Raw genomic sequence first — 72,089 nt, 5'->3', positions numbered from 1 at the left:
TTGGGATGGCTCTTTCACTCGTTTCCTATATTGGGATGGCTCTTTCACTCTTTTCCTATATTTGGGATTGCTCTTTCCCTCGTTTACTATATTTGGGATGGCTCTGTCACTTGCATCCTATATTTGGGATGGCTCTTTCACTCGTTTACTATATTTGGGATGGCTCTTTCACTTGCGTCCTATATTTGGGATGTCTCTTTCAATCGTTTCCTATGTTTGGGATGGCTCTTTCACTCGTTTACTATATTTGGGATGGCTCTTTCACTCGTTTCCTATATATGGAATGGCTCTTTCACTCTTTTCCTATATTTGGGATGGCTCTTTCACTCGTTTACTATATTTTGGATGGCTCTTTCACTTGTGTCCTATATTTGGGATGGCTCTTTCACTCGTTTTCTATATTTGGGATGGCTCTTTCACTCGTTTCCTATATATGGGATGGCTCTTTCACTCGTTTACTATATTTGGGATGGCTCTTTCACTCGTTTCCTATATATGGGATGGCTCTTTCACTCTTTTCCTATATTGGGATGGATCTTTCACTCTTTTCCTATATTTGGGATGGCTCTTTCACTAGTTTCCTATATTTGGGATTGCTCTTTCACTCTTTTCCTATATTTGGGATGGCTCTTTCACTAGTTTCCTATATTTGGGATGGCTCTTTCACTCTTTTCCTATATTTGGGATGGCTCTTTCCCGCGTTTCCTATATTTGGGATGGCTCTTTCACTCTTTTCCTATATTTGGGATGGCTCTTTCACTCTATTCCTGGATTTGGGATGGCTCTTTCACTCGTTTCCTATATTGGGATTGCTCTTTCACTCTTTTCCTATATTTGGGATGGCTCTTTCACTAGTTTCCTATATTTGGGATGGCTCTTTCACTTGTGTCCTATATTTGGGATGGCTCTTTCACTCGTTTCCTATATTTGGGATGGCTCTTTCACTCGTTTCCTATATTGGGATAGCTCTTTCACTCTTTTCCTGGATTTGGGATGGCTCTTTCACTCGTTTCCTATATTTGGGGGTGCTCTTTCACTCGTTTCCTATATTGGGATGGCTCTTTCACTCGTTTCCTATATTTCGGATGGCTCTTTCACTCGTTTCCTATATTGGGATAGCTCTTTCACTCTTTTCCTGTATTTGGGATGGCTCTTTCACTCGTTTCCTATATTGGGATGGCTCTTTCACTCTTTTCCTATATTTGGGATTGCTCTTTTCCTCGTTTCCTATATTTGGGATGGCTCTTTCACTTGTTTCCTATATTTGGGATGGCTCTTTCACTCTTTTCCTATATTTGGGATGTCTCTTTCACTCGTTTACTATATTTGGGATGGCTCTTTCACTTGTGTCCTATATTTGGGATGGCTCTTTCACTCGTTTCCTATATTTGGGATGGCTCTTTCACTCGTTTCCTATATTGGGATGGCTCTTTCACTCTTTTCCTATATTTGGGATTGCTCTTTCACTCGTTTACTATATTTGGGATGGCTCTTTCACTCTCTTCCTATATTTGGGATGGCTCTTTCACTCGTTTCCTATATTAGGGATGGCTCTTTCACTTGTGTCCTATATTTGGGATGGCTCTTTCACTCGTTTCCTATATTTGGGATGGTTTTTTCACTCGTTTACTATATTTGGGATGGCTCTTTCACTTGTGTCCTATATTTGGGATGGCTCTTTCACTCGTTTCCTATATTTCGGATGGCTCTTTCACTTGTTTCCTATATTTGGGATGGCTCTTTCACTCTTTTCCTATATTTGGGATGGCTCTTTCACTCGTTTACTATATTTGGGATGGCTCTTTCACTTGTGTCCTATATTTGGGATGGCTCTTTCACTCGTTTCCTATATTTGGGATGGCTCTTTCACTCGTTTCCTATATTTGGGATGGCTCTTTCACTTGTTTACTATATTTGGGATGGCTCTTTCACTCGTTTCCTATATTTGGGATGGCTCTTTCACTCTTTTCCTATATTTGGGATGGCTCTTTCACTCGTTTACTATATTTGGGATGGCTCTTTCACTTGTGTCCTATATTTGGGATGGCTCTTTCACTCTTTTCCTATATTTAGGATGGCTCTTTCACTCGTTTACTATATTTGGGATGGCTCTTTCACTTGTTTCCTATATTTGGGATGGCTCTTTCACTCTTTTCCTATATTTGGGATGGCTCTTTCACTTGTTTCCTATATTTGGGATGGCTCTTTCACTCGTTTCCTATATTTGGGATGGCTCTTTCACTCGTTTACTATATTTGGGATGGCTCTTTCACTCGTTTCCTATATTTGGGATGGCTCTTTCACTCTTTTCCTATATTTGGGATGGCTCTTTCACTCGTTTACTATATTTGGGATGGCTCTTTCACTTGTGTCCTATATTTGGGATGGCTCTTTCACTCTTTTCCTATATTTAGGATGGCTCTTTCACTCGTTTCCTATATTTGGGATGGCTCTTTCACTCGTTTACTATATTTGGGATGGCTCTTTCACTCGTTTCCTATATTTGGGATGGCTCTTTCACTTGTTTTCTATATTTGGGATGGCTCTTTCACTCGTTTACTATATTTGGGATGGCTCTTTCACTCGTTTCCTATATTTGGGATGGCTCTTTCACTTGTTTCCTATATTTGGGATGGCTCTTTCACTCTTTTCCTATATTTGGGATGGCTCTTTCACTCGTTTACTATATTTGGGATGGCTCTTTCACTTGTGTCCTATATTAGGGATGGCTCTTTCACTCTTTTCCTATAGTTAGGATGGCTCTTTCACTCGTTTACTATATTTGGGATGGCTCTTTCACTTGTGTCCTATATTTGGGATGGCTCTTTCACTCGTTTACTATATTTGGGATTGCTCTTTCACTCTTTTCCTATATTTGGGATTGCTCTTTCACTCGTTTACTATATTTGGGATTGCTCTTTCACTCTTTTCCTATATTTGGGATTGCTCTTTCACTCGTTTACTATATTTGGGATGGCTCTTTCACTCTCTTCCTATATTTGGGATGGCTCTTTCACTCGTTTCCTATATTTGGGATGGCTCTTTCACTTGTGTCCTATATTTGGGATGGCTCTTTCACTCGTTTCCTATATTTGGGATGGCTCTTTCACTCGTTTACTCTATTTGGGATGGCTCTTTCACTCTCTTCCTATATTTGGGATGGCTCTTTCACTCGTTTCCTATATTTGGGATGGCTCTTTCACTTGTTTCCTATATTTGGGATGGCTCTTTCACTCTTTTCCTATATTTGGGATGGCTCTTTCACTCGTTTACTATATTTGGGATGGCTCTTTCACTTGTGTCCTATATTTGGGATGGCTCTTTCACTCGTTTCCTATATTCGGGATGGCTCTTTCACTCGTTTACTATATTTGGGATGGCTCTTTCACTCGTTTCCTATATATGGGATGGCTCTTTCACTCTTTTCCTATATTTGGGATGGCTCTTTCACTCGTTTACTATATTTGGGATGGCTCTTTCACTCGTTTCCTATATTTGGGATGGCTCTTTCACTCTTTTCCTATATTTGGGATGGCTCTTTCACTCGTTTACTATATTTGGGATGGCTCTTTCACTTGTGTCCTATATTTGGGATGGCTCTTTCACTCTTTTCCTATATTTAGGATGGCTCTTTCACTCGTTTACTATATTTGGGATGGCTCTTTCACTTGTTTCCTATATTTGGGATGGCTCTTTCACTTGTTTACTATATTTGGGATGGCTCTTTCACTTGTTTCCTATATTTGGGATGGCTCTTTCACTCGTTTCCTATATTTGGGATGGCTCTTTCACTCGTTTACTATATTTGGGATTGCTCTTTCACTCGTTTCCTATATTTGGGATGGCTCTTTCACTTGTTTCCTATATTTGGGATGGCTCTTTCACTCGTTTACTATATTTGGGATGGCTCTTTCACTCGTTTCCTATATTTGGGATGGCTCTTTCACTTGTTTCCTATATTTGGGATGGCTCTTTCACTCGTTTACTATATTTGGGATGGCTCTTTCACTTGTGTCCTATATTAGGGATGGCTCTTTCACTCTTTTCCTATAGTTAGGATGGCTCTTTCACTCGTTTACTATATTTGGGATGGCTCTTTCACTTGTGTCCTATATTTGGGATGGCTCTTTCACTCGTTTACTATATTTGGGATTGCTCTTTCACTCTTTTCCTATATTTGGGATTGCTCTTTCACTCGTTTACTATATTTGGGATTGCTCTTTCACTCTTTTCCTATATTTGGGATTGCTCTTTCACTCGTTTACTATATTTGGGATGGCTCTTTCACTCTCTTCCTATATTTGGGATGGCTCTTTCACTCGTTTCCTATATTTGGGATGGCTCTTTCACTTGTGTCCTATATTTGGGATGGCTCTTTCACTCGTTTCCTATATTTGGGATGGCTCTTTCACTCGTTTACTCTATTTGGGATGGCTCTTTCACTCTCTTCCTATATTTGGGATGGCTCTTTCACTCGTTTCCTATATTTGGGATGGCTCTTTCACTTGTTTCCTATATTTGGGATGGCTCTTTCACTCTTTTCCTATATTTGGGATGGCTCTTTCACTCGTTTACTATATTTGGGATGGCTCTTTCACTTGTGTCCTATATTTGGGATGGCTCTTTCACTCGTTTCCTATATTCGGGATGGCTCTTTCACTCGTTTACTATATTTGGGATGGCTCTTTCACTCGTTTCCTATATATGGGATGGCTCTTTCACTCTTTTCCTATATTTGGGATGGCTCTTTCACTCGTTTACTATATTTGGGATGGCTCTTTCACTCGTTTCCTATATTTGGGATGGCTCTTTCACTCTTTTCCTATATTTGGGATGGCTCTTTCACTCGTTTACTATATTTGGGATGGCTCTTTCACTTGTGTCCTATATTTGGGATGGCTCTTTCACTCTTTTCCTATATTTAGGATGGCTCTTTCACTCGTTTACTATATTTGGGATGGCTCTTTCACTTGTTTCCTATATTTGGGATGGCTCTTTCACTTGTTTACTATATTTGGGATGGCTCTTTCACTTGTTTCCTATATTTGGGATGGCTCTTTCACTCGTTTCCTATATTTGGGATGGCTCTTTCACTCGTTTACTATATTTGGGATTGCTCTTTCACTCGTTTCCTATATTTGGGATGGCTCTTTCACTTGTTTCCTATATTTGGGATGGCTCTTTCACTCGTTTACTATATTTGGGATGGCTCTTTCACTCGTTTCCTATATTTGGGATGGCTCTTTCACTTGTTTCCTATATTTGGGATGGCTCTTTCACTCTTTTCCTATATTTGGGATGGCTCTTTCACTCGTTTACTATATTTGGGATGGCTCTTTCACTTTTTTCTTATATTTGGGATTGCTCTGTCACTTGTTTCCTATATTTGGGATGGCTCTTTCAATCGTTTCCTATATTTGGTTTGGCTTTTTCACTCGTTTTGTATATTTGGGATGGCTCTTTCACTTGTTTCCTATATTTGGGATGGCTCTTTCAATCGTTTCCTATATTTGTTATGGCTCTTTCACTCGTTTTCTATATTTGGGATGTCTATGAGGCGCTTGAAAGTACTAGCGGCATTGCTTAAATCAAAAGGCATAGTTAAAAATTCAAACACTCTGAATGGCGTGGTTACTGCCATCTTTGGTATGTCACCTGGATTTAGTGGGATTGTATGGTAAGCCTTGACCAAATCTAGTTTGGAAAAAGTATTACAACTATGCAACGAGGAAGCAAAAGTATATGTTGGATTGGGTAATGATCAGGTACCGTCATGGCATTTAGTCATCGGTAGTCCCCAGTCTGACGCCAATCTCCGTCACGTTTTGGGACTATATGCAAAGGGGAAGCCCATGGACTGGACGAGGGGCATATTATTCCCAACCGTAGCATATGATTGAATTCATCCTTCGCTGCTTTCACTTTATCAACAGGGAGGCAACGAGAGCGTGAGAACACAGGAGCACCTGTGGTCTCGATATGGTGTTTTGTGGTGTGCCTTAGTTTGCTCACCACGAAATTTAGGTTTGTTACTTCCGGGTAGGAGTGTAGCAACTCGTGGTAAGGATCATTTGAAGTGGTAATGAAAAATATCGAGCTGATAGATGGGACATTTGGCATTATGCCAGGGACAGAAAATTCCGTACTAGTGTCTATCAGCCGGCGTCTGCGCATGTCTACCATTAAATTAAAATGATGCAGGAGATCTGCACCTAGGATGGGGTAAGGTAAATCTGCTACAGTAAAAACCCATGTAAAGTCTCTCCGTAATTCCAAGTCCAGAGAACGTGAAATTTGACCGTACGTGGGGATGGGAGAATGATTTACCACTTGCAGTGTGATAAGCGACACTAGTGGCTTCTCTTTAATGAGTTTCAGTGGCCGGATACTGCAAGCTGCACCCATATCAACCAAACAACGTGCTTGGGATCGAGAGTCCATAACGAAATAGGCACGGTTGTTTAAATTTTATGGAAAGCTTGCCGTGTTCGTCTTCCCACTTTCTAGTTTCCCTGGTTAGGAAAAGAACAGGGCATTTTGCATTTTCGTGCCTCAGTGCCATAACGACTATGGTAAAAACATAGTCCTGGCATGTTTGAACGGTGGTGTGGGGAAGGTGAGCGGCTTTTCAAGTGGTGTCGGGGCGAATGTGACCTGCCCATGTTCAGCTTACTCACCTCTCTGATGAGGCATTCGATGGCTGTATGTATAGCCACCGATGTTGCTTCTTGTGTTAAATTTCTATCCGCCGCAGGGCCTGCGGGTACTTCAGCCTGTTGCTAAGGGATCGCCGTGGTGGTATGCCTTCTCACAAAATCCATTACTTTATCCGCCGATGCTGCTACTACGTCGACGGAATACTTCTCTATCATAGTCGCTAGTATTGCCTTTACTTGTGCCGGCAGCCTTGAAAAGAAAAGCTGCTTAATTAGGGTACTGTCAGGGGGAACATCTTCTGCCAGCTCCCTCATGCTGCGGAGTAACTCTGTTGGCCTGCAGTCCCCTAAATGTTTGTCATGGACTAACGTTTCAAAACGTTTTTTCACCGAGACTGACGTACCTCCTGCTTTATGCTGTCATATGTAGCGTTAAGAGGGGTGTCAGTTATTAAGTCCTTGACAACAGGAGTCAAAGATGCGGGGAAAGCACTAAATAAAATATGTAATTGTGTTTGCTCCGAAACGTTCACAGCAAAATATGATTCGAGTTGGGCAAATGAATTCTTTAAACGGGTACTTATGTTTTGGCCGATGCGTGAAAGCAAGTTTTCTTCTTTTTTTTTTAGTTAAAGTTCTCTCTTTTGTTTCGTGGAATAAACTGTCCATTGAATTACTTGTCTCCTGTTCGCATGTGTGTGCGTTCTGGCGCCGTTTTCCCCAAGAAGAGGGGGAAAAAAAACTTTTAGTCACTTTTTTTTTTTCAAGTCATTTGCAACGAACTGCTATCCGTGTCTCTCACGTTCTTTTTCCTAGGATATCCACCACATGGGTTAAAAGAGTCTCTGGTGCAGGAAATAATGCCTTTTTTTTTCGTTTTTTTTGTTTCTTTTTTTATACGGCGATGAAAAAAAATGTTTCCGTGACAAATTTTTTTTTTATATATATCCTTATCAGAGGTATGAAGTTTGTCCGTATAGTATTACTTTTCTTGAGAAAAGTATTTCACAGAAATTTCTGTTCGCCGCCTTTTCCTTGCTTAAATGGGGAAGAAGTCAAGCTCGCCATTCAGCAAACTTATGTACACGTCGGGTCACCATTTTAGGAAGTTGAGTTAGTGCTTTTCGGGCACTCCCTAATAAAATAAATAATTCAACATAAGCTACTGAACAAACAACTTTGTAAAACTTAACAAGGAAAAGGTTTATTGAAGCGAGTCAGGGTAAGATGCCAAAATGATATAACTCGGATAAAACTTGTCTGCCTTTGCCCGGTAGTTATTCCCAAGTGGGAATCGTCGATACCGGTGTAGGCAGAGAGGGAGAGGGAGAGAGAGAGAGAGAGAGAGAGAGAGAGAGAGAGAGAGAGAGAGAGAGAGAGTGAGGAAACAGGTCCGTTTGGCTGGAAAAGAAAGAGTTTTTCTTGTCCGGAACGGAAGCAGTTAGAGTTCTTTAGGGAGTAAGGAAGGTCCCTGCGCTATGCCTCTGATTGGTCAGTATGTGCCATATTCACAGTCAGGGGAGGCACTGACACACAAGAAAAAGAGTTCTATTTGTTTCTGCTACAAAGTATATAAAAATGTCGTTTAATTCGGCCCCTAAAAGAAATAATTTTTAAAAAGTTGTAGTTAGATTCTAAAAATAAAAAATTGAAGATTTCTCCTGAGTTTCAGACAGACAGATTGACCTGATCCAATTTCGGTGAACTGCTTCTTATTGATAAATGCATCCCACTTTCACTGCCTTCCTAATTTCCATTGTCGTTTGTATTCATTTGTATCACCCCTTTTCTTTTTTCTTTCTTTTTTCTTCTTTTCTCTCTAACTGACTATGCAAACTCCCTCCTCCTAAAACTTTCCTCTCTCTCACTCCTCTTCTCACCTCCCTTTAAATCTTTTATACATCATCTCCACTAACAAATTTTTGAAACCTCCTTCTTCTCTTAACAGAAAACAGTTTTGCCTTCGACTTCATATCATGTTAGACAGTAAAATATTTTTTCTTCCTCTAAAATTACAAAAAGTGCTTTCAAATTTTTTCATGCCTGATGAGATCAATAATGATCGAAACGGCCTGCATATCGTAGCAAGATATGACTATGACTATAAAGAAAATAAATAGATATGACTATGACTATAAAGAAAATAAATAGATATGACTATGACTATAAAGAAAATAAAAAATTATAAATTTGCTCTCTTTGATTGAGCACTGTCAACGACCTTGTTAGAATTCAATGATTCTAATCTTTTTGTGTTTTGACAATTTTAAATCTTATATCACTTAAAAATATTCCAAAACAGCTACTATTTATACACATATGAATAATCTATTTATACACATATGAATAATCTATTTATACACATATGAATAATCTGAGAACAATCAGTTGATGGGGACGTTGAATCCATCCTTCCTGTCCGTGGTCCCCGTAACCTTATGGTAGGGGACTACAATCTGAAAATGCGCCTAGACAAGGAAGGGCTGCAAAAAATTCCCCCCTGCTCAGATGCGACATATGGTCGATGAGCATTATAGTAGAAGGTCGCAGGCCCCACTGCTGGAATTGTCAACAGCAGGGCCATATGGCACGGGAATGCCCCAAAAGAAACCCGTAGCCTGTGGTAGTAGCTGCAAATCCGTCGGCGGTGGTACCAGCAGGCCCTGAGAAGCCAGCCGGAGGGGGCATAGAAACGACTGCAACAACATCAGACGGTTGGACCAAAGTAGTTAGAAAGAATGGGAGAACCACAAAGACCCCCTCCACAAGAGAGCAGCCCCCTGAGGCACAAGGTCAGCCAGTTCCCACAGGGTCGTCTACGAGTTCTTCCACCAACGTCACCACCAAAGAAGTTGCCAGCGGCCAGAAAAGAAATCATCCGGTCTCCTCATCTGACTCAGAAGGGGAGCAAGATAAAGAACAGGCTACTGTGGTAAAGTGCCAAGTGCCGAAAAAGGAGAGCAAAAAGAAGGCAAGGAAGAACAAGGAGGCTGGGTCCTGTTCCCCGTCCCCTATGAACGTAGCTGACTGCTAACTGATGTCAACTCTCTATCCTTTGTCTTTGTCTACACGCTGGACTATCATTCTCATTTCTTACTCATTTTCCTTCCATGCGTGTAGTCGTCAACGGCCGAATGAACACGTGTACACCCAAGACTTTCATTTCTCAACAGAAAATAAACAACATGTTTATTTTATTCCAGCATTTGAGTTCTTTGTTTCCTTCATTCAATTCGTTTCATTATTTTTTCTTGTAGCGAGTTAGGGTATTTATATCCTGGTCTGCAACACCTTTGTGCGTCAAATAAGAACAGGACGCACAAAGGCCATGTGGAATATGATCGAAGAAGCCTAAGGGGCGATTCCGAATTTAAAGTTGGTGGAAGAGGGGCACGACTCCCTCAATCAGCTGGCACCTAGGTGCGAAGGGAGAGTCCCTATTTACGTCCACCCTTGTTTGTATAGGACCCTTAAATTAACGTTTCCATTGGATGTCGGAGGCATTGCGTGAGATGGATGAGTAACATCCGAGTTGCTTTCGGGCAACCTCACCCAATCCTGCAGCACCCTTCTTAGCAAAGACTTTAGGCCGGTGGTTGCGGATATCTAGGCACAATGGCCACGTCCTTGAGTATAGTTTGAATGTTAGGGGCATGAGGTGCCGAAGCAAAGCCGCTAGAGTACTGAGGGACCTTATGTTGATGAACATAGATGTGGCTACGTTACAGGAGACTCACTACAATTGCGTTGACGATTATCGGGTGCTGGAGGGGCATTATGATGTCTTTTCAGCATACGGTGATAGTCACTTTGTTAGTTAGGTGCACCCTTTCTGCAACGGTTAGCGTTGTTCATGCGGATACTAATGGTAGACTGATCATGGCCAATGTTGCCGTGGCAAATAGAGCGTTTCGAGTTGTTGTGGTGTATGCACCCAATTGTGTACGGGAGCGTGTTTCCTTTGTCCGGCGGTTGGAGGTGTTTCTCGGTCGGTTACTTGTGGCCAGGTTAGATTTAGATAGGCACCCCAAGTTAGCCGGGTACTGGAAGTTAAATACCTCCTTACTGGAGATAGATGACTTCTGGGAAAGGCTAACTGAACACATCAAGAAGGGATTAGTGGGGGTGGTTACCGGGAGTAGGTGGTGGGTAAATGCCAAATCTAGTATTAGAGACTTCTCTGTCAAATATGGCCAACGCCTCGCCCTAGATAGGGCCAAGGCAGAGAAGCGTCTAGAGGATAGACTATCCTGGGCGGTGGCCGGGAGGGATTCCCTAGAGATAGGCCTAGCTAAGGCGGACCTGAGTCGTTTGGCTAGAGAGCGATATCAGGGCCAGGTAGTTAGGGCTAGAATTAAAAAGATGCCCAACAAAGCTGTGAATGTGGACAAATCAGGACCAGTCTATTCGCTTGGGTACAAATCATATAATTACATTCGTAAGATTCAGAGCCCGGAAGGAGACTCTTTAGTGTCGGCTCAGGAGATTTGCAAGCGGTTTCGAGTGCACTTTGAAGATCGTTTCACGCAGCTATCCAGACTCCGCGTCCAGGAGTTTGGCAACTATTTGGCTGGCTCACCCTGCCTGGAGGAGGCCCGAACGGCTAGTTGTGATGGTCGGGTTACAGAGTGTGAGGTTGTTGCTGCTATGAAGCAGGTCGCCTATAACAGATCACCAGGACTCGATGGACTGCCCTACAAGCTGTTCTTGAGGTTGTCGCACATGTTTGTTCCGATTCTGACGAGTGTGTTTAACCACTGGTTTGACACGGGATCCATCCTGAGTCAGGTTACCAAAGGCGTGGTCACACTTCTGAAGAAGGACACGGATGTTGGGGGGGGGGTTGGATGATTTTAGACCCATCACATTGTTGAACACGGATTTGAAAATCCTGGCCTGAATTCTTGCAAATCCTTTGCAAGTTGTTATCACTGACTTGATCGAACCGGATCAGAATTACGCTGTGAAGGGGAGATCGATCCAAAACAATCTATACTGGGAAAATTACTATCGAGATATCAAATATTTTCAAGTTGTTTTTCAGAAACCTTTTTCTTGGTTTATGTTGTGGTCTTTTACTTTTATCTATCTCGCCATAAAACAGTTGTTTAGGAAGTCTTTTTTTTTATATAGGCATCACCACTTACCAAGGCCAAGAGGCCACTCGATAATCAGGGTTAAAGAGTGTACAGTAGAAATTGGACAATATAGTAATCGTTAATAATGGAAATTCGATAAATTTGTTAACTTATATGGAACGGTTCATCAAAAACTTCTTTACATTAGACTTGAAGACAACCATATTGTAGTCAGCAGGAAAGCAGGGAAACGGAAAATAATTCCACAGGCGTGCAGTTCTAAGAAAGAAGCTTTACTCATGGAATCTACGTTTAGGTTTAGGCACAGATAAAGAGTGGGGGAAACTAGTGATAGTGTTTTCTGCTAGACGGGTGTTTCTTGTGAAAGTCTGGCGAGGGGGGACCATAGATTGGAGCTCAGCCGAGCACTTGCCATGAAAATAACGATAAAGCAGAGACAAACTCGCAACATTTCTTCTGTTAGAAAGAGGTTGCAGGGAAGAAAAAAGGACATCCCCTACAAGGCTACGAAGTCTATTTTGAACTCTATCAAGGCAGGATAAGTCCTTTCTAGCAGCTCCTGCCCAGATGTGGCAGCAGTACTCGATCCTTGGACGAAGTTTGCTCTTATATAGATAGAGAATTGCATGAGCAGTGAGATATCTACTGGATCAATAGAAGGATCCCACCATTTTTCCAGCGGTTTTGGCAATGGATTTAATGTATGTGTTCCATTTAAGGTCAGGAGTAAAGGTCAAGCCCAGAAGCTTGTCAAAACACGAGGCCTTCCCAAGACAAGAGCCATTCATTTCAATTGATGCCAGATGGGGATCAGAGCATTGATGATGTAAAGATAAAAGCTTGGTTTTAGATGCATTAAAAGTAACCAGCCACTCCTTTCCCCATTGTACCACTTGCTCAAGATCAGAGGAGAGAGAATCAGAGAGAACTTGGTCGTTTACGGTCTTAGATGTGCTACCATATCATGTCATCAGCATAAATGTCTATGAATGATGTAAGGATGTGATTTGGAAGATCATTAATGTAAATCAAGAAGAGAGTTGGACCCAGGATGGACCTCTGAGGAACTCCAGCATTAATACTGTGTGCTTCTGATTTCTGCCCATCAACCACTACTCTTATGAACCTTTCAGCCAGAAATGATTTAATAATTGAGAAGACATTTCCAGCTTTTATCATCCATCCTAACCAAGTGTTCAGTCCAGCGCATCTGATTTTGAATGATTTTCATTGCAATACTAGTACTGTTTGATTGTTCAAGAATTACAGTGTCAGGTGTTAGGGCCCGCCAGTTAGTATTAAGTATTCTCTGAATACAACTTTGCTGAAATCTTTCCAATAACTTGAGATGCCTTCTACATGTTGTCCAAGTCTCTGACCCATATAGCAGCATAGTGATAATGCATGCTTTGTAAACACTTAGTTTGGTTTTTGATGCGATTCTCCGATCGATCTGACCACACACATTTCTCCAGTTTGCCAAAAGCAGAACTGGCTTTGACTATTCTGTGATTTATGTACAGTCCTTACTCAGTATACTACCCAGATAAACAAAATTGCACGTGACATTTAACTTCTTACCTTCAACCAAGATGTTTGGTTCAACATATGGCATGCCTATAGGAGGAAAATACATAACATGTTTTCTTGAGGCTGATGGTAAGTCCAAAAGCTTTACAAGCCTCTGATAACTTGTCCATAATCATAATAATGTGTCTGTTTCTGAATGTGAAATAATGTCGACATTAGCAAGCTAATGCTTCTATAATCACCACACTCAGATCAATATCGCATCAATCTTAAGGGATTGATGATGAGTGCATGGACTACGTGAATAACGCTATTACCTCCAAACAGCAATAATTCAACAGGTATCCAATCAAGTCCGGGTGCTTTTCCCTTATTAATCTCTGTTAATGCTCTTTTGATCTTATCAATGCTGGGATCAGTCATCTCACCAATGATCCCCTTTTGAGGGAGACTATTAATTACTATACCATTTGCTTCAAATGGATTATCAAAAAGGTCCCGAAAATGTTCTGTTCATCACTCCATGATCCCCTCATGTTGTTGATAAGGGCAGAACCATCTTTGGATTTCATAAGTACCAAAAACTTGTCTGATTTTGTAATCCATATCTTTTGAATTTTTGTGATCATAATCTGCCTGGATTTCTGCTGACAATTTGTTCTTCAGTGTATTTCACGCTGTATTTTTAATTTTGCTTCTTTATACAATTTTTCTGCAGTTGTTTTAGCTGATCCATTTGAACACAAACATCTCGTGAGCCTTTTTCTTCTATTGTAGAATCATTTTCATAAAACCAGTCCCTATGTTTGGTTTTCTTAAAGCCAAGAATTTCAGCTCCTTGGCTATATACTTGAATCGTTCCAAAGTTCCGTCAAATGAAATATTAATAAATGAGGTCACACACTTCCTAATTTTGTAATTTGGAGACATCGATACATTTAGGCACTTTTACTCGGACTTTTTCCTTATACACAACGTTTTGTACAAACAAAATTGTGATTACAGTCTGCATAACTCTTACAGTACACATATCCTGAAGATCACGCTTGCACATGATAACATAATCAAGAATATGACCATGTTTTGATCTATGGTGTATCCAAGTTACCTTGTGAATATGACCATGTTTTGATCTATGGTGAACTCCATGTAGTTACCTTGTGAATATGACCATGTTTTGATCTATGGTGTATCCAAGTTACCTTGTGAATGGGTTTTTGTTAGTAAAAGGTGTTGCATATTGCAAGATTATGTTCAGTGTAAAAGAATCTCATTCGATTTAGCAACGTCATATTTTCCTAAGACACTTGAGTGTTGTGATCACTTTCAACCCGTGCATTAAAATCTTATCTGCTTTTCGTATCCCTTTGATACAATTCCATAGATCTTGATTAAATCTCCTTTTGACATCCTGCCTATTATCCAAAGTAGGGCATATACTGAGATACATAATGACCACAAGTCAAAGGTATGCTCAGTAACATGATTCGATGTTAATGATTCCACAAGGTTGTTCTGAGATGTGATCTCTGTACTGATAGTAAAACCAACTCCTCCTCCTTCCCTTTTTACTCCCTTGGATTTGCCTTTCCAGAAAAACATATACCCTGCACCTTTTTCAGTAAGTTGATCGTTATCACTAAAACGGGTTTCAGTACAGCAGCAATATCCACATTGTACTTAGCTGATTCTCTGGCAACAATAGTTGTTCTTCACTTTGGATTAATCAACTCTTTCATATCAAGAAGTGTCCTTACATTACAAGTAGCAATATTCAGTTTAGTTTTCTTTTTAGAATAAATCACATTGTTTCTTCCACAGAAATGAACAGCCGTCAGCTGCAGGTAACTGACCAGTTGAAAATAGAAGCAGACAACTTTTGGGTCATCTTTTCTAAACCTTTCCCATGATCTGGGTTCCCAGAAGCAGAAATAGGTATGTCGTCATGTATATATGTTGACACGCAAGCATGCACCTATAAAGACTAGCTAAGTCAGAGGTTAGGGTTAGACATTTAGGTATGAAGACAAACATAATATACATAGTTATATGGCTCATTAATTAAAGAAAATATAAGCGTACGTTAATTTGGTACCGTATATACTCGGTCATATAGACATCCCTCCCCCACAACATAACATTAATTCATTGAAAAACTAAATTTGTTTTTTTAAATACCTTTTAGCCAACCCTTGTCAGGTCTGACAATGCTAAAGGACTGGAAAGAAATCAAAATTTCATTTTTGTTTTGCTGTTTTTGGCATAAGTACAATAAATTTACACTGTATATCTACAGATCATAATTTTACTGGTAGCTTAATAATAACAGCAATGGAAAATTAAGTTTAATATTTTTTTTTAGAAAAAATCGTTTTTAGAATCAAAAATTATACAATACTACCCTTATTCTTGAGTGGCTTATGGCCTTGATAAACGGTGGCAGATTTGAGGCACTCTGCAATTAACAAATTTTGGATGAATATTTTTTTTAATTTTTTTATTAAACTTTCGGTTGAATTATTAAAAAAATAACAACACAGAAATTGCAAATTTGGCAGATTTTTTATTAGAAAAAATAAATAAATAAATGGAGGTATTTACTGAAAGTTTTACTAATAGCCTAAATTTATTTACAAGTATTATTTTTAATTAAAAAATACAAACTTGTACTTTAAAACGTTTTCAATTTTGTGACCTCAAGTATTTTTTATATTTTCAAAATATTCTATTTTATTTGAAAAACATTTAGGTTCCACTTTTAGATTTTCCGTTATTTAATTTGATATTCAAAAAAATATATTTTTCACAGTAAAAATCACAAGTGATAAAAATCATTCTGGGATGTTTCAAATCAGTTTGATCTGTGGTAACTGTAAAACAAAAAAACGAAAAAGAAAAACAGAACTCAAAATGGAATACTGCGATTTTAGATGCAATATTTTTAAAACAAAACAAAAAAATATGTTCCACTGCAAAAAAAATAAAGAAACACAAATACAGAAGTTGAAATTCCAAAGTTTTTTGTTTTTATTTATGAAAAATTAAAACAAAAAAAATGCGATTTTGATGATGCAAATGATTTAAATGAAATTTGTAAAACTGCTGTTTGTTTATGCAAAGATTTATTGGATTTTAAATCAAGAGTCATTTGGGAAACCATAAACTTTGACAACGCCAGAGTCACGATCACCTCGGTCATGTTTATCGTCGCACGCAAAAGCCAATAGGTATCTTTTTGGATGCCATGCGACTGTAAATGTTGGTGTCTCACAAGGAATTTCTGTCACTTTTTGGCCTAGAAAAATACAAAAAGAAATTAAAAGGACAAGAATTTTATGACATATCAACTCGTTTTGGGCCATTTAATACGAAAAAAAGTCATTTTGGAAAAAGTTTCTTTGCTTAAAGTTAATATCTTTAAACATTCATATTTATTAAATTTCTGTACCAGTTTTTTATGCAATAATTGTATAAATGTCACTCTTGCTTGTTAGTTGGGACTGAGTTTACAACAGCGTAAATGTTTGTAATACATCTGAGGGCTGCTATTAGCACGGAATTTCTGCGGATGTAGTAGATTGTCTATGGTTCAATAGAGTTGTAGTTCTAACTTTAACTCTTTGCTATTTAGTTAAACGTGCTTGGATTGGAGTCATTTCTGTGTTGCATCCTGCGGTATGGGCATGTTGCACAAAGCTCCAAAGGTTGGATAAATCGATTTGCACATATCCCTCTGCTAGTACATTAAAAAATAAAAGAGCTTTTGCAATATTTCATATTTAACGCTGAAAACCAATACAAAGCATACAAAAAATACATTTTTTTTTTGTTTTATGGAAATCGCTCCAGACAAGGCCACTTGTAAGGAGGTAAAAAAAATACATAAACGTCAAAAACTAGCAAACAAAAAGTGTTAAGTGGATAGATTCTGATCCAAAAACTGCAATTTCTCCTTCTTTGTCAGAAACATTGCTCATGGAATGTGAGGAATAAAAGACAAAATGAGGTGAGAATTATGAGGCAGCTGAAAATAAACCTGACAGTCTACTTTCTCTCTTTAGAGACTACTTATTGCCCAAAATTGACATTTAAAAATTACATCACTTTTTTTTTCATGACTGCTTTAAGTCAGCATTTTTTTTATGATAAAAAAAAAAAAAAAAAAAAAAAAAAAAAAAATCAGTGCAAAATGTATTACATGTCATTTCATCAGAAATTCTAAGAAAATAAATGATTAAGGGAATAAGATTAAATTGTGTTAAAAAATATATGGAAAAATGCATTAATATTTTTGTTACAGAGTTTTAAAATGCACAATTTAATTAAAGCATATTTTAATGACTTGATTGTTTGATTCTAATCAAAGATTTTTTTAACCTTAGGCAAAGATTTTTTTAACCTTAGGCAAAGATTTTTTTAACCTTAGGCAAGGCATATTGCCACTTGAAATGTGTCTCGTTAGACTGTGAGAAGTTGAGCAGCAAGAGATCTATTCACATTACATTTCAATTTCAGCAAGTTAGTACAGCAGAAAAGCAGGAAAGAGAGAGGGAATTCCAAAGTCTAGCAATTCAAGGGAAGAAACAGAGTAGAAAGCTTTCCAGCATCTAGCAACCTCAACATTTTGCTGCTTGTCGTGTTAGTTGGAGGCATGTATGTCGAAGAGGCGCAAGTTTATTGTTGATGTTAATAAAAGAATATTACTAAAAAATAAATAGAATGCTTCTTTTCACGTCACTATGATTATATGCATAAAAATATGGTTATTAAGCCAATTCAAGTCAGGAGAGTTGTCCATCTGTGATAAATGATCACAATGAATGATCACAGGTCTTGAATGGCAGCCATTGAAAAGGACAAAAGTCTAACATGTTGTGAACTTGCAAGACAATTGAACGTTTCCGATGAAACAAACTTCACCTGCACTGCTTAAGTAAGAGGTACAAAGTGAGCAAGTGGATTCCGCAAACGCTGTCAGAGGTCCACAAGGTACAAGTGGCAGTCTATGTATCACTGTTTTTTTGCCACAGTACTTCATCCTTATTTAACCAAGCGCTCACCAGTGATGAAAAGTGGTTCCTGCAGGAAACTCCCAAGTGTTGCATTGTCACCTCACACCATAAGACGCTTATACACTTGTGCAGATTATGATTCCATGTCTGGTGAACAGGTTGTTAAGTGGTTCATTATAAACTGCTACCAACAGGTCAGTCATTGGAGACGTATATGTGAATATAGGTCTCCAATGACTGACCTGTTGGTAGCAATTGAACCATGTGCTATAGGCATTGCACCAGCACTGGTGAATTACAAAGGTGTGCTTTTGCTCCATGATAATGCCAGACCACATGTCACATGAGTGGTTATGGATACCATACAACAACTTGGGTGAGAAACTTGTGTCATCCATCTTATTCATTTAAACTTGCACCATCCAATTACCACTTCTTCCATTCCTTAGATGATCATCTACGTGAGAATTCCTTCACCAACGAAACAGACTTGCACCAAACCTTCACAGACTCCTAGCATCCCCCCCTCTCCAGTTCTAGCGTAAGTAGATTGAACAGCTGGAGACATGTTGGCAGAAAGTACTGAATGATAATGATGATTACTTTAAACACTAAACAGAAGTTAGACATATTGTGAAGCGTTTTATTTTTTTCTCCTTTAAAAAATGATTTTTATTTAAAAATGCTATCTATTGCTGATAGAAATTTGGTATCCATATGTCTGAAGCGGAAACTATATTACTTTTACTTTTTAATGTTTGATTCAGGATGGGACCATCTTAGTAGACCTTCTCTTGTGGGAAAAGGGGGCACTGTGGAGTATGTTTGTCATAATACCACCATCCCAGGGATTACCTTCTTTTTGGGGAGAAGGGTGAAGGAGTGATATACTAATAAAAATAATTGATAATATGGTGAAAGAACGTGAATAAAGGATTTTACTCACCTGTTTCAACTTCCGCGATATCAATGACAAGATCCTCAGAGGCAGTTGCCAACATTTTACCATCAAAACTGAAACTCAAAGTCCGCACTGGCCAATCAAGCCTAAAACAAACCGCAAGACAAAAATGAAGTTAAAAACAAGAATTCATTATTCTCAATGAATCTGTCTTTGTTAAAATTAGCATTTATTTTAGGATCATATTTGATCCTAAAATTGAGGCACCAAAGAATAGATAAATAAAAGTACACATTTTGCATTAACACGGCTTTATTTATTTATATATATATATATATATATATATATATATATATATATACTAGCATGGGTGCCCAGCGTTGCCAGGGTATTTGGAGATGTATGTTGAGCAAAAAAAAAGTGGTTAATTTTTTAAAACTTTGACCCCTATTATGACCCCTTAAAATTTGTTATAGGCTCAAATTAAGTTATTAAGTTAGATCCATGTCCAATGAACCTATATCTAAAATTTCAAGTGTTTAGACCCAAAATTGTCAGAAGAGTTTGGTAAACTTCTCAAAGGTCAAATCATTGAACTCTGACCCCTTAATCGCCAAATTTCTGGCCGAAAATCGATCACATTGATTTTCCCAAATCGATGTACCCTGTATATCAAATTTTGAGTCTGTAGACTTAAAATTGACAGAGTTATTTATGACCTTCACCTTCACTGAGGTGCACGACTTATATGATCTTCACCAAGGTGCGCGACTTGACACACAAAAAAAAAAAAACAGCCTCTTAATCACCTGCTAACGCACGCGTCACTGTAACGTCCAATGACAACAACAGCCACAACCTTCTCACTCGACCTGCCTTTTATACCACTATCTCAATCCCTTCTCTTGCGCATGCGCCTGTAGATTCCCGACAACCTCGAGACTTCCGCTTATAAAAACCCAAGTTTTGTTGTCGCGCATGCCTATACAAGGCACAAACACGTGGGCGTTTGTTGTGTTGGTAAGTACTACACTCCCCCTGATCTGATGATCACATAGAGTGCACTCCGGGGGTGGCCTCTTAGTTCGCTGGCTTCTGCGAAGGGTGGTATTTACAATCTCGGATTCAGGTACTGGTTCTGGGTGTGGTTCTGGTTCTGCCTGATCAGACGAACTACAACTACCACTCTCTTGCTCGGTGACCTCACTCATCAGCAGCTCATCATCTGATGATTCATCGCTCTCTGTAGTTGTGGGATGTACTTCACTAGCTGGGCGAAGATCGCGCACATGGTGTGGGGTTCCATCAACAAGGACCGACTGCTGGCTGACCATTCCAGATATTCGTCCTTGCTTGAACTTGGTGGTGCACCGGTTTCCAGGGGGTCTAACCCAAACTGGATCCCCTACCTTGTATTTGTCATGACTCTCCTCGTCGATTGGCTGGACAGTGTCAATGCCCTTTATCCTAACACGGTATTTGTGTATGGCATTGGCCGGTGCTTTTGTTAGTGTCTTCCCATCCTTTGGTGTGATGTTATACCAATACGTGGCCTCCGTAATGGTGCATTGCTTTCTGGCAGCAATTCTCTTGATGCTGCGATGGCTCCTCTCAGCAATGCCATTCCCTGATGGCACATGAGCACATCGCAGTCGTAGTCGGACACCCCACTCATTCAACAACTGCCAAACTTGGTGGCTACAAAAAGCAGCATCATTGTCCATCAATCTCTTCCGGCGCACCTCGCTCAGAAAAGATAGATGACAGTTGGCGGACAACATTCGCTGAGTCCTGCCTGGTCATTTGCCGCCACACCGCAAAACGAGTGGGTCCACAGTCGATAAGGGTTAGAAAGGGCTTACCACTGTAATGGGTAATATCCATCGCTAATCTCACATGCTCAACATCCAATCGCCCCTTCTGCCATTGCTCAGGTGCAGGATCGATAGACTGGCATGCCTTACAGTGCTTGATGATCTGCCTGACATCCGCCCTTGTCACTGCCGGGTCCACACGCCTCGCAAAATACAAAGTTCTTTTGATACCTGGATGTCCACTCTGCACATGAATTCTTTGTATTTGGCATGAGCTAATCGCGCCAACTGCGCAAGATCAAGCAGCGAACTCCACGCCTGTCTTCATTTGTGAGGCACACGGGTTAGTTGGTCTGCACGATTACAGTGTGATGCCACGAGCGTTACACTCACCAACAGGTCATACTCTGATACCAGACTCTTCAGGGTGTTTAGCCTCCGCCGGATTAACATCTCACTGGCTGCCTTAGTGCAGACTCTCGTTCGTCCCGAAAGAGTGTCGGACACCCAGTGATAGACGCAGAGAGAATCCGTGTACAAGTGTAACTTCTTTGACTGTCATTGCAGTGCCAGATTTAAACCCTTCACAACAGCATCCAGTTCCGCCAGGTTGATGTGTTGAGCATCATTCACGGGTCGCAGCCAGCACGCATCTTCAATTACATTTCCACGTTGCTCCAATAACACTCCCAATGTCGAAGAACTAGCGTCAACGCACACATTCACAGTGTCCCCATCGACACACCATTCTCCACGGGCAGGGTCTTCCTTGTTAACTCTCTCTAGGGTTTCTGTCGTCATCAGATACATCATCCCAACCTGTAGTTACTAAACTTGCCCTGCGTTTGATAACGCCCACAGCTGCTCGGAGCCAGCCACACGCTGGTAAGTGACCAATAAGTTTCACACACAAGGAAAAAATAGTCCGCCGCGTAATAACATCAGGGATGTTTGGAATCTCACTGCTACGCCTCCATCGTAAGGTACCGTCTTTCCCGCAAACGTCCAATCCTAATACCCGTGCTCCATCCCTCAGATGTTCGGGATCCTTGCACTCCAACCCGAATTGAGCTAACTTTTCTCTGACGTGTGACGCAGATTGTACGTCTTCATTGATGTACACATCGTCAATATAGGCCGATGTTGCGTCCTCAGTGGTCTTTTTCTGGGACAACACTGCATTTACGATGGTCTTCATGATTTGCGGTGCCACATTCAGCCCAAAGCCAAGTCGAGTAAGGCAGTATCTCTGACCCCGGAACCACATTGTCTGGAACGGCCACAATGTCTCATCCATTCGCACCTGCAAATAAGCCTTCCGCAAGTCTACTATAGACACATTGGAGCCCTTCTGGTGCCATTCTCTCAGCTTGCTGGCGCACACGTCAGCATCGGCAGTGTACGTCTCAATGTATCTATTAAGTTCACGATAGTCCAGCACTGGACAAACTTTTGATTTGTTATGCTGGACTACCGCCATTAAGGGAAACAGACCCTTGGGTGGTCCCAGCTTGTTGGGGTAGGGGATCAGCCATCCATCCTGGATCCATGCCTCAAGTTCCTTCTCGTATTCATTACGGGCCTTGTCGGGTATCGAGTACTCTGCAATGCTATTCTTGAGTTCGGTTGGTGCCCTTCCTTCTGTCCACTTCCACGATGCAGTCCATGCTTTTTGGTGAGGGTCGTAGTCCACCTTAAAATCAGGTCGATCAATCTGAACTGCAGCACACACTGGGGTTTCCAAAAATCGCACAGTCCCATCTCTTCCGATAACCACTCCCCCCAGTGCCTTAATAGCATCATATCCCAACAGTACATCGAATCCCAGCAAATCCCCTCGCATCACCAGCACATTAATGTCCGCGGCCACACCAGAGTCTGTGTGGACTTTGACAGTTCCGGCTCCACAGCAAGCTTGCGTATTGCCACCTATTGTGGTTACTTTGATGTTCTGCTTTGTCCAGTTTCCACACAACTTGGCACTCATGATGGTGTGTGAGCACCCGGAGTCGAGAAGAGCTGAACAAGGTCCACGTACACATTTATTGTCGGTTGCGCCTCAATTAAATCTTGTCCGGGGAACAGGGCGGCGCTGACGTCCTGCCCCTGCTGCATTTCCTGCACAATTTTGGGATAAATGTCTATAACTACCACATTGGAAACAGCGCGAGCGCCCCCGCCCCTTGTTAGTATAATTTATTGCGAAATGGCCTCGCTGGCCGCAGCAGAAACATCTCTCATTGGTCGTGGGTCTTAAACTGGGACTCTTTTCAGCATTAGTCTTGGCTGCCTGCGCCATCATTACAACCGGTTCCCTCAGGTCCTCCTCATCTCTGATAATGGCTAACAAATGTTCCATGGGCGTTACAGATATGCTGGTGGAAGCCCTCAACAGTTGCTTAACATGGGTGGGAAGGCCGGCCACAAACGCATACGCCAGTGTTTGCTCTAACACTCCATTGCCAAATAGAACTGCAAGTTTCTTCAGCTTCGCGAAGAAGACATCCACGGTTTCTCCTGGCATGAGCTTCCTAGAGGCAAATGTTTCGTAGGCTGTGCAGGGATCCATGGCAAATGCCTTGTATAAAGCATTTTTTATACAGGTAACATCAGCCTTCTCCACGGCACTAAGTTGCTGATATACACTTAGGGCGCCTCTAGCTAATCTCAGGGGAATCACGGTATGCACCCCCTTTACTTCACAGAGGTTGCAGGTCGACAACAGAAGTGGATCCGTTGAATTCGGGTATCAGTTTTAAATCAAACTTTGCCCCAGCCATAGTTGTCCAGGAAAAGAGACAAAATGAAATAGCCGAAATAGCTTATGACCTTCACCTTCACCGAGGTGCACGACTTGACACACAAAAAAAACAGCCTCTTAATCACCTGCTAACGCACGCGTCACTGTAACGTCCAATGACAACAACAACCACAACCTTCTCACTCGACCTGCCTTTTATACCACTATCTCAATCCCTTCTCTTGCGCATGTGCCTGTAGATTCCTGACAACCTCGAGACTTCCGCTTATAAAAACCCAAGTTTTGTTGTCGCGCATGCCTATACAAGGCACAAACACGTGGGCGTTTGTTTTGTTGATAAGTACTACATTATTGTGTAGGGAAATGTACACACACAGACACTTTCACTTTTATAGATATATATCTATCTAAGCTTCTGATTGAATTATGAATAAAATAATATTATATATTAAAAAAAAAAATTATATTTATAAAAAGTTTTACTAAAAGCCTAAAAAATATACAGTTTTATTTATAGGGATTTATAGGCATGTTATATCCACATTTTTAAATTAAAGAAAAACAGTTTTATTTAGAAACCATTTTGTTTGTGAAACTTTGGAGATTTATAAAAATACATGTTTTAAATGTTTTATTTACAGAATTTTTTATTTAAGTAAAATATATAAACAAATATTAAAAAAATATATAAACAAATATTTAAAAAAATATATAAACAAATATTAAAAAAATATATAAACAAATATTTAAAAAAATATATAAACAAATATTAAAAAAATATATAAACAAATATTTAAAAAAATATATAAACAAATATTAAAAAAATATATAAACAAATATTTAAAAAAATATATAAACAAATATTAAAAAAATATATAAACAAATATTAAAAAAATATATAAACAAATATTAAAAAAAACAAGTTGAGCATGCAGGGTCTCCTTCCACGAGTGAATAAATTGTTCTGACAAAAGTTTACTTTCACCATGACTAATATTTGTGCAAAATTTTAAAAAAAATCCAATTGAGAAAAGTGCAAACAAACGAACAGGTGAACGAGAGTGAATTACAAGGTCCAATCCTAATTTTGTCACGGACCAATTAAATAAATAGATGTTATGCAGAGACAGTGTCACACAATCTGGAAAAGTAATTTAAAAAGAAAATACGGGATTGTATTCAAAATTACTTTCTATAAATATTTTGCTATAAAAATCTAAAATTTATCATAAGTAATAAAAGCAAAAAATAAGAGAAAATGTGTTTTTTTCATTGTTCCTCCCTGGGGTGCCTCAACTTCACTCGATCCTTATTTCACCCTAATTTTTGTCACTTTTAATCACACCTTATGTGTTATTCTTTTCCTGGTTCCAAAATGCAAAAGATGTTCTATTTCAGACCAAGAAGAAAAAAAGATTTTATTATGGAAAAACACAGATATTCTATTGGTACACTCAGCTTCACATATACAACCCCTGCTGAAGGGAGCAAAAAGAAGCACATCTTAATTCGATCTCTGGCTCTGCTGTTCCCCTATCTCAATCGGTGATCACTATCCTAAAAATTGTTTTCCTTCACAAATTCCTAAATTAAGATAAATCGAAGAAAAACAATATTTAGATTTTTTATAACTTTGCAATAATCGAAACAATCAGTCGTATTTCAATTTCGATTTTTTTTTATAACTCTGCAATAATCAAAACAATCACAGTCGTATTTCAAAATGCAACTTTACCTTGACCCACATCCTTGTTACTACAAAGATTATAATTTGTTTAATGTCTAATCACGCGACGGGTTATTCGCATTACATTTACTTGCACTAAAATTCAATCCTGTTTTACACTTAATATTTTGTGTTTAGCATTCATTCAAACAAATGGAACCAAAAAAAAAAAAAAAGTTTAGCATTCATTCAAACAAATGGAACCAAAAAAAAAAAAATGTTTAGAATTCATTCAAACAAATGGAACCAAAAAAAAAAAAAAAATGTTTAGCATTCATTCAAACAAATGGAACCAAAAAAAAAAAAAAAATGTTTAGCATTCATTCAAACAAATGGAATAAAAAAAAAATGTTTAGCATTCATTCAAACAAATGGAACCAAAAAAAAAAAAATGTTTAGCATTCATTCAAACAAATGGAACCAAAAAAAAAAAAAAATGTTTAGCATTCATTCAAACAAATGGAACCAAAAAAAAAAAAAAAAAAATGTTTAGCATTCATTCAAACAAATGGAACTAAAAAAAAAAAAAAAAAAGAAATGCTTATGCAGGTTTGATGTACATCACTTTCCAACTCTCAGAACAAAAAAGCAAAACAGCATTGATGTTTAAAATTTGGTATTGATGACTTAATTTCCATAAAGTGGCAAATATGTTTGGCATTTCATATTCTGATTTTGTTTTTAGATAAAGATCAGCTATTTACCACACTGATGACATTAAAACCTTAAATTTATATTTAAAACAAAACTTCAACATGCTCATGTGATTGAATTACTAAAGTAATTTGCATATTAATTTACAAAATGATATTTCAATTCATTATTATTTATTTCTAATTCAGTTTCCATTTTTTAGTTACAGTTCTTTATGCATATTTTTTATTTTTAGACTGTGGGTAGAGATATAACATTTTGAATAGAAAAAATCTTTAGTACAAAGCTAGCCATATGGATTCAGAAATTGATGCAGAGTTCAGAAGATGGGATTCTTATAGATGACAAGAGTTTAAAAAAAACTTTACAGATGACTAATACTATTGAATAAGAATACGTTAGACATATGATGAGGTTAGTTAATTTATAAAAAGTCATTTTTGCATTAAATTTTTTATAAAATTGATATTTTATTCTAATATATTGAAAGACATTTAGATTTTCAATTATAAAAGTTGCTGAGGTAAAAGACAAAACAATTTTATTTTAAATAAATGCTACATAAATACTCTACAGCTTTCCAGCTAATCATTCCTGGATGCATATTAAAAAAAGAAAGGGAAGTAATTCATTGTTTTTTCATATTTTTTCCAACCAAAGAAATGTTAAAATTAAAATAAAACAAAATCTACAATTAAATAAAAATTGTAAATTCATGCAAGAAAAACAATTTTTTCTCGAAGTAAAGAATCAGTACATAAAGTTTAAAGAAGAAAAGTTGTGGTTAGCTACCAATATTTTTAAATGCTGAAAACATTACTTTCAAAGCTGAAAAATGTTTTAAATATTGAATTTAATCAGTTATTTATAAAGTTTTAAGCTATCATAGTTAGGTTAAACGTTTAAAAATGTAAATAAACAATCTAAAATAAAAATATATAAATTAAAATTATGTGTATTTACTCGTTAACTACTATTCGTGTGTGTAAATAAAATAGAAATTGACAGCACTCCTTTTCACATAATTCATATCAACTTATATTCTCTCTTATATTGCCAAACACTCGACTCACTGTTTTCTGCAATTCGTCCTTATGAATGTCTCTCTTATATGCAAATTAATGGCATTATATTTTTAAAATATACAACTAGCCCTTCATACAGTCAACTAGCTCTTCATATTCTTGCCGACACAAAAAAAGAAAAGTCTGACTCTCAAATCATAATTAAAACTTCTCCATAACATAACGCCAATTCTCAAAAAAATAATCTCAGAAATTGATTTGACAGCACTCCTTTACACCGACATCTTAATTTGTACCAACTCTTAACTACCAAACACTTAACTCATCGTCCTCCACAATTCATCCTTATTAACGCAGATACTCCTCTCATATTCAAATTAATGCTTTTATGTGTAAAAAAAAAAAAAAATCATCTCATTGGTAGGGTAAATAATCCAACTAAAACATGCAATGCTTAAGAAATTTCCCCAAAAAACACAAACAAGAAGCTTTGTATTTATTATGGTTTGATGATGTGAATGGAGATTGGATTGCCTTAAACCAATTTTATTTGAAATGTTAAATTCAGAATAACAGAATATAATTCATATAATTCTCTAGATAAAATTTCCAACCATTGACAAAAAAAAGAAAAAAAAACGTTCATTTACGAATTCATCCTACTACTTTTGGGATTTGATTTGCTTTTTAAAGAAGAGTGGTTAAAAAAGTGGACCACTGCCAACCTGCATCTTGAAGGCAAAGAGATAAGAAGCAAGAAAAACAATATACAAAGTCAAAACGGATGAGAAACAAGAAAGATACAAAAAAAAATTTTTTTTTTTTAAAAGTATGAAAAAAAAAAAAAAATTTTTTTTTAAAGTATGAAAAAAAAAATTTTCTTTTTAAAGTATGAATATTTTAAAGTATGAATATTATGAGAATGATAAGATGAATATATAATGCGAGTTTTAAAGACAGACTTAGATCTGGTGAATTCAAAGGAAGATTAAATCTGAACAGTGTAGAGAGCTGAGGGCAGAACAGAGTGATGATATGGTCATGTTGAAAGAACAGATGAGAGTTCTTGGGTAGATGTTGAACAGTTAGCAAATCAAATTCATAGAGGAATACCAAGAAAAACATGGAAGGAATTGATAAAAATGAACTTGAGAGAAAAAGGGATAAATAAACCTACTTTGGAAGTAAATTTCTTCAAACTTTCTAATACATGTGAGAATATAAAATTGATAATTTTTAATTTAGAAAATCAAAATTCTTAAAACATAAAATGCTGTTTTATATTAAATTTAACAAAAATGGAAATTCAAAACATTGATTTATTATTTTCTTCAACAAATATTTTTTTTTTGACAATTTTCTTCAATTTTTCATTTAAAAAACTGCCAATTCTATGATTAATGTGTGTTCAATGTTGCTGAACGATCACAAATTGTTATATCAAATACTAGCAGTTTAGCCCGGCTTTGCTTGGGCCCTTTGTACTGTTCATAATTTGCCCTATGTGTGAATACACTTTATGTAAAATTTCAAGTAATTTCGTAGAGACCGCAGAGGTCAATTTTTTATAAATTGGATCCCAATTTTGACCCCTTAACATTTATTATTTTGGTCTCAAATCAAAATACAAATCCAAGTTACCTACATCTAAAATTTCAAGTCTTCAGACTCTTTGAGTCTGAAGACTTGAAATTGGCGGAGAAAGAATCTGCAAAAGTCAACTCTTTCAACTTTGACCTTTTGGTAGCCAAACTTTTGCCCCATAAAATGCTTGCCGCATGTCTGAATACCCGTTATGTATAAATTTCAAATGTTTAGACCCAAAATTGGCCGAATGGTTTGCTAGACACCGTAACAGTCAAATCTTTTGAACTTTGACCCCTTGGCAGCTCAAATTTTTTACCCAAACCGATTAAAAAGCTTGCCCTATCACTGAATACCCTTTATGTAAAATTTCAAATGTTTAGACCAGAAATTGGCTGAGTAATTTGGTAGAGACAGCAGAGGTCAATTTTTTTAAAACTTTGACCCCAATTTTGACCTCTTAACATTTATTTTTTGGGGCTCAAATCAAATTAAAATGTTTGATCCATGTCCAAGTAACATACATTTAAAATTTCAAGTATTTAGACCCAAAATTGGCAGAGGAGTTTGACAGAGTTTTCAGACATCTAATCATTGAACTTTGACCCCTTGACAGCCAAATTTCTGGCTAAAAACCGATTAAAAAGATTTTCCCAAATCTCAAGTCTCTGGACTGAAAATTGACAGAGTTATTTGGTAGGGAAATGTACACAGACATTTCCACTGTTATAGCTGAGAATTGACAATGAAGTATTTTACATGAATGAATCATCATATTTGGTTTAATGTCTGTTTTACATGTTAGAATGTGTTGAATGGTTTTTAGAAATTGACTCTAATGTAACCTTGTCTCTGGACAAGTCTTTATTTATCCTTCTTTCTGTCAAGTCTATCATTATCACTTCCTGACCTCAATTGCTTTACATATACTAATTTCAAGCAATCTCATCCATACTTTCAATGTGACCAAACCAACAAAATCTCCTGTTCTGTACATATCTCCATATACTCGTCAGATTTAATTTTCCTCTGAGAGATTGTCTTTACACATACATAGAATCATTCTCATATCATTTCTCCCATGCAACACATACGTTCAACTCTTACCTGGTAAGTTTCACTTCCGTAGATCACACTGCAAACACATGTCTGATGGTCTCTTCCTTTAGTCGACAGTGGTAAAGCTTTGCTAGTTAGTTTTTTTTGTTTTTTTTTTTACTCCAAATAAGACAAATTGCCACATAGAACGTAAGGGACTACTATTTAGGATTGTGTCTAACAGAGGACTGTGGAGAGTTCAGTAGTGAAATGCCTGTGTTATATTTAAATTTTTGCATGTTAGTACAGTAAGGGAAGCAGGAAACTGGGAGGGAATTCTGAAGTCTATCAGTCTGATGGAAGAAACTATTAGAGTAGAAGGCTTTTCAGCATCTAGGGATCTCAACAGTGAAGGGGTGGGATTTTGATCCTTGTTGGGTTAGTCAGGGGTATATTGAGGAAGCAAAAGCGTTGAGCACATCCCATTAAAGTGCTTGCAAAAAAGGCAGAAAGACGTGACATTGTGGCGATGGGGCAGAGGTTGGAATTTGGCCGACAGTGTGGGACCTATTAGATTTGCAATTCCTTTTTGGACCTTGTCTAAGAGTGAGAGTAGTAAATGCACCAGTAATGGCAAAGTTCTCTGAATTTAATCCATTCATACCTGTTGATATCACATCTGTACCAACTCCTAGGCGTGCGGCAACCACGACAACCTCAATATCCACATCTTCCGAATATACTTTCTCCACAGTTCTCATCCAACTCTATTGTCTTACACTTCTTGCATAGAAACTGATTATTTCTCAAGCTACCTATTATTTCACTGCTTTCTTCATAGTTTTTGCAAATGTTTGTGGGTGATGCAAGAAGATAAAGAAATTTTGAATGTTATTTTCTATGTAAAATTAAAAAAACCACCGAGAAAGCCACACTGATCACATTTTGCTGATGACTGGTCCAGCATGACAGAAAGAAATTTTTTTTTACTTACCTTGAAAATGTTCTAACACAAACAAGTTGGTCAACATCCCATAAACTGACCAGTGCATCAGCACTACCTGTGGCAAAGTAGGTTCCTTTTGGGTCAAATTCAATACAGATGCAGTTGGCAGGGTGAGCATTCAAGACATACTGTAATTTCAAATCTGGGTAGCTAATAAAAAACACGAAAAATTTTTTGGAAAATTTGAGCAAATTTTATTGCAATAAACACGGACGATAAAACGCTTTCGGTAATCACAGATTTCAAGGGGGTTCTACGAAAATAGTCATACTTTAAAAACCAAAGCACTTTCAGTACTCAAAATACCAGTTTTCTTCAGACATGAGTATCCTTTCAAATTAATTATCATAAAACAATAAAAAATGTGAAATATGATTTTTTTTGTTCACGTATACGAGTGGCACACCACTCCCAACCCATTTTTTATTTTCGTCTTTTTTACAATTTTTTTAGTTTATCAAATCTACCAGATTATCAAAAAATTAAATATAAATAAAAAAATACCAATATTTAAATATTTGTAGGGGGGGGGGTGCTCAGTTTCTAATGAAGTTAAGAAATAAAAAACATCTTAAACTGGAAAGTTTACAAACAAAATAATGTGTCACTCGGTAGAAAAAGGACAAGAAATATAAGTGAGAATAATAGTTGAAATCATTCAAAATTTGTGAACAATTTGTCAGTTTTCGCAAAAATTGTTTTTGATATTTAAATAGGTGGGCAAAAAATACTTGATATTTTTCCAAACGTCACGTTTTCTGTTAGAGTGAATTCACTTGTTTTAAAATGAATTTATTTTTGTCTGTCTCTCTTTATTCTTATAAAGTTTCATGTCCTCATTTACCTAAGTTTACAAATTTAAAAGTAATTTGATGTTCAAAATCTAAGGCATAACATTTTCAAAAGTCAATAATTTTGAACCACTAACTGTAAATATCAAATGCTATCTTAAAAAAAAAACAAAAAAACTCTCTTAATCCTACCTCTAATCTTAGGTATGAGGTGCAAGCCTCCTCCTAAAATCTTCTTTAGTCCTAACAATAACACTGTCCGAGTGGCAAGCTCCCCACCAAACAAAATTCCTCTGAAACCTACATATAAGCGTCTAAAAATAAATAAATGAATAAAGATACTTCCTTAAAGGAAAATGCATATTATCTCCCATAAAAATAAATTGGTTAAAACACTAGAATAGCCTTGAAATGATGAATTATTTTTACATTGAATTTTTGTGAAACTAACCTCCATTCTAAATTCTAAAATTTAATAAAATCTTTCCTTCAACTCTCCAGAATGTTCACACATAATTTCCCTTAGCCTTACCAAAATCAGAGTAGCAAGCTTTCCCATTCTCCCACAATTTGCACAAAGACCCTCTTAAACCTCCACAAAAAAAAAAAAAAAAAAAAAAAAAGCACAGGATTTATCTCCCATAGAAAAATGGTTAAATGCCCTAAAATGGAGAATCATTTTACATTAAATTCTAAAATAAATTTTGTTTATCTTTCATTAAAGTTTTTCAAAGTATTCACACGTAATTGCCAAAAAAAAAAGTAGAATCACATACTTTGGAGAGGTGGTCAGATATGGGAAGGGGTTAATGGAAGGTGTTAGTCTACAATAATACCAAGGAAATATTGTAATATATTCATTTTTAAATGGTCCTAGATTTAGATTTTAGTTTTTTGTAAATAAAATGCATAACAATTAAACTTTGACTTTTCTAACTTCTTTTCTTTTGATGGATACATAGCATTTTGAAGGAATTGCAGCATATTTATGTACATTTACTGCAAATTATTTGAAAACGTAATTCCTTGCACAAAAATATACTTGTATAGCAAATTTAATTTTTTTTTTTTTTTTTTTTTTTTTACATGGGGGTCACCACTTAACAAGGCCCGAAGGCCACTCAGGGATAAGGGTTATTGCGTGTACAGTAATCAATGAGATAGTATTGTAGTAATCATTAGTATTGGGGGTTTTGATAGAGTGTCTTACTTAAGGGGGCGGTTTGTCAGGAGTTTGTTTATGTTGGACTTGAAGACGTCCAAGTTGTAGTCAGGTGGGAAACAGGCAAGCGGCAGTGAGTTCCACTGGCGTGCAGTTCTAAGAAAGAAGCTTTGCTCATGGAATCTACGTTTGGATTTAGGCACAGATAAAGAGTGGGGAAAATTATTGACAGTAGTTTCAGCCAGACGGGTGTTTCTCATGAAAGATTAGCGAGGGGGGGACGAGGGATTGGAGCTCAGATGAGCACCTGCCATGGAAATAATGATAAAACAAAGACAGGCTTGCAACGTCTCTTCTGTGGGAGAGAGGTTGCAGGGAAGAGAAAAGGGCATCCCCCACTAAACCACGAAGTCTATTTTGTACTTTGTCAAGGCAGGATAAGCTGTTTTTAGCAGCTCCTGCCCAGATGTGGCAGCAGTACTCCATCCTTGGACGTACTTGGCTTTTATACAGATAGAGAATTGTATCAGTAGTGAGATATCTTCTGAAGCAGTAGAAGGATCCCACCATTTTCCCAGCATCCCTGGCAACAGATTTGATGTACGTGTTCCATTTCAGATCAGGAGTAAAGGTCAAACCCAGAAGCTTGTCAAAACATGGAGCCTCCCCAAGGCGAGAGCCATCCATTTCAATTGATGCCAGATGGGGATCAGAGCGTTGATGATGTAAAGATAGAAGCTTGGTTTTGGATGCATTAAGTGACCAGCCATCTCTTCCCCCATTGTACCACGCGCTCAAGATCAGAGGAGAGAGAATTAGAGAGAACTTTGTCATTTACGGCCTTTGATGTGTTGCCATAGATGGTTGTGTCGCCAGCATAGATGTCAACGAATGATTTAAGTATGTGTTTTGGGAGATCATTGATGTAGATCAGGAAGAGAGTTGGACCCAGGATGGACCCCTGGGGGACTCCAGCATTAATACTGTGGGCCTCTGATTTCTGCCCATCAACCACTACTCTTATGAACCTATCAGAGAGAAATGATTTAATGATTGAGAAAACATTTCCAGTAATACCGTAGCTGGAAATCTTGTGAAGTAGGCTCTTATGCCATACCTTATCGAAGGCCTTCGATATGTCAAGAGCAATTGCCCTGGAAAGGAAACCTTTGTCAAGAGATTCACTAATCCTATGTGATATAACCGTTAGCACATCTGCAGAACGGAAACCATATTGCATGTCACTAAGAAGGTTGTTTCTGTTGAGGTGGTTGACTACTTCTTTATTTAATATGGATTCCAGCAACTTACTCATGACACACAGGAGACTTATTGATCTGTACTGAGAGGGAGATGACTTTTCACCTTAATTCTTAAATACAGGGCATACTGATGACGTTTTCCAGGGTGTTGGAAAGCACTTCTCCTTAAGGCAACGCTTAAACAGTTTTGTAAGTATGGGGGCAAGTTCTGGTTGGAGCTTTTTCAGCACTATAACTGGAATGCCATCAGGTCCAGTTGCTTTACTGGAATCAAGGTTCTTGATTAGCTTGGCGACCTCATGCACAGATATTTGTATGTTACCTAGCGTGTTGTCTGTTATAGGAGGAAATACAGGGAGTTGATGGCCATTGTCGCATAGGGTAGAATTAGCTGCAAAGTTCTTGGCAAATAGTCTGGCTTTGTCTGATGCTGACGAGATGACCTCAGGTCCATTGATGATAGTTGGGATAGAACGCACGCTTTCTGTTCAGGATCCTGTTTGCTATTTGCCAGAACTGGTGGGAACCAAGCCGCTGCTCAGCTACCTTAAATTTAACAGACTGAGCATATAGCTCTCTTGTATGTCTTATTACTCTTTTACAGTGGTTGCTGGCAGTCCTGAAAGCAGCTTTAGTCTCAGTACATCTATTACGTTGGTAGCTATGGAAAAAGTGATTTCTGTGCGCGATGGCAGCAGCACATTCAGGGGAGAACCATGGCTGGCTGTTAGGTTTTTGTTGGAATTTTTGGATGGTATGAATCGGTCTATGCCTACAATTAACCATTCGGTCAGGTCTGATACTAGAGAGGATACATTCTTTTTAAACATGGAATGCAGAGGTAGGTCAGATATGAATGTACGGAAGCTATCCCAGTCAGCCAAAGAGTATCAATATACAGTACGGTGGAGAGTAACGTCTGAAGACTTATTACATTTCATTTTTATCTTAACTGCTACAACCGAGTGGTCAGAAGATCCCAGAGGAGATAGAATGGAACATGAACACAGCTCAGGGGAAGTTGTGAGGAAAAGGTCTAGAAAGCTTGCATATTGACCGGGTGTATCGGCCACATGGGAGGGTTGTGAACAATCTGAGTGAGGTCATAGGCAATGGCAAAATCATGACAAAACCTCCCCTCGTCATCGGTTTTATTTGAGTGGGTCAGCCATTCCACATTATGGACATTGAAGTCACCGCAATTGCTTAATCTTGCGTGATCTACAAAGATATAGCATTTTCACTGGAAAAAATAGTGTAAAAAATTCTGGTGAAATGCACATGGTCGTAAAAAAAGCACAAAAATAGTTATAATTTCCTTAATTTTAATTGGAGTTCAAAAATTTTTTAAAAATTATGTCTTACCTCATCAAGCTCTTTCTATGCATCCTATTATTGATATATTTTAAGCCATTTAAATTTTTTTCATGTGTCTTTTTTTTATCCATTACATGATTTTGATTATAGAAAATATCTAAAGGCTTAAGCCTTAATTTTTTTTAAAGAATCTTAAGACATTGAAATTCATAGAATCTTGCTTAATTGATATCTAATGACTATGGATCAACTTTCATGAAAATCTAAAATATTTGAATTTTAAAATGTGAGCTTTAAAAACCTTTTAAAATACTCCAGAGTAATTGAAATTTAGGAAATATTACTTGAAGTCTAATCCTTACACTTAAAATTAGAGGCAAAAAAAAAAAAAAAAAAAAAAAAAAAAATGGCAGTAACTGAATTTATAAAAACGACTCCCGTTTCAATAAAACTATATTAAACTAAACATCTACATTACCCACCTCTACATCTAGCAGCTGTGTTTCAAGATTCCTAATGATCAGGGAATTAGTTTAGGAATAAATCGTATACATAGAAATATATATACATATCTAACTTTATATAAAGACTAGACTATCCGTGACCCGTTGGGTCAGTATTTTATATTAGCTATGGAATTCATGTATGAGCGTGACACTTGTGACGTAAAGAAAATAGTTTTTTTTTTACATAACAGAAACATTTCAATGAAAGTACATTAAAATGAAAAAAGAATATAGATAGATTTCTATCAGTCGTTCTGTTTATTATAATTGATTATTTTGGAAAAAATTTTTACAGTTACTGAATTATAAGTGGTTGGCCATACTTATAGGTAAATGTGCACTGAACAGATACCATAATACTTATTATAGTTAAATGCAAATTTTGATATATCTGCTTTTTTTTTTTTTTTTTTTACATCGTTCATTTCTGTATTACGTTTAAGTATTTTTAAACCACACTCTTCCCATGTTAAATAATAATTTCAAAATAATAACGTTAATATTTCGTCGTCCCAATTGTTCTTTTGTGTTTAAATTATCCAAATAAGCAATTGTTAATACTGTCTGCTTCTTTTTTTACATCGTTCATTTCTGTATTACGTTTAAGTTATTTTAAACCCCACTCTTCCCATGTTAAATAATAATTTCGAAATAACGTTAATATTTCAGTGCGCAGGTTATGCGCGCATGCGCAACCGGATGTTGTAAACCGGACAGTGGGTTACATACATCGTTACAAAATCATTTGAGTTTTATAAATTATACATTATATTCATCTCATTAATTAAGAAATCCAAATTTTTTAAACAAAACAAAATTCACCTGAGAATGTGTATACTTCCTTGACCACTCGTCAGAAAGAAAAGATCACCTTGGTTATTCCAAGAAATTTCATTTACTTCAAACTTGAATTGTTCCTCAGCGCGAGATCTATGTGTTCGTGCATCTATAAAAGTGACAAGATCTTCTTTGTTGCCAACTGCAATGGTGCTGCCTTCTGGAGACCAACAGATGTTGATATTTTCACCTGAGAGGAGAGAAGGGCAATTTGAATTGATATTAAAACTAACGAGTTATCTAGCGACATAACAAAAAAGAAAATTTACAATAACATGTGTAGAAACACACACACACACACACACACATATATATAATTTAAAGCAAAGTATGTATGCAATATGTCCTGATATCTTAGTCACAGTCACATGATTGATCTAAGAGCCAAACTAACTATAGCATTTTTGATCTGATGTCGTTATCGATGTCAGTTCTTGGAGACTTTTTTTTCTTGAAACTCATTCAAAATTAAAATTATGTAAAAATAACATTAGAAACAAATGTTTGGACATTTTTAATGTTTACTTTCCAGTTTAGTATTTTTTATTATTAGCTTACCAAACAGCATACTTATTATAATTTAAATTTTTCATTAAGTTAAAATATAGAAATAGCTAATATTTTTATAGTTTTATGCACAAATTGCTTATATTTCACACGTCAAATCATCTATATATATAAAAGCGAAAATGTATGTATGTATGTTCACTTTTTGTGTATGTCTGCAAAAGGCTTTTTTCGTTGGCCTTCTCGCTCGGCTCGCTTCTTCTTAAAACTTTTTATATCACGTCTACATGATAATATCTACAACTTAAGAACGGGGATCGTGTGTGTATTTAATTTGCCCGACTTTCCTGCGCTATTTTTTCCAGATATTTCGATCACTGCGTGTTTCTTTCGCTTTTCAGTATAAAACAAGCGAAAACTGGCTTACAGCCACGTCATGTTTCAAGGTCAAACATCACGCGACTTAAGTTTCTTGCACCTGTCAATTTCATTTTATAAACGTTAAATTAAGATGTTTTTCATTCCTCTTCTCTCGTGGTCGAGATGGTTAGGTCCCAGGGTTTTTTTCCCATTTCGTTTCCACCTCCACGTCAAAGGTTCGCGGTTCAAGCCTACTTTCCTACTAAAACTGTTTTTTTTTGTTTTACACCTCCAAACACCCGGCCAACATTTTTTTTTTAAACAGGGTTGTTTTGATCACCCCTCCCCCCCCAACACACACACACACACCTACAAACACCCGGGTGCATGCCGGGTACCCCACGCTAGTCTATAATAGAAATCTCATCTGTCTGTATGTATGTATGTATGTATGTTTGTATGTCTGCCTAAAACTTTTGACAGAGGTGACAGATTTTCACAAAATTGGTATCGTTTTGAGGATCGACCCTTCGGACGACAAATATCAAAAAATTGGCTAAAAACATTCATTCCTTCACCCTCGACTGGGCACTTTTATACAGGGAGGGGGTTGCTTTTTTCGCCAATATTTAAAAAAATCCTCCCCTCTTTCTGATTGACTAGCCTTAATTTAAACCTACATCACTTCTGGTTTGGCAATGGGTGCAACAGCAAAGACATCACATTTTTTTTTTCACATTCTTTTCCTCTTTCACAGTACGAGTTTAAACCTTCCTGCCTATTACCACCTTTTCTTTTTTTTGCTCAACACACACCTCCAAACACCCGGGCAATGCCGGGCACCCATGCTAGGTCATATTTAGTTGATATATTGTTTACTTTAAAGAGAAAACATTTGTTTATTTTGTTATCAAAAATGGCTGAAAACTATGATAAATGTTTGCTATTTCTACTTTCTAAGAATTTTTTATTTTATATTTCTTTGTTTTTTATATTTTATACAGCAAAACTATTTGTAGTAAAACATAATTTTGTATCCCTATGCTAAACCAATAAATATAGTTTAAGTTGGTCAAAATGATAAAATACTTTTGGTGATCGCGTGTTCTTATAAAAGTTTATCTTCAGTTCCAATATTTTATGTCAGCTTTCAAATCGCTCCAAACACAAATCAAAAAACTGTGTATAAATCTGTTAAAAATACAAGTTATGGTTAATGGCTCAGAACTACAATAGCTGACAAATTCCATTCAATGCAGTCTACATTATAGGTCAACAAAAAAAAAACAGCATTGGCTTGTTCAAAAAACTGGCACCAGATCCTTCCTATAGTAGTCTTAAGCAGGCAGGTATACTTTACTGCTGACATTGCATTGAGGAGAAATTGGATGCCTTTTTCATATACTCCTTTTGTGATGTTGGCGATATGTAGAATGCTGAAGGTGATTGTGAGTTTAGCACTACTATTAGGGTACAAATTAATATGTGTAAGTTCCACAAACGGTTGTCAGTCCTGACATCATGTGCAATCTCTCTCACTACTGGGAGAGTGGCATATATAGCAGCTAAAGTATAGGAGCAAGATATTGTATGGAAGAGAGTGCTGAGCACCTACCCAGTCCTCACTTGTCTTCAGTGTAATTGAGAGAGCAATGATCAAATAGATATACAATGTTGGGTCATACTCAGTTTTGACGTCCTCTTAACAAGGCTGAATATACCAAAACCTGATGGTCAATCAGCTATGTTGGGTTGATTATGTTGAAAAAAAAGCAACTCTTAGGTAAAAAAAAAAATGCAGAGATCTTAAAATGAAAAACTGGAGGAAAGTTGGAAAACCCTACAAAACTTGGATGCGAACCATCAAAAAGGATGTTAGATAATGAAAATGATATGATAAAGATAATGATATGATAATGATATATCATAATGATATGATAATGATAATGAAATTTCAACAGCATCAATCTTGAGATTGCAGACTTTCAGAAATGATAAATGACCAAATCAGATGAGATAATGTAAATCCAAAATATTTGAATTTTTAAAATCGGAGGTTGTGTATATATTATGCTTAAAAAGCCTTTAAAATACTCTGAAAGAATTGAAATTTGGAGAATATTATTAATTGATGTCTGATATGCAATGTTAAAATTTCACAAAAATCAGAGGTATCTAAATTTTCACAATTTTACACTCTTTGCATAAAACTAAATATAGCCCACATTATGACTAGCAGCTGTGTTCTAAAATTAGTTTAGACATGAATCCTATAATACAATATATAAGCACAGCAGATGACCTGGCATTGCCAGGTTATTAAATATGCTTTAATATATATTGATTTATGCAGATTTTGTATTTGTATATAGAGAGAGCTAATTCTGTTTTGATTATTATATTGTACCCAATATATAGTAATAATTTCAAATGTAAAAAAAACAAAAAAACTTGGGTGTAATCAGCTAGAATTAGAACCAAAACAGTGCAGCAGCTTTATTATTCTTTATTATTCATTTCTGTCTTAGATAACTAAGACGGATAAGAAAACATAAAATTAACCAACTTTATAAAAATAATATAACTATTATTAGGTTTATACATTATTTTAATTGGAATTCATTATTGAGATGAGTATTATTTATATTAATTTATTTATTGTGGACTATTATTCTCATCTTTATTAGCTTTTGTTTCACAACGTTTCGGCCAACTATTCCGCTGGCCTTCGTCAGGTGGTAATCACAACCGATAGGAACTTCGAATCTCCTAACTGCATTCTCAGCAATCACTGCCATCTGTAGTTGTTGTTTCATCACGTTTTACCACCTGACAAAGACCAGAGGAATAGTTGGCCGAAACGCCGTGAAACAACAACTAATAAAGATGAGAATAATAGTCCGCAATAAATAAATAATACTCATCCCAATAATGAATTCCAATCAAAATAATATATATACACCATTCAGTACGGAGCCGACCATGGAAGATCAGATAATAAAAATAAAAAGGTGGATTTATAAGACCAAAACAAAAAAAAAATCCAACCTTGATCGCCCTTCGGGGCCCATGGCGCAGTTGATAGAGACGCTGAATCTCTACAGTTCCAGATGAGCATTGTCTGAAGATAGCAGTTTCAATCCTACCCAAACTTGGCCAAAATGTGGTGAAATGACAACTATGAATGGCAGTGATTGCTGAGAATGCAGTTAGAAGATTCGAAGTTCCTATCCGTTGTGGTTACCAACTGACGAAAGCCAGAGGAATAGTTGGCCGAAACGTTGCGAAACAACAACTAATAAAAGATGAGGATAATAGTCCGCAATAAATAAATTAATATTAGGTTATTACAAAAACAGTATAATTTTCTCACATGTTTTTTTTATTCAATTCTCACCCCAAATAAGGCACAGTGTCACTTTGAAGTAGGGAGCTACTATCGGAGACATAAGTTGCAAGGATATTATGAAGGGAGATGAGTAGCAAGATGTCTGTTCACATTACACTTGAACTTCTGCATGTCAGTACAGTTGGGAAAGCAGAATCCCAGAAGGGAGTTCCAAAGTCTAACAGTTCTGGGGAAGAAATTATTGGAGTAGAAGGCTTTCTTATACCTAGGGATCTCTACTGTGAAGGGATGGGATTTAGCTGCTTGTCGGGTTTGTCGGGGGTATTCACGTCGTGTACAAACGCTTGTAGTTCGTCAGAGCATTCACCATTAAAGTACTGGTAGAATAGACAGAGGGATGCAACATTTCGTCGATGGGACAGAGACTGAAGCCTAGATGACAGTTCAGGACCTATCAGGTTGGCGACTCTTTTGAACCCTGTCCAGGAGTGAGAGAAGTAGTAGATGCACCAGCCCAAGTGTGACAACAGTACTCCATACATGGGCGAATGGTGGCCTTATAGAGGTACAAGATATGTTACTTTTCTATATGACTAGCGGTTTGTACCCGGCATTGCCCGGGTGTTTGTAGGTGTGTGTATGGGGGGGGGGATAAGTAATAACCCTGAAACGATGTTAAAAAATCGGAAAAACCAAAACCAAAAAACAACGAAAAAAAAACAAAAAACGCTGTGTGTATAGGGGGGAAGTAAACTAAAGAATAAGCGAAGTAAAAAAAATAAAGAAACGTTGTCCGCGTGTCTAAAGATGTAAAAGAAAAAAAAAATAGTTTTGGTCGTGAGGCTGGATTGAACCCGGGAGCCTTGACGCGGAGGTGAAACAAACTCCAACCACTTAACCGTCTAGGCCAAGAGTAAGAGGAATTGATTATAGTGTTAAAATAAGGCTTATAAAGCGAGTGAAAGAGGTTTGATTGACAGATAGCCACTAAATGAGGTCATCGCGGGAGCGTTACGAGATGACGTAGCAGTATTTTATTTTTTTTGTTTTACTTCACATTAGCGTTTATTAAATTACGTATTTTGTTTCCTGTCTAGACATCTCTCTCTATCTGTCTCTCTCTCTCTCTCTGTTTGCGTTGTGTATGTGTCTCTCTCTCTCTCACTTCATCTTCCTTACTCTAAAGACTGTTACTAAAAAAGAAAATGGCGTCTGGCTGTTTTTTTTTTGTAAAAACTTTGATCGTTAATATTTTTTGTAAGCATATTTTTTTTTTTACTTCACATTTTTGGCTTGTTATTTTTCGTTTAACTATCGTATCTAACTATTTTTAATGTGCTAATAACTTTGGTAATGTTGTCATAGCATAGAAGTTCATAGTTTAGCTTGTGTGAGGGTTAAATTTTTTTTTACCGATAACAACAATGTTTTTTAAATTCAGACTGCTTTTAATGCTTGCTGACGTCAAGATCACGTGACATGACTCAGCAGGTTTTAAAGTTCACCAAAAATAAACGACCCCGTGTATACTTTATGTAGAAGAGTTGGCGCCCATATTTTTTGGAGCAGTTATAAATCGATTTAAAAATATGTAATGTTTAACATTAAAATGTTACTTTTTTTAGCCCCCCCCCTGCAGAAAATTGATCAGTTGACGCACTTCTGATGGTCCTTTTGGGCTAATTTTTCAATATTTGTCGTCCGGAGGGTGGGGCTTTAATATGATACCAAGTTTGTGAATTTTTGTTCCATCGGTCAAAAGTTTTTAGCAGACACACAAACATACACACATACATACATACATTTTCGCTTTTATATATATAGACTAGCGAGGGGTACCCGGCGTTGCCCGGGTGTTTGTAGGTGTGTGTGAAAAACAAAACAGGTGCACGTGAAAAAAAAAGCCTTGACGACGCACAGTTGGAAAATAGTAAAGTGTGAAAAAAAAAACAGGTGCGCGTTTTTGATTAACGTGACGGCGATAGCTATTCAGCAGTTAGCATTTTGTGCGGGACAGTTTTTAATGAGGTCAATAAATCGGTTTGTTTGTTTTTAAAAACCCGCTCCCTTGTCTCGAAATGAAAGCTACCATCTGATATGACGAAGTCGACATTGACCAAACGTTAGACCACTGGCTCTGGGCCTGTGGGTATTTATTTGCTCCCCCACCGAGCAAATTAGGCACAAGGCCAATTTTTAATGTGAGGAGTGAAGGGATGGGGAAGGGAAAAAGGGGACCAGCTCCCGAGAGGTGGGAAATGGGAGCTGGTTAAAGGTCAGGTATGTGGGGTTGCACCCACATCTGGTCTTTGCTTGCAGTATCTGTTCCGACAGATACTACACTTTGATCTTATCACCTGGGCCCCGGAGGGTTCTGGACCTGTGATTAGAGTCAAGTTTCGCTAGCAAGGGTTACCTGGCGTTGCCCGGGTGTTTGTAGGTGGGCGTGAAAAAAAAAAAAAGGCGTCTGTGAAAAAAAAAGCCTCGACGACGGCGCAGTTGGAAACTAGTAAAGTGTGAAAAAAAAAACAGGTGCGCGTTTTTGATTGACGTGACAGCGATAGGTATTCAGCAGTTAGCATTTTGTGCAGGACAGTTTTTAATGAGGTCAATAAATCGGTTTGTTTGTTTTTAAAAACCCGCTCCCCCATCTGATATGACGAAGTCGACATTGACCAAACGTTAGACCACTGGCTCTGGGCCTGTGATTAGAGTAGAGTTTCGCTTTTTTTTTATGCCAAAAACCGAATGTAACGCGTGCCGATGCGGGAAATGTGGAATAATTAACATTTGAAAGTCAATAAAATTAAATAGACAGGCGAGCTCCGTGGTTAACTGTGAGATATTACAATTTATAGATGATATAAAAAGTTTTAAGAAGTTGTGAAGCGAGCGAGCGCTTCTCTGAAAGAAGCCTTTTGTGGACATCGAGGAAAAGCGTACATACATACATGATGATTGCAACGTCTTGTCAGACGAGTGCCACTCCCTCAGACATTTAAAATCCAGGAGCGCAAATGTCTGAGGGAGTATCTATACAAATATGATCTTACAGAGTCTTAGCTTTGTACGACAGCTAAGTCTCTCTCTCGGTTCAAAATGTTGAGATCCAGCAACAAGCAAGAGCAAGATAGCCAGCAATAAATTAAACTGCAGACCAGCTTAATGCGGGTACTGGTCTTCCGCTTTATGGTTTTTTAAATCAGAGATTTGCTTCTCCTAGAAAGGTTGCCTTCACCACGGCGATTTTAATGGTCTTTTAATCATAAGCATACATATATATATATATATACATACATACATTTTCGCTTTTATATTTATAGATTTCTGAATTAATTCATTGATATATATATAGCCATGTTATATATCATTTGGAAGCATGTTTTTTGCTCTATCGAATCATGTTATTTATTATTGTTCCCAATCTCTTCATTTATTTTTTTCAGGCTTTTCGACAGCATTGGACAAAATTCAAATCCAGACAATTTTCTTGTTCCAGTCCAAACTAGGCCGAAAAGTTGTCAAGACAGCTTGTGATACCAATGAGGAGTTTGGCCCAGGAACCACAAATATGTGGCACAACGGTGGTTCAAGAAATTTTGCAATGGTGACAAGAGCTTTGAAGATGAAGATGGTTGTGGCTGGCTGGCTGACTGCAGTTGATAACAAACATTTGAAAGCCTTAACTGATGCCAATCCTTACAAAACCACACGACAAGTTACTGTTGAACTCGAGGTCGACCACTTAACAGTCATTCGTCATTTAAAGCTGTTGGATTGTGTAGTGGACTTTCGGTCAGCGTTCAAGTTGTGGATAACTTGACAAAGACTAAAGTTACTTCTCATGAAAGAGGAGAACTATTTATGGCACAATGGGAGATTCCATTGTGCACACATGGGCCAGTCTATTCCTTGGATTGTGATTGGCTGAATCACCTGATTGGATATGCTTGTACATAAATACAAGCCCTCAGTCCAGCTCAATCTGATGTATGTCTTGTGCATGAGCTGGACCCTTGGTAAGTGTTGCTGCTATTGTTATTATTGTTATTATTGTTGTTGTTGTTGTTGTGTGTTATTGACTAACACAGTTCTTTTGATTATTCTACATCTCCCCTCTTCCCCCCCCCCACGAGTAGGCTGGGTTGTGTGAGAGGTGTATCTCTCTTTTAGGCCTAGTTTGTTGTGTGGTAGTAACCTAGAAAGAGCTCGGGGAATCCTTGATCGAAAGCGTGGGGATATATGTGTGGTTTGTTGTTGGGGTTTGGTTGCTGTGTATGTGCTATTACAGGGAGATAGTGGGAGATGCAAGAATGTAGTATCGCTTGAGGGAATTGTTGGTCCTCGTGCTGCACTTGGTATTGGGGTTGGTGCAGGCTTAAGTTCGCATTTTCTGAGGAAACGGCGGTTCCTAAGTGTGATCCTTCTGGATCCGTTAACCCTGATTCGGTATTGTCGATCTGGTAGGGAATTGATGATTTTGCCCGTTGTGTTCCATCTGCGATTGACTGGATTTTGGATGGCTACAGTGTCACCAACTTGTAATGGTGGAAGGTTGTGGGTATATTTATTGTATCTTTCTACTATTTTTGCATTGCGGTGGTGGAGGATTTCCTCGCGATGTTGTGCCGCTGACACCCATTCAGGATGAGGCTTGTAGAGGATTGGCTGGGATGGGATGGAGTCACGTAGTCGACGGTGAAGTAATAATTGGGCCGGTGATAGGCCAATGCTTTGGATTGGGGTATTCCGATACTGCAAGATGGCCCGGGCAACACTGTCATTGTCCAAGGAACCGTGGGGGCCTGTGTTTCCTTTCACAATCCTCTTTGCAGTTTTTACTGCGAGCTCTGCCCTGCCATTGGATTGGGGATACGCAACAGAAGATAATCTGTGCCTAACACACCATGTTTTCAGAAATTCTTGGAACGTGCTGGAAGTGAAAGGTGGGCCGCCATCGGTGCTGAGTTCTTCTGGGGCACCATATGTTTGGAACAGTTGTCGGCATATGGACATCAATTTGGTTGTAGTAGTGTGACCTGATTCTAGGCGGTATAAAATTAGCCAACCAGTTAGCCTATCTGCGCAGGCAAGGTATGTGTGATCTCCAATATAAAAAATATCCATGACAATTTGTTGGAATGGCCACTCTGGGGATCGTGTTAGAATGATAGGCTCCCTTGGTTGACTAGGTGCGATGGTTGAGCATACCATGCAATTCGCCCTAATACTGCGGATTGATGCATCCATCCCTGGCCAGTACACCGATTTGTTGGCACGTGCTTTCATGCCGACTACTCCTTGGTGTGCAGAATGCAGGCAGTGTAGGACCTTTTTTCGTTGTGTTTTGGGGATGACGATCCTTCGATCCAACAATACTAGACCATTGTCAGTGCTAAGGCGGTGCCTCACCTCCCAATATTCACGGATTTCGGGCGCAGTGAGATTACGTGTTTTTGGGAAGCCTTGCTGTATTATGTCTATTAATTTGTTATATTGTTGATCGCCATGACCTGCTGAACGAATTAGGTCTGGTGATAGCATGGCTATATTACTGCTGTCTGCAAATGTTGCTATTAAGGCTGTTGACTCTGTTATGTTGCTTATGTTGTTCGACTCCAGTATATCCATTTGAGAGGGTTTTGTTGGAAATACATCGAGGAGGGCTTGCACCATCGCCACTGGGTGGCGGGAAACTGCATCAGGGCCTCTGTGCCACTTCCCGGGGCAATGCTGTATGGTAAATCTGTATCTCAGGGTTTTTTCCTTTAGTCTAAAGAGCCGGGGGTTTTGGATCTTGCTCAGATCACGATCGCCAAATATCCCCTTCAGAGGTTCATGGTCTGTGACCACTATGATGTTTGGAGAATCCATGACAAACATACGGCATTTCTCCAATGCCCATGCTATTGCTGCTGCCTCACCCTCTATTGGTGCGTATCTGCGCTCAGCATCCGTGCAAAATCTGCTGCCGGCATATATCAGATGCCAACCTTCGGAACAGCAGATTGGGGCTTTTTCCATGGTACATTGGCAATGTTTTTGTAGGAGTAGGAAGCCCATTCCTTCTTTGCTCCAATCTGGAGCAAGGCAAGTTGCTCTGTCTTTGTCAAATGTTGCTACCCCCTTCTGGACTAGGTGAATTATAACTCGTTTGGAATCTTTGAATGCGTCTTCAAGGTTTTGATTCCAAGCAAATTTGGAGTTTTGTTTGACGACGTCCCGAAAAGGCACCATAACTGGACCCAGTGAATATGCCCAGGCTACTTGGTTGACAAGCCCAAACCATGATCTGGCATCAGTAATTGTCCTTGGGACTGGAAAATCCTGTATCGCTTGTATCATGGACTCAGAAGGGGTCACTCCTGAAGAAGTTATCTGGAGGCCTCCAAATTGTACGACATCCTGACAGAATTGGAATTTGTCGGTGTTGAGCACAATTCCATTATTAGCACATTGGAGCGGAAAATCGAAGGTATGATAAAAGGCTCCCTCAATGCTAGAGTCATATAGCAGGGTATCGTCTACTATCTTCACCTTGCGTGGGATATCTTTTATTATCTCATCATATCTGCGAGTGTAAGCATCCCCAGATGCGACATATCCTTGAGGCATCCTAAGATACATGTATCTTCCCCACTCAGTTATGAAGGTGGTTAATGGTTGAGATTCTTTGTCTAAGAGAATCGAGTGGTATCCATCAACAGCGTCTAGGACTGTTTTCTTTGTTCTAGGTGGCACTTGCAGTGCCAACTGGAATGGCGACCCAGTATGGTGGGTTTCTCGCTTGCATTGAGAGTTAAGGTGTTGGTAATCTATTGTTCTCCTTGGATTACCATTCTTTTTGGCAGTTATTACCATAGTACTGCACCAATCAGTAGGCATACCCACGGGTACTGGAGCTATGATACCTTTTTCTACATCCTTCCAAAGGGCTTGTCTTACTGGTTCCTTGAAGTGGAAGGTACAGGAATTGGGTTATGCCTGGCTTTAGGGATTGCTCCCTCTTTGGCTGGAAATATCCCATCTTTGTTAAATGTCGTTTTGGCAAACTTTTCTAGGAGCCAGCTCTTAAGTTTGCCTATGTTATCTTCTGTTGCGGGAAAAGGGAGGTTTTTGGGGCGATTTGGCAATTGATCTACACACTTTTTAGACTCGGTGTCTACCTCTCCATGTACGCCTGCTAAAGGGTTTGGAAAATGTTTGTGCAATATTCCCACATCGATGCAGGCTGCTCTGCTGAGATAAAGCCGTTGTATGCCCTTGCATATGTAGAGGGCTTCTTTAGTTGTTTTCCCTCTGACCACAAACTCAACTGGTAGCCAACCCTGACACATGAGTGTGAAACCTCCAACTGTTCGTATGATCTTTCTTGATTGGATAAGACTAATCTCTGTGAGGCCCATTTTGATTAAATGCTTTGGTCCCCCAAGACAAATGGTGGCACCACTGTCGGTAAAAACCTTTAGCATTGTACTACAACTCCTAGGGATATTGACAGCTCGTCTGGGATCTGGTTTTGGTGAGAATGGGATTACTGATGCATTTATTTCAGTTAACAGATCACCTTCTGTAGTCATAATGGTGCCCCTCATTTGATCGAATGTGATATGGGCCATGAGTGTATTCATGGGAGCTTCTTGGTTTTCAAAACTCTTTATCACTGCCGGGCGATATTTCTTTCTCCGGCACACTGCTGAGAAATGGTTAAGTTTCCCACAAGTCTTGCACATTTGATTCCATGCCGGACATGTTAAATGGCGGGCACTTGTCCTTGGAGTACCGTGTTGGTGACTACCGCAACCTATGCAGGTTTGACGAGGTTCTTTATCAGCAATGTTATCGTTGTGAGTAGCAGTAGAGCTAGTGCGAATATTGTCTCTGCTAGTCCGTACAGCACTGTGTTTTTTTTTTTTTTTTTGCGATACATTGACATCTGGACTGTAGCTATGTCTGAGGTATCACTCATTGCGGTTTGGTCCCGTAGTGCAGACTCAAATGCCTCAGCATGACAAATATTTTGGTTCAGAGTTTTTAGCAACCCGGCTTTTGCCAGTAGATCGGTCTGAAGCGTATCATTAGATATCCCTTTGATAAATTGGTCCTTGATGTAAATGTCGGACAGGTCGTGATCGCAGTTGGGGCATGAAAAATTACAGTCTATGGCCGTGGACCTAAGACGAACAAGGTATTGTTGGATGGGTTCATCTTCATGCTGTGATATAGCTGCAAATGTCATCCGATGGACAATGGGATTTGATTTTTGAGTTATCAATGCTTCTGTCATCTCTAGCAGCTTGTCTGGGTTGGTGGTGAAGAACTTAGGGTACGTATTTATGATTGCGTTTTGAACGGATTCATCAGCGCAACTGTATAACTGGGTATTGGCCTGAGAAGTTGGCATGTCCGTTATTCTGGTGAATACTTCCCAGTCAATCCGAAATTTTCTGAATTGTTGAGGGGTCATTTCGAGATGAAGTTGGGGAGGCCTGGCAGCTGGTGCCTTAGCATAGGTGGTCTGGGTAGCGGGCTCCTTGGCTTGTCGAAGGATAGACAGAGCTTCTCCCATTGTTGTGATTCCCAATTCTCTTAGCATGGCTCGATCCATTACTTGAAGGTTTTCTTTCCTCAGTTTTTCCTTCACAAAAGTTGCAGCGTAGCTCTTGGCGGAATCGGCAGCAATGCCTCCTTTGAGGAAATAGTCTTCCCAATCTTCTGTCTCGAATCCTGTTCGTAGCGCCATGTTGGATTGTGTAGTGGACTTTCGGTCAGCGTTCAAGTTGTGGATAACTTGACAAAGACTAAAGTTACTTCTCATGAAAGAGGAAAACTATTTATGGCACAACGGGAGATTCCATTGTGCACACATGGGTCAGTCTATTCCTTGGATTGTGATTGGCTGAATCACCTGATTGGATATGCTTGTACATAAATACAAGCCCTCAGTCCAGCTCAATCTGATGTATGTCTTGTGCATGAGCTGACCCTTGGTAAGTGTTGCTGCTATTGTTATTATTGTTATTATTGTTGTTGTTGTTGTGTGTTATTGACTAACACAGTTCTTTTGATTATTCTACAACAGCAAATACGGAAATCAAGAAAGTTGGATAAATGGGTGCCGCATGAATTGAATGATAATAAAAAAAATTGTCATTTTGAGGTGTCTTCTATGCAATAAAATGATTGTGACGTGTGATGAGAAGTGGATCCTCTACGACAACTGGCGACGTTCAGCACAGTGGTTGGATGCCGGAGAAGCTCCACAAACTTCCCGAAAACAAAATTGCACCAAAAAAAATATTATGGTGACTGTTTGGTGGTCTATGGTTGGTCTCATCCATCACAGCTTCTTGAACCCGGGTGAAATGATTATGGCAGAGAAGTACTGCCAACAAATTGACGAAATGCATCAGAAGCTACAATGTATGTGCCCGAGATTAGTCAATATGAAGAGACCAATTCTCCTCCATGATAACACTCATCCATATGTTACTCAACTGACTCTGCAGAAGCTGAACAAATTGGGCTACGAGGCTCTGCCTCCTCTGTCATATTCACCGAACGTCTCACCCATTCATTATCACTTTTTCCAGCATCAATTTCCTGCGCGAAAAATGCTTCAAAAGCCGAGATGATGCCGAATCGGCCTTCAATGACTTCATTGCTTCCAGAACTCCGGATTTCTATGCTGATGGGATAAACTTGTTTCTTGTTGGCAAAAATTTGTCAGTTCTAATCGTTCTCATTTCGATTAATAAAGTTTATTATGAAAGGAGTTATGATCTTTTGAAGTTGAACGTCAAAAAGCAACATTATTTTCACACCAAATAAAAAACAAAATGTGTGTCACCATTTTGTGTATGTCTCGGAAAGGTTTCTTTCGCACACACTCCCGGGGGGGAGGGGTTACTATTGCTTAGAACTGTTTATATACCCCCTATATAATATCTACGATTTCGGAACGCGTGTAGCGTATAGATTTATTTGCGTCGACTTTTACAAAATTATTGCTATTTTGGTTTCTCATGTGTTTATTCGGCTTTTTCGTATAAAAAGCAAAACTAATTCAAAGCTAAGTAAGGTTTCTCGGCATCGCGCCGGGAAACGTCCACAAGCAATCAGCTTTGATCAATCTTGTATATCATACAATTGCTATTCAATCTGGACAATTGGGAGCTGCTTTCCCCCTCCCCAACATCTGTTGGGGAAAAAACAGTCAAATTTGGGTAAACAAACCCAAACGCTGCGTGACTTCTATTTGACCTTCTTAAGTAGGTCAAATAGAAGCAGCAGAGTTAACTTTTATTGCGCACGCCTGTTTTTATAGTTAAATAAATAAATTCAAACCTGTCTATGTTGTATGTCGTGGTGGCCCAATGGTTAACGTCGCACGTTTTTTTTTTCACACATTAATTTCCAACTCAAGGGTACAGGTTCGATCCTCATACTCACCTACCAAAACATTTTTTTTTTATTATTTAACACCCCCCCCATCCCCCCAGAGTTTTGATTTACCTCAAGACACTCGGGCATCGCCGGGTACCCCCCCGCTAGTATATTATAAAACTACAATTGCCTTGCTTTGGTGTTGAAACTGTGTTTCTGATTCTGGTTTTAGGAAATAAAAACAAAGCCATGAAAGCTTTTTTTAATCAACAATTTTTTCGTGTTCAAAATATGCAAATAAAAAGGAATCTGTTAATCGCTTCTGTTTTTTTTTTTTTACATCAGCATTTCACAAATTTTATTTGTATTTTTCATTGCAAGTTGGGATCGTTTTTAAACAAAAACAAAACAAATTTTTACGATTTAATGTATTTTATATATTCTGTAATTGACAGTTTAAAGGTGACAAAATTACTCAAATCAGCTTGCCCAGTCAGTAAAAAGAAAATATTTAACTGTTCACACATAATAATATCTACTTTTTTTATAAATATTTTTTAAAAATTGGTTTGTGTTACAAAAAAAAAAAAATTGGGCAAGAAATTGAGTGGCAAAATACTAATCATCGTTATGTTGCTATGCACACAAAACAATATCGATATTTCAGAAGTTAACGAAATTCTTTTTCAAAAATAAACAATATAAACGAATATTTTTAAAATAATAAACACTTTATTTTAAACAGCATATACAGTGTGACAACCTAGTGAATGATTTGCGGCCCAGGGAATTAATTAGCACTCATCGGAGGGAAATTGATCAGTTTGATGTATTAAGAAGACAATTAGTACATATGGGCAGGTGCGACAATATATGCAAATACTGAATCCCTTGGAGGACGAGACGCGCATTTTAAGGCGCCGGTGGACCGATCAAAGGGACCATTATCAGGGATTTAGGAACATGGAGCCGAGGCCTAAGAGAGTGGTTATACCTATAATAGGTAAAGCTTTGGAGGCATTATTTGGAGTGGTTACGGAAGAGCACCTCGAGTTAATAAGGACACGAATAGAGCAATTAGAGCGAGGGCAGAAAACGTTAACAAATTATCAAGGAGGGATTTTCGATATTAAATATCACTAGAGTAGAAATGCAAGAAAATAGAAAAGGCCTTAATGATTAATTATTAGTGAATTAGAATTAATGATTAATTATTAGTGAATTAGAATTAATGATTAATTATTAGTGAATTAGAATTAATGATAAATTATTAGTGAATTAGAATTAATGATAAATTATTAGTGAATTAGAATTAATGATAAATTATTAGTGAATTAGAATTAATGATAAATTATTAGTCGATTAGAATTAATGATTAATTATTAATCAATTAGAATTAATGATAAATTATTAGTCAATTAGAATTAATGATAAATTATTAGTGAATTAGAATTAATGATTAATTATTAGTGAATTAGAATTAATGATAAATTATTAGTGAATTAGAATTAATGATAAATTATTAGTCAATTAGAATTAATGATAAATTATTAGTCAATTAGAATTAATGATAAATTATTAGTCAATTAGAATTAATGATAAATTATTAGTCAATTAGAATTAATGATAAATTATTAGTCAATTAGAATTAATGATAAATTATTAGTCAATTAGAATTAATGATAAATTATTAGTCAATTAGAATTAATGATAAATTATTAGTCAATTAGAATTAATGATAAATTATTAGTCAATTAGAATTAATGATAAATTATTAGTCAATTAGAATTAATGATAAATTATTAGTCAATTAGAATTAATGATAAATTATTAGTCAATTAGAATTAATGATAAATTATTAGTCAATTAGAATTAATGATAAATTATTAGTCAATTAGAATTAATGATAAATTATTAGTCAATTAGAATTAATGATAAATTATTAGTCAATTAGAATTAATGATAAATTATTAGTCAATTAGAATTAATGATAAATTATTAGTCAATTAGAATTAATGATAAATTATTAGTCAATTAGAATTAATGATAAATTATTAGTCAATTAGAATTAATGATAAATTATTAGTCAATTAGAATTAATGATAAATTATTAGTCAATTAGAATTAATGATAAATTATTAGTCAATTAGAATTAATGATAAATTATTAGTCAATTAGAATTAATGATAAATTATTAGTCAATTAGAATTAATGATTAATTATTAGTCAATTAGAATTAATGATTAATTATTAGTCAATTAGAATTAATGATAAATTATTAGTCAATTAGAATTAATGATTAATTATTAATCGATTAGAATTAATGATTAATTATTAGTCGATTAGAATTAATGATTAATTATTAATCAATTAGAATTAATGATTAATTATTAATCAATTAGAATTAATGATTAATTATTAATCAATTAGAATTAATGATTAATTATTAGTCGATTAGAATTAATGATTAATTATTAGTCGATTAGAATTAATGATTAATTATTAGTCGATTAGAATTAATGATTAATTATTAGTCGATTAGAATTAATGATTAATTATTAGTCGATTAGAATTAATGATTAATTATTAATCAATTAGAAACTTTGCATGAGGAATTGTGGAATGTGTTGAATTGAAATTGAGTTTTTGAGAGAGGAAGCTTTTCTACAGAGATATTTATAATTAATGCATATGCTATGACGGCTACAATGGACCAAGCAGTCATTGGTCGAGTGGACCACCCATATAGGGGCCCAATTGGACACCCTAGCATTGGGGCATTTGTCCCCCAGTGTAATAAGCCCGGATCAGCTGCAAAATGTTTTGGAGGATATAAAACAAAAGTTACCATCACGTCTACAACTTCCGGTGAGCCACGAGGAAGGGTTGTGGGAATATTATAACACCCTAGGATGTAGTGTGCGGTTAGAAGCTGAAAAAATACTAGTGTTCATATCTGTACCCCTCTGAGATCGAGGTCCTAGATATGACCTTAAACTATATCCGATGGTGAGGGCCCCAGCTTGCAGGCCTTAGGGAGTGTGGAGCCACTCTTTAATTGCCATTGCTCCCAGGTCCACTCTGACCCGGAGTGGTAGCACCTGTTAGGGTCCCAACTATGAGTTAAATAGAATACGACTTAAAAATCAAATATACTATATTAAAAAATCGTTCTTCAAAATCACCAGATTTGGCATTAAATAACCTGAAAAGGGTTGATATGCCATAAAACAACCAACCAACCAACCTCTGGGATCGAGGAACCAAGTACGAGATTTATGAAGTTATCACTCCACCCGTTCCCTATCCACTAGACATACTCAAGTTGGGGTTGGTAGCCAGTTACAGGGTGGAATCAGAATAAGTAGTGTTTGATATGGCGAGGGATAGATTCATGCTATTGAATCAGCGAGAGGCAGGAGAATGTTGGATTAATAGCCCTGGAATTTGCCGGTCACAAAGTCTGTTATATGTAACTGGAGATCATGAGTAGTGTGTGTTGGGATTGTTCCAGGGGGATGAAAGAGTAATACATCGCGTCTGCAAGGTTGAGGTGGCAAGTGAGGCTGTAAGAGTAGCCGAAGGCACCTGGTTGGTATCCACACAACAGAAGATGGAATTGTCCAAGGTATGCGGTAACACGGCTGCTGGGATAATCAAGGTGATTCCGCCTTTAACTATGGTAGCACTGGACAGGGGGTGTGAAGCCGGGGAAGAGATTAGCGGTTTAGCTGAGAGTGTCCGAGTTGGCGATAAGAGCTTTACCGGACCAAACGGTCCGAGAGGGTGGGCTGATAGAAGTCCTGCTGGCTGACATGTTGGGTCAGACTCTTCTGGATCAGGACATAAGGACAGACGTGTTGAAGGGTAACCTCGTTAGGCTGAACGAGGCAGTAGAGCTTGCTTAGACGGTCTTCAAGATGTGGAGATGATTCTTCTGGCATACGAAGCTGCTTCAGGCCCTGTATCAACAGACAATTTCAAGAGAACTCCCAGCTGACCTGGCAACAGTTAAGGTCAACTATTATTAAAGAATTTAGCATTTAGCCATTGATGTCATCTGGGAATTATTTAGGCTCTGCCAACAAGCCGGGGAAATGGTGCACAAATGCAGGTGACCATCGCTTAGGAATTGGCCGATATGCTCGGCCAGAGCAACGACCCCCACCAGAGGGCAAATCAAAAGGGAACGGATGGAAGGCTCCAAATCAGAGGACGAGTGGACAGGTCATCCGAGTGCAACCCATCCTAAAACCGGCTTTGGGAAACGCAGATGGATTGCTCAGGATATAAGGGCACCGGTGACCCAAGGGGTGTCAAGGCCCTTGTGCTATTGGACGTGCGGACAAGCCAGTCATGTGGCCAGAACCTGTCCGAAACTGCGTTGTTGGAATTGTAGGAATTGTTTCTTTCGCAGCATTGTTTACATAAACACAAAAAAGTTTGTTTCATCTTTTCTAAACTATAAAAAAATAAGTTGCTGTTTAATTTTCACAACTGGCTCTAGCGTATTATAAACACATTAACTTCCCCATGTTAAAAACGGCTTTCAGATTAAACACCCCCCAAAAAAACCTTGAAAGCCATTCTTAACATGGGGAGGTGGGGTGGGGGTTTATTCTGAAAGCCATTTTTAACATGAGGAGGTTGGGATATTCATAATATGCTGCGGCAAGATGTAAAAATTAACATAGTTGCTATTATTTACTGCAAAAATTGCTTAAAATCTATTTATTTGACAACAAAAATTAACATAGTTGCTATTATTTACTGCAAAAATTGCTTAAAATCTATTTGACAAAAAAAAAATTAACATAGTTGCTATTATTTACTGCAAAAATTGCTTAAAATCTATTTGACAAAAAAAATTAACATAGTTGCTATTATTTACTGCAAAAATTGCTTAAAATCTATTTGACAAAAAAAATTAACATAGTTGCTATTATTTACTGCAAAAATTGCTTAAAATCTATTTGACAAAAAAAAAAAAAAATGACATTTTCTACAAACATTTAATAAGAAATACAAATAAACGGTAAGTTTTTTGTTTTTTTGTTTTTTTTCTGTTGATGTTTCTACATTTAAAATTTTACTTTACTTTTCCTAGCGTTAAACCTGAGCCGAACGCTGAGAAAATAATTACACAACATTCATTGTGGATTTATTCAAACAGTCCTTTGGAAAATAAATATTTAAAATAAAGTGGTGCTTATGCAATTATGTTATCATGCTATTTTTAAAAATAGTATTTTCACGTTAAATTAAAGTTTTACAATATCATTTTCTTTATTAAATTGCTAGGTGAAAGTACAGATAACCCGATCGGTTTCTAATGTGTGGAAAATCTAGCTCCCGAAAAAAAGGATACTCTGGATAGTAAAAAAATTGGCTCAGTCTCGTATGATTTTTTCTCTACTAATGAAAAAAACAATGAAGTGTAACTCACCTTCACTTTCTCTCCTCCTCTTAATATCTCTCTTCATCCATCTCTCCTCTCTCAATCTATCTTTCATCTTTTTGATACATCACCCTCTCCATCTCTCTTTGAGCCCCTTTCTCTAACTCCCTCTATCTCCCCCTCCCCTTCTTTCCTCTGTCTCGCTCCCTCTCTGTTTCTAACTCTCCCCTTCTCTCTGTCTATCTCCTAATCTCTCTCTATCTCCTTTTTTTCTATTTCCCTCCCGCTTTCTCTTTTCTATCTATATATCTTCTTTTCTATCTGTCCATCTTCAATCCCTCATCCTACTTTAGTCTCCTAAATTAATTACAGTGAATAAGGCATTGTCAAAACATGGATAAATCCTATTTTAGTCACCTAATTTACTTACTGTGCAATTAGAAGTTATTTGGAATTACTGCTACCTTGAACAGCACCAGGACTAACTGGTAAAACCTTTCTAATTAAATGGATTTTGGCAGCCATTCGGTGACAAAATGACATAGCCTTAGCCCTTGCTGCATGGGGAATACCTGCGACCTTGCTATTTATTCTACTTTGAAACGTTCAATTTTTCAAAAATCTCATGTTCGACATCTCCAAAATATCCAGTATGGGGAAAAATATTGCAGAAATGCAAACTTATTGTTTGGGATGAATGCACAATGGGACGCAAAAAATCACTTGAGGCTCTTCGTCGATCCTTGCAAGATTTGTTGGCAGTGTCAGACCATTTTGGAATGCAGTAATATTGCTTGCAGGAGATTTCAGACAAATGTTACCTGCAATCCCTCAATCAACAGCAGCAGATGAAATAAATGCTTGCCTCAAATACTCTACTTTTTTGTTCCATGTGAAGACATTAAACTTAACTCAAAATATGCGTGTCAAGTTGCAGACTGCTCGAAATTTTTGGATTTATTCAAACAGTGCTTTGGAAAATAAATATTTAAAATAAAGTGGCGCTTGTGGGAAATTGGGTACCGAAAAGTGCCAGCTGATCAGAGTTAAGGGCAAAATTCTTTGACACTTAACTTCTGTAATTTTATTACATCAAAAGAAGAGTTGGTTTAAAAGGTTTTTGTAGATATTCAAATTAATTATACGAATTACCCTTGACTGAGTGAATGAGCTATTCTTGCAGCTCAATACAAAGACGTCCATGAACTTAACGCTGTTATTCAATGTAAAATTCCAAGTGAGGTAGTCAAATACAAATTCATCGATACTTGTGGAAGCAGATAAAGTGGTTAATTATCCAACAGCTATATTTGCCAGGGATGCCACCGCAGGTACTACAACTGAAAGTTGGCGTACTAATTATCATGTTGTGAAATATAAACCAATCCAAGTTTTGCAATGGCACATGGCTTGCAGTAAAAAAATTAACAAACAATATCATAGAAACAACAATCTTAATAGGATCTTTCACAGATGAATATATCTTCAGTCCATGCATTCCTATGATTCCACCAGATACATCATTACACTTTAGGAAATTGCACTTTCCAATTTTATTGTCATTTGCAATAACCATCAACAAAGCTTTAGAGTAGGGGATCACTTTCCAATATAAATTTAATGTAAAATGAGCACCCAGTTCTTGGCCATGTAGCGGTAAACAGAACATGTAATCGTTAGCACTTTTTCAAGTTTGGCGGCGGGGGAAGAGGCAAAAAGCGGGAACAGAGTGAGGGGCCATAAGTTCCAAACATGTAGAAACACTTCAAAATGCGTGTGGAGGGTGGGATTTTTTTTTAAATTCGTTTTGAAAAGGTTTCACTGTTAAATATTAATTATTTCCCGATATTTTTAATGCTGTTAGCACACACACACACACACACACACACACACACACACAAACTAAGGTGGACCTGCACAATGCACACTCCCTCCTTGTATTTTTCTGTTCGTCTTTTTCAATTTTTTCAACAGTTTACACCCCACCTATATAAAGGATTTTTCATTTAATTTAAGGGCAATGATGTTAAAACCTTTATTATTCAATGTATTCCATATTGTTTTCATTGGTCACCATGTTTGTTTTCACATGTGTTCAATTTTTGCACGTTTATACATTAATTCTATATAATCACTCACAGGTACTTATATATATATAATTGAATAAACATATTTACATATACGTCACCCTTTTTTCTTTTTAACCAATCCTTTAATTTATGAAGCTCGATGTAACTACATAAATAACAAAAGTCTATATTCCAAATTTCAAGATACTAACCATCTTACTGTTGATTCCTTTAATTGTGTATGTTCACTTATTTAAAAGAATAAACAGTAAGATGGTCAACATCTTGAAATTTGTTATTTAGACTTTTGCTATTTATTTGTTTATATATATATATATATATATATATATATATATATATATATATAAATTTCTTTATACAAATATTTTATCATTAAATAAAGAAATTTATATTATACCATGCTCTACTTTTCATGATGCACTGTTTTATAAACATTGAAGTTTCATTAAATTAGCATCTAAGAATTTTACATTAAATTCTAGAATAATTTTTGTTTATTTTTCATTAAAGTTTTTCAGGGTATTCACATGTAATTGCCTAAAAAAGTAGAATCACATATTTTGGAGAGGTGTTCAGATGTGAGGAGGGGTTAATGGAAAGTATTAATCTACAATAATACCAAAGAAATATTACAACATTCATTTTTAAACAGTCCTAAATTTAGATTTAGATTTCAGTTTTTTGTACATAAAATGCATTACAATTTGATTTCTCTAACTTCTTTTCTTTTGATGGATAAATGGCCTTTTTAAGGAATTGCAGCATATTTATGTGCATTTATCATAGATTATTTGGAAACCATTAATTTTTGGAGATTTTCAGTTGCACATTCTTATTTCTTGCACAAAAATACACTTGTATAACAAATTTCATTGCTTAATCTTATGTTTTAACAAAATATAACATTTTTTACTGAAAAAGTAGTTTTATAAATTGTGACAAAAAGCATATGGTCTTAAAGAGGCACAAAGTAGTCATAACTTCCTTAATTTTAATTGGATTTAAAAAATTTAAAAAGATTCTTTCTTAGTTTATTAAGTTCTTCCTATGTATGCCAAATTGCTGAAAATATATATTTTCAGCAATTTCGATTTTTTCATGTGTATTGCTAGTTTGAGCTATCGACACATTGATAAAAAAGGTTAAAAATTAAGCAACTTCAAGCTATGAATGTATATTTGTGCTTGCCAAGGTCAACTGTTTTTTTTTCTTCAATTTTTGCCCCTTAGCAACTATTTTTACCGACTAAAAACCAAAGCAAAATTGTCCCACAAATCCAAATTCCCTGTACATCAAGTTTCAAGTCTACAGACAAAAAATCCAGAGAAGAATTCAGTTTCGCATCATACAAAATCACTCTAATATATGAATGTGTGTGCTGGCATATTTTCATCTTAGTTATGCACAATGTTGAAAAAATGCATAAATAAAATTGAATGTAAAGCAGTTAAATGAAACCAATCATTAAATAAGAAACCATAAAAACATGAATTAATGAATGTTCGTTTTTCAAAGAATATGCAAATTAGTTAATCTTAATGGAACTGCTTGCATATCAATGACTGAGTATATTAAGTTTGTTTTCTATGACTTTTTAAATAGAAAAAAGAAGCTTTTAATATCAATGTCAGTGCTACAAAAAACTCAATTTTTCAGGTGTATAGATATATGCTCATCTGAAGTTAGCAATGATGCAACATAATTGCAAATAATAAAATAAAGAGATTTTTTTTTTTAAATTGGATTGAAAATTTTTAGCACCTCTGGTATTGACTGTTGCCACAGATTTGTTGATCCGCGCATCCCATATTCGGACTGTTTTATCACCACTGGCTGTCACTAAATGATCAGGATTGCTAGGATGCCAGCACAACTGATCAACACTATCACCATGACCACGGAATGTAAAATCTTTGTTCTAAATTTAAAATAAAACAAAAAATATTTATCAAGTAAAACAAAAAGAATAAAGGCATTAGTGTGATGTAAAAATAATAAATTATTACTTTTTCATATTTTGAATAATTTTTTGGAAAAAAATTTTTTTAAAACAAATCTACCATAATTAGAATTCAGAAATCATTGTAAAAGTATGAATTTACACAGACATTTTTGGTGTCTCTCTGATGCAACATTTAATAGAATTTTATCTGTATAGGCCTATTATAAATTTTGGAGATTGTGTGTGTGTGTGTGTGTGTATATATATATATATATATATATATATATACACATACATATACATACATTAATTAATTAAACAAGTTCAACTGTATTAATAAAATCAATTTAAAACCAATATTTTACAAAAGTATTCAATACTAAGTAGATCTTCATAAATATTTAACTTTTAAACAGGTTAATGCAAATACAATTTTATTTCAGCACCCCAATTCCAAGAAATGATAATGAAATAGGTTTGTATACAAAAAGATAAAAAAACAAATTTCAAAATCACACCAAATGAAATCAGGGTTAACCGTAGAGGAAAGTCAGCATATTGTTACTACTTCTTACTTTTTTTCTTTTTCCCTCATTTTATTTATTTATAAAATTTATTAATTATTGTCTGCAGATAAAAATAAAAATATCATTTTCTTACAACTCAACTGAATCTATTAAGAAATGATTGCCAATATACCCCACCCCCAAGCACACTATATTAATAAAGAAATCTTGTAATAAAATATTAAAAACCCAAAAGAAAATTCACTTCTTTACTTTGATTGTTTTTTATTTTTAGTTTTCTGGATTTTTTTTTTATTCATTCTCATATCTAATTTTATTTAATTTTTTTTTTTATTGCATTTTCACACCAAACAAGGCACAGTCCCACTTTGATATAGGGGCTACTAACTGGGACATAATTTGCAAGGATACTATGTAGGGAGTTGAGCAACAAGATGTCTGTTTACTTGAACTTCTGAATGTCAGTACAGTCAGCGAAGCAGGAATCTGGAAGGGAATTCCAAAGTCTAGCAGTTCTAGGAAAGAAACTAATAGATTAGAAGGCTTTCTGGCATCTGGGGATCTCTACTGTGCAGAGGTGGGATTTTGCTGCTTGGGTTTATCGGAGGTATTTACATCAAGGGGGTACAAGGGCTTGTAGTTCATTGGAGCATCTACCATTAAAATACTTGTAAAACAGGCAGAGGAATGTAATATTTCATCAATGGGACAAAGCTGACAGTTCAGGACCAATTAGATTGGCAACTCTTTTGAACCCTGTCTAGTAACAGGTGCACCAACCCAAATTTGGCAACAATACTCCATACATGAGTGAATGGTGGCCTTGTAGAGATACAGGATACTCTCAGGTGGGAGTTTCTAGCACAGTAGAGATACAGGATACTCTCAGGTGGGAGTTTCTAGCACAGTAGAGATACAGGATACTCTCAGGTGGGAGTTTCTAGCACAGTAGAGATACAGGATACTCTCAGGTGGGAGTTTCTAGCACAGTAGAGATACAGGATACTCTCAGGTGGGAGTTTCTAGCACAGTAGAGATACAGGATACTCTCAGGTGGGAGTTTCTAGCACAGTAGAGATACAGGATACTCTCAGGTGGGAGTTTCTAGCACAGTAGAGATACAGGATACTCTCAGGTGGGAGTTTCTAGCACAGTAGAGATACAGGATACTCTCAGGTGGGAGTTTCTAGCACAGTAGAGAGGACCCACTTTTCCGGCAATGCCCTCAATGTATCTGCTCCAACTCATGTGCCCTGTGAACGTTAAATCGCTGAGGTGTTTGAATGATGTACTTTCAGGCCATAGCTATTGGTCATTGAGAAGGTTTCTTGTAATTATTAAAGGAAAGAGGCTTAGTCTTGGTAGCATTGAATTTTACCATCTATTTTTGTCTCCATTCCAGTAGACTGAAGGTCTTCCTCTAGGGTTTCCGCCATTGTCTTGGATATGTGTTCATTCGTCCCCCCCCCCCCCCCGTGTCTGTTATAGAGTGTGATGTCATCAGTGTCATCAGCAAATATACCCATCTCAGAGACAATTTTATGGAAGTCATTTATGAATATCAGGAATAATAAAGATCTAACAATCTACCACTGAGGTACACCCACATTTATATTGTTTTGATGCATGACGATCAAGAACACTTAGGATATCTGCTGTAGAAATGGCTTGTCTAAATCCATACTGTTAGTCGGACAGAAGTTTAGCAGTTGTAAGGTGATGGACTAGAGCTTGATTAATTATGGACTCAAATATTTTGGCAAAAAGTTAATGGGGTGATAATTTAATGGGTCAGTTCTTTCGCTAGAATTCTTGTAAACTGGTACCCCAAAACCAGTTTTCCAACAGCTAGTAAAGCAAGATTCATTAAGGCATTTGTTGAAAAGTTTGGAGAGAACTAGAGCAGCCTCAGCAGAGCATCTTTTTAAGGGTAGAGCTGAGATGAGATTAGGTCCACATACTTTTGAGGTATTTAGGATTTTGTATTATGTAGGAATGATTTTCAGATCATTTATTGGAAAAGAAGTGAATCATTATAACGGAAGTACAATAAAATTAATTCATATCACTATTACATACTTATTTATAACCAAACTCTTGTGTAAAATTGTCAACCTTATATACACAATCTATAATAACATCATTTTGTGATTAAACTTTATTGATAATGGTAGTAACTTTTTTGTTATTGTTTATTGCGTTAATTTTATTAATTACGTTATTTGGAAAATAGGCACTAAAATCAAATTGCACCATGAATAAAAATTCCCTAAAAAAAAATAATTTTAGGTTGTGGTGGAATTTGCTATTTTAAAAATTACCAATAGTCATTTTTAGCTTAAAATATTATTTAAAAACTGGAAATCATTATTCAAAATTCTATGTTTAAAATTTCACATTTTGAAATACTGAACTTTAAGCCATTTAAATCTTAAAAATTAATTATTTTTAGAATTCTATTTTTTTTGGTGTTTTTTTTTTTTGTAATTCAACTAATATTAATATATCAATAAGAAACAATTGTTTTTAAAGTATAATAATATTGAGTTTATGTCCATTTTTTATATTTACAACTTCAAGATAAGTGAAATAAGAATTGAATCTTTATTAAACAATAAATATTTGTCAATCATTGAAAATAAAATGTTGATATAAAAAATAAATTTATTTTGTTTAGTTTTTGCAACATGAAATATGGGTGGAGGAACACCTAGAAAAAAAATCTTCGCCTGATATACTTAAGAAAAACTACATCTAAAGTATAAATTAATTTCCAAATGAATAAGTATTGAAAATTTCATGAAAATCTGACCATTAATTTTTGCTAGATCTATTAAATGCAAGTATGTTTACACTTTTGAAATGAGCACTACATAGGAATGTTGTTTTAAGGTGCTGATAAGTAAACACAATTTTAGTTGTGCATTTTCATTATTTTTGTATGCGGAAATATTTTTTTAAATTATTACTAGTTTATTGTAAGCTTCTTTTAAATGGTACAAAAGTTATGATGATAATTTTAACTTATATTAAAGTTACATCGTGTTACATATAGGGGTAAATATGTGGTTTGCTTTGGAGGTAACTATTAATTATTATTGCCTGGGAGTTATTTTTTTTTATTTTTTAGTTGTTAAACTAAATACCCCTAAAGAATACTAATTACAGTGAATAAAAAATTCTATTAATATCTATTAGTGACAAGTTTGTTAATGCATTATAGATGTTGGAAGAAAAACATTATTTTTGCAGGGTTTTTTTTTTTCTGCCAGATCGTATTTGTCTGAAAACGGATAAATTTCCAACACTCAAAAGGAAATAAACATTTCTTTCCTTTAAACAGATAGAACTTTTATTTTTATTTTTTGAGAAGAGGAATTCTCCTGAAATATCAATTTATTTCTACCTTCCTGGAGATTATAAATATTAACAATAAGTTTTACTGATATTGTGTGTGAAAGATTTATTGAAAAATAGATAACTTTGAAGATTAATTAATATTGTCTTCAATTATTTTTTCTTTCACCAATCTGGTACTCATATTAACTATTCATTTGAATTTGAACAGATGGCACTGAAATTTTGATTTTTTGGGATATGTGTGAGAAAAATAAGTTATAGCAAACAGAATCCTGAACAGAAGCGTGTGCTCCATCCCAACTATTATCAATGGATCTGAGGTAATCTCGCCAGCATCAGACAAAGCCAAACTCTTTGTCAAGAACTTTGCAGCTAATTCTACCCTTTGCGACCAAGACCGCCAACCCCCAATATTTCCTCTTGTATCAGAAAACACGCTATGTGATATACGTATATCTGTACGTGATGTTGCCAAACTAATCAAAAACCTTGATTCCAGTAAAGCAACTGGCCCTGATGGTATTCCAATTATAGTACTCAAAAAACTTCAACCTGAACTAGCGCCCATACTTACAAAACTGTTTAAACGTTGTCTTAAGGAGAATAGTTTCCCATCTCCCTGGAAAATCTCATCAGTATGCCCTGTATTTAAGAATTCAGGTGATCGCTCATCCCCCTCTCAGTACAGGCCAATAAGTCTCCTGTGCGTCATGAGTAAGTTGCTAGAATCTGTATTAAATACAGAAGTAATCAAACATCTCAACAAAAATAACCTTCTTAGTGACACTCAATATGGTTTCCGTTCTGCTAGATCTACAGCAGATGTCCTTACAGTTATATCGCATAGGATTAGCAAATCTCTCGACGGTGGCAATCTTTCTAGGGCAATTGCTCTTGACATATCTAAAGCCTTTGATAGGGTATGGCATAAAGGTTTACTTCATAAGATCGCTAGCTATGGTATAGCTGGAAAAGTCTTCTCAATTATTAAATCATTTCTTTCTGATAGATTCATAAGAGTAGTAGTTGAGGGGCAAAAATCAGAAGCTCACAATATTAATGCCGGTGTCCCTCAGGGATCCATCCTGGGCCCAACTCTTTTCCTGATCTACATTAATGATCTTCCAAATCATATCCTTACATCATTTGTAGACATTTATGCTGACGACACTACCATTTATGGTACCACATCTAAGACAGTAAACGAGCAAGTTCTCTCCAATTCTCTCTCCTCTGATCTTGAGCACGTAGTACAATGGGGAAAGGAGTGGCTGGTTACTTTTAATGCATCTAAAACCAAGCTTCTCTCTTTACATCATCAACATTCTAATCCACATTTGTCATCAATTGAAATGAATGGCTCTCGTCTTCAGGAGGCCTCAAGTTTTGACAAGCTTCTGGGCTTGACCATTACTCCTGATCTTAAATGGAACACGTATATCAAATCTGTTGCCAAGGCCGCTGGAAAAATGGTGGGATCTTTCTATCGATCCAGTAGATATCTCACTGCTGATGCTATTCTCTATCTATATAAGAGCCAGGTACGTCCAAGGATGGAATACTGTTGCCACATCTGGGCAGGAGCTGCTAGAAAGAACTTGTCCTGCCTTGATAGAGTTCAAAATAGACTTCGTAGCCTCGTAGGAGATGTCCTTTTCTCCTCCTTGCAACCTCTATCTCACAGAAGAGATGTTGCGAGTTTGTCTCTGATGTATCGTTATTTTCATGGAAAGTGTTCAACTGAGCTTCAATCTATGGTCCCCCCTCGCCAAACTTTCACAAGAAACACTCGTCTAGCTGTAAACACTATCAATAATTTCCCCCACTCTTTATCTGTGCCTAAACCTAAACGTAGATTCCATGAACAAAGCTTCTTTCTTAGAACTGCACGCCTGTGGAATTGTCTTCCGTTTTCCTGCTTTCCGGCTGACTACAATATGGTTTTGTTCAAGTCTAAAGTAAATAAGTTCTTGATGAGCCGTTCCATATAAGTTATTAAATTTACCAAATTTTCATTACTAATGATTACTATATTGACCAACTTCTACTGTACACTCTTTAACCCTTATCCTTGAGTGGCCTCTGGGCCTTGATAATGTGGTGATGCCTTTGTAAAAAAAAAAAAAAAAAAAAAAAAAAAAAACGACTTACATGTCATGAGAAGGTGATCAGAGGAGGGTCGGTTTCTTCTTTAACTTTGTGAAACCTAGTCACATTTTTGGCTCTAGTTTTATACCTCCTGCTGGAAGGAAGCAATTTGCATAATGTATTTTGTTACCGGTTATTTAAAAGCGTCACTTCTTTCTGAGAGGTTAAACAAGTGTTGTGATGATGGTTAAATTTCTAAGGAACTTTTACTTGTTACCTTTTACTAGAGTTCATGTGCACTAGCAGGGCTCTATGGGCAAATTTATCTTTAGTTAACCTTTGACAACTAAATATTTTCATTTATTAGCCAAATAGAAAAGTTGCTAGCCAACTCACATAATTTTTAGAATATGACATCTGATCTTTAGGCACCACCAAAACTGTGTGTAAAACGTCAGCGTTTTACACAATAACAGCAATGTCATCATTTCGTGTGTTTACTATTTTCGGAGTCGATTTCTGTGGATAGGCATTGGCACTATAAGTGTTAATGGAAGTAACGTTTTTTTTTTTTTTTTGCTATCGGGTTTTCATATTTACATTGTAAAGCAAATAGATTTTTTTTAATGAACTACAAAGAATTTCGGCAGGATTGCAGTTTACAGGGAAATCAAGGGACGCAACTCCTGCCAAACTAAAAAGGACGCAAACAGAATCACCGGGGGGCACCTGTTTCAATTTTTAAATTACGAATTTTAACCGAACCTACTACACGTGGAATAATATAGCAAGTTTTAAGATTTCTTTTGAATAGTTCATTTCTTTCTAATTCCTTTGTTTTTTATTCGTTTTACTTCTAAATTATTTTCTTCTTTAATTTTTTGTTTTTACAATCTTATTATACTTTTATTCTTTACGTTTTTATTTTTTTTACCAAAATGAGAACTACTATCGTTGACCACGTTATGTCTACGACTGAAGTGGAAGAGCAGAAGTGGACCTATGAGCATTTGTATAATTTGCTGCCACCAAATAACGAGGTACAGTTACAAACAGCGGCCTCATTGGGACTCATACCGAATAGGAGTTTCTGCAGCTCGTGTGAGAGAGATCGAATTCTCTATAAAAATGGAGCCAAAGGGGATGGTTTTGCGTGGAAGTGTCCTGTCTGTAAGAAGGGTGGTTTGCCAAGGATGGGTTCCTTCTTACAGAGAAGTCATCTGACAATAAAGCAGATTTTAGTTATTTTGCTCAGTTGGAGCATGGAGATGCCGCAGATTAAAATTAAACAGGAAGCAAGTGTGAGTAACCATACAATCGTAGATTGGATGTCATTCATAAGAGAAGTCTGTGAACAGGACATGCTGGACCATCCCATCATGTTAGGTGGGAGAGACGAACATTCGACACCTAAAGAAGTGGAGGTGGATGAGTCATATTTTTTCTGACGAAAGTATAATAGGGGACGTGTGAGGAAGGGCGTTTGGCTTTTTGGCGCAGTGGAAAGAGGCTCGAATTTGTGCAATTTCGCAATAGTGGAAAATAGGGATCGAGATACCCTGTTTCCAATCATAAATTCATGGTGCCTGCCAGGAACAAGAATTATTTCTGACGGTTGGGCGGCTTACCAAGGACTTGATCGACTCGCTCAAAGAATTTATGAGCACAACACTGTCGTCCACGAAGACAACTTCGTTGATCCGTGGACCCTTCAGTGCACACACAGACTATTGAAGGACTATGGTCACACGCCAAAAAACATATACGAAAGTTCGGGAATCGACAAAATATGTTCGGCTTGCATCTGATGGAATTTTTATGGCGAAAAAGAGAGAAGGGTGAATGTTTTCCACGAATCATCAGATGCATCCGCGAACAGTATTCGTTTTAAAAATTAACTGTTTAATAAAGTTCTATGTTCTTAAAATAATTCTATGTTCTTCAAATAATTCTTTCTTAAAATAATTCATAACTGTTTTTCGTTTTAAAAATTAACTGTTTAATAAAATTCTATGTTATTAAAATAATTCTTTCTTAAAATAATTTATAACTGTTTTATAAAGTTCTATGTTCTTCCTTTGTTAAAAAAATAACTTATTCAAACAGTTCATTTAAATTAACAAGAAAAAGAAAAATTGAAACAGGTGCCCCCCGGTGATTCTGTTTGCGTCCTTTTTAGTTTGGCAGGAGTTGCATCCCTTGATTTCCCTGTAAACTGCAATCCTGCCAGAATTTCTGTGAAATGTTAAACAGTATTCTACTCGGTAAATGTCAGCATGTTATTCATGGAAAAGGGTTAATTAAACTACAGAAGCACCGGTTAAACTACACAGTAAAAGAACGAAAAACATATTTTTTGGAAACCGCTCGTGAAAACTTACTGACAGCATTATTTTTACTATCAAATGAGATTAAAACTTTTTATTTTATGAAAAATATTTGTCATTTAAAATGTCCGCCATGTATTCATGCACCTTGTGAAACATCAGTTGCGTGCGCACGCACGTACATTTTAGTAAGAAACTGATCGCGCGTAGCGTTAACGAAGCCGGTAAAATGGCGCAAAGGAAACCTAGGGTCCCGGGGGTTCATACTCCAGTAGTTTCTTCCCCAGAACTGCTAGACTTTGGAATTCCATTCCAGGTCACTGCTTCCCCAACTGTACTGACATGCATAAGTTCAAGTGCAACGTGAACCAACATCTCGCTGCCCTAATCCCTACATAGTACCCCAGTAGATGTTTCCCCTGATAGTAGCCGGTAGCCCCCTACACCAAAGTGGCAATGTGCCTTGTTTGGGGTGAAAATGTAATAAAAAAAAAAATTTAAAAAAAAAAAAACGGTAAATTTGCGACGGGTTTTATTACCAGACTCGTTGTCAGCGACCTCGAATATCCCTAGAAAACCAAATTAGAATGGTTGGTGTCCTGTTGGTAGCGTAAGGTAATATTTACCGAAAAACAAAACTTTTTTTTCTTTTTTGATAATTGTTGTGTTACAACAATTTTTAAAAATAGCGCGGGTCAAATAGTGCATAAGCGCCCGGTTTTCTTTGTTTTATTTTTGCGGTATCTCTCGCGAAGACTGGCCATTCTTGGATTTTTTGGTTAAAAGTGTAATATTTCTTCCGATGCTAACACTTCATATTTTCTGTCATCGATCAGCGAAAGAGAAATCTTTCTAGACTAAGGTATTTTAATTTTGTCCCAATCTAGAGTGACCGTTAGGAAGCTGGATTTTTCCTTACATTAAAATCCGACCGTCTAACTCTGCTCTCCTGGAAGGGAAAGCAAATAAAAACTCTTCATTCAACGTTGCTCCGAGTTTTAAATCAATTTTTAAAAACTAAACTACAAACAAGCGCGGATAACACAAACAAAATAAAACTTACCAAACGTTCTCTTTCTAAACTAAAGATGCTGACAGTCTTGTCAAAAGAACCTGAAGCCAGTTTTCTGCCATCACAGCTCCAAGCGACCGAATGTACTTTAGCCGAATGGGCCAAAATATCCTTCACTTTGCCACAATTTTGGAAAACACGGTGCATGTTTTCGATGTAGGCAGCCATTACTATTTAAACATATTTCCGCTTTATACCGGAACTTACCCGGTTGCGATTTACGAAACCAGATCTATCTCTCTCTCTCTCTCTCTCTCTCTCTCTCTCTCTTACTAAAAATGTACAGATTCGATTTTGGGGGTATCAAAACCAAAGCAAAATATGATGAAAGTAAAAATAAAATAGATAAACCCATAATTTATTATACCATACCTGTTCACACTGAAACACTTATCACAATATTCTGTGGATCTATTTTAAAAAACCTTGTTAAACTTTGTGACATATTTCCATTTTATGGAGGTCAGGTGCGAACAAACACCCCATAATTATATTATACCATATTTCTTCAAACATAAACATAATTATCAAAGCATATTTATGCAGATAGATATGAAAAGTCTTTATTAAAGTTTATGCCTATTTCCATTCCATGGAGGCCAGGCGCGAACGCAGACCCCACAATTAAACCATCCCTATTTAAGTTAAAACATACTTATCAAAGAATTCTTATGTACATCTATATAAAAAAACACTTGTAAACGTTTTTTGGGTTTGTATTACTGTACACATAGATTCGAAAAAGTTGTCAAAAAACAAATATATAACAAATAAATGTTATCAAAGGCAAGATAAGTTATTTTTCTACCAAACTGGATATATTTTTCGTGTTTTTATCCAATGTAACATGTTTATTCAGCTCGAAAAGCATACAGTGTTTACCGATGTATTGGAACATTCAAGATGGCGTCGTATTCTCTCTTTAACACGGTAAGTGTGGGAAAAGATGTTATAAATAAAAAACCGGATAAAATACTGTTAAAAACTCGCTCAATATATGTTACCGTGACATAGGTTGACATATATTCGGCGGGTTTTTAATAGTATTTTGTATAGTTTTTTTATTTATAACACCTTTTTCCATACTTACGGTGTTACAGAGGGTGTGAGACGCCATCTTGAATTTTCGAATACATCGGTAAACACTGTATGTTTTTCGAGCTGAATAAATATGTTACATTGAATAAAAACACAAAAAATATATCCAGTTTGGCAGAAAAGTAACTTATCTTGCCTTTGATAACATTTATTTGTTATATATTTGTTTTTTGACAACTTTTTCGAATCTATGTGTACAGTAATACAAACCCCGTTGCTTTTTTAATTTTAAAATTTTTTATTTCCATACTTTGTGGACCAGGCGCGAACACAGACCCCACAATTTTAATGAACCACCATTCTGCCAGATCAAACATACCCATTCCTGTGTCTCGATACATCTTCTATCATTATATATAATCAGTTCTTTTTATAATAGTCAACCATATAGGAGCCTATTCGTGACCAGACACACACACACACACACACACACACACACACACACACACACATTCAGCTTTCTATTATAGATATATATATACATATTTATGTGTATATGTGTTTGTGTATGTTTGCGTGCACGCTAGAGGATTTTACAAACTAACCATATGAATGGAAATATCACTAAAAATATAACACGCACATTAGTGCATATTTCGAATTACACTTAAAAAAAAAAAAGAAAGAAAATTTTTTATGTTGTACGTTGTGCAGTCACACACACACACACACACACACACACACACACTCGTGCGCAAATAAACGAACCTTTATTCATTTAAATTTCCCCACACATTTTGCACAAAAATAAGTTCTTCCAGCAATGGCACAATTTCAAATATGCCCACACACTTTTCTCACAACAGCAAAAGTAAAATGAACATATTTCTGGCGGACGTGGTTGGCGATAGTATCACGTGACACAAGCGACCAATGAGAAAATTCAGAAGATTTTCTTTTTAAC

The 72,089-nt window shown here is 36.8% G+C and overlaps 1 protein-coding gene across 1 annotated transcript; it reads right to left on the bottom strand.

Annotated features, from left to right (window-relative positions):
* Positions 1 to 16,288: 16,288 nt before the first annotated feature.
* On the bottom strand, positions 16,289 to 70,279 carry LOC145267127 (THO complex subunit 3-like). Its single transcript, XM_080123164.1, has 6 exons — positions 70,079 to 70,279; positions 60,533 to 60,689; positions 36,667 to 36,871; positions 30,795 to 30,956; positions 19,244 to 19,344; positions 16,289 to 16,580 (listed from the first exon to the last, which is right to left on the bottom strand). Exons 1-6 carry the CDS (start codon positions 70,253 to 70,255, stop codon positions 16,423 to 16,425), a joined length of 960 nt encoding a protein of 319 aa, XP_079979290.1. The 5' UTR covers positions 70,256 to 70,279; the 3' UTR covers positions 16,289 to 16,422.
* Positions 70,280 to 72,089: the final 1,810 nt, after the last annotated feature.

Source organism: Euprymna scolopes, chromosome 42 (genome assembly GCF_053919585.1).
Source record: "Euprymna scolopes isolate OS-2025 chromosome 42, ASM5391958v1, whole genome shotgun sequence".
Lineage (NCBI taxonomy): Eukaryota > Metazoa > Mollusca > Cephalopoda > Sepiida > Sepiolidae > Euprymna > Euprymna scolopes.
This window is presented reverse-complemented; position numbering and strand designations above follow the sequence as displayed.

Excerpts from the sequence above, each read along its gene's own strand:
- LOC145267127 (XM_080123164.1), bottom strand. The coding sequence starts at position 70,255 with ATGGCTGCCTACATCGAAAACATGCACCGTGTTTTCCAAAATTGTGGC. Across the intron at positions 19,345-30,794 it reads TGTGTTAGAACATTTTCAAG|GCTTGATTGGCCAGTGCGGA; the intron begins GTAAGTAAAAAA and ends GGTTTGTTTTAG. Across the intron at positions 16,581-19,243 it reads TATCGCGGAAGTTGAAACAG|GCCAAAAAGTGACAGAAATT; the intron begins GTGAGTAAAATC and ends GTATTTTTCTAG.